General features: G+C 40.2%; 1 protein-coding gene across 1 annotated transcript; it reads left to right on the top strand.

Annotated features, from left to right (window-relative positions):
* The first annotated feature begins 14,406 nt into the window (after nt 1–14,406).
* Nucleotides 14,407–54,997, top strand: LOC127160859 (ribonuclease inhibitor). The gene is made up of 3 exons (XM_051103507.1): nt 14,407–14,510; nt 16,589–16,762; nt 54,130–54,997. The coding sequence occupies exons 1-3, from the start codon at nt 14,407–14,409 to the stop codon at nt 54,305–54,307; spliced, it is 456 nt and encodes a 151-aa protein (XP_050959464.1). The 3' UTR covers nt 54,308–54,997.
* Nucleotides 54,998–58,838: the final 3,841 nt, after the last annotated feature.

The raw sequence follows: 58,838 nt of genomic DNA, 5'->3' as shown, positions 1-58,838 counted from the left end.
TTCTAATTAATGTATATCCTTGAATTACAAAATCCCACTGTGGTTTGAGCCACATTTCCTGATCACAAATTATATTGGGATTATTCTGTAAATTTGATATAAATTGTTTTAGCTCTTGACCATTGGCAATAAGACTTCTTGCATTTAATAGCAAAATATAAACTACCATCTGGTTACATCACCCCCTGATTGACGCTGTGAGTTGGATATACCCCCGACCAACATTCCCTCCACTGCTTCTCATCTTAATCCTTTCATCCCAAGAAACTTTTCTGCTGCTTTCACTATTATCTTTACTTTTTTCCGTTGTCTTATCTGTTTGAGCTGTGCAATGTATAACTTCAACCATAAATAGTACAAATTCATTTCTTCCCATAAATAATGAGTCTTCCCTTAATTTATTACATCCATTACATGATCTCATGACACAACCTTCTGAGCTTACTTTTCCTCTACAAGTCCTGTCTGCCTCTTTATGCGCTTTCTTGGTTGCTTTGGCAAAAGAAATCCCTTGTGAATACTTAATATTCTGAATCTCAGCAGCTCTTATGCTGGCTTCACACCATCGAAAAGCAGAACTATGCTCCCCTTCACAATTGCAGCATTTAATTTTGGCCCCTCTTTCACACTTTCCATATTCGTGACCACCAGCACATCTTCCTCATCTTTGACTGCCCTTGCACACTGCCGCTATATGGCCAATTTTTTGACATTTAAATCATCTTAGTGGCAGAGGAATATAAGGTCTTACGTCGTAACTCATATATCCAACAAACACTTTAGAAAGCAGTTTTTCTTTGTCAAATTTCAACACAATTGACAGACTATCAGTTCTTTCGCCATTATGAGTTGTTTTAACCCTTTCACTGGTGAGTTTAAAATATTCTATCTGACCCCCCAGAGTGAGTTTTTTTTAGGCGACCGTTATTTTAGAACGTTCACTTTATTGTTTCCATGGCGACGCGTTATGATTGACACCGCAGCCACTATAGCCCTGTATGACAGACGTATCGCTTTTATTTCGTTTTTCCTTTTTTATTAAAAATATTCACACTTTTGCTTACCATGTCTTCAACTATCTGATATTCCGATTTACGAATACGTGTCAGTGAGTGTATTTTTCCGTTTTAAAACCTTTATAAATGATCTGGATCGTGATCTATAACGTGAGATGGGCGCCGCCATGTTTGTTAGCGCTGCTGTTCAGAGAGTCCTGTCAGCCGGATTTACAGCGCGTAAATTCACCAGTTTCTCCCGAAATACTTGCAAGTAAGTAGCTGGTGAAGTGGGAAAGGAATGGAGTGAATTATATCGTTACTTACATTATGTGTATCTGATATAAATCAAACACGTTGGCAAATTATACTTGAATGGATTGTTATCGCTGCTTCCATAGACATCCGTGTGTATTTTACAAACTCTAAATGTATTATTTTACTAGTACTTATGTGTATTTAAATTCCTGAAACCTAAAATAAACGTTAAGTCGTTGAAAACACTGCTCAATTGTGATTATATGACAAGCGCAGCAAGCGTCTCTCTCTGGCTCAGCGCCAGCCAACGCGCGAAAACACAGTTTGAATTTGGCAGTTGCATGACGTCACCAAATGTTCTAAATCCCATATGTGGGACCATACTCCCAGGGGCACAGAAAATAGAATCCCATATGTGGGACCGTACCGCTCAAAGGGTTAAGGAGCCTAGCCTCTATTATTTTTCCTCTTTAACTTGCTCAATTGTTATGTTAGTAGGAATCCCAGTAATCACTCCTTGCACCATCTTATTCTTTTTAAAAATTGTACCCTGAACTTTCCTTCCTTCAATATTGTTTATTTTGGCAGCTTTTCCTTGTTGTTTGCCATCTGTACAAAATATAATAACGACCCATTACGCAGTACTCTTGCACTCTGGACATCACCTACCAGTTTATTTATCGCTTTAGACAATTGTATTGGATTCCATTCACCAAACGAAGCACCGTCTTGATCCAACTTCCAGTAAACCTTGTATTCCTCAACACAATCTCTATCTTCAGCTAAATTTTGCTCAGTATCTGTATTTTCCAAGATAGAGCTTTCATTTAGCTGCTTCTGTTTTTTACATTTTCGCCTACCGTTTCCTTTTGGTACTCTGTTCCAACCTTCATCCCTCCCGCCTACTTCTTCTTCCATCTCCTCTATCTCACTTCCTCCTGACCAACTGCTCTCTTCTGCCATCTGTCCATTCACAGTCTGGTTGTGTCACCGCCAATCCCGGTTCCACGCTCCAGCAGCCGTGTGTTCTTCTTCTTCTTTCCTCCAGCTTCCACACTGGGCTCCTCAGCCTTCAAGGCAGGCAGAAGCACCATGCTCCTCATCCTCAGACCCTATAGTTCTATATCCTGTGACCTAGTCCTGTAATCTCCAAAAAAGTTAAAACAGCCTTATATATCTGATTATCACTTAAGCCCTTCCCCAGAAGATCCATAATGCTCACTGGTCTATTTCTTATACTACTAAAAAGACTGTCATGCTGACCACCATACTTACCACACTTAAAAAGCACATGCTCAACTGTTTCTAAGATACCACATTCATTACACATCCCACTTTCATGCTTCCCCATTAATGCTAGTGTTGAGTTTAACCCTGTATGTCTAGGGTTGGGTACCGAAACCCGGTGCCAATACGGCACCGGTACCCATGTGACCGGTATGTACCGGACCGAATCAGAACGCAAATTTCGGTGCCTCATTTTGGTGCCACTTAAATGCCTGAACTGTCGATTGAAATATTTGTCTTCTGGTGCTATGACACGGATGTAGAAGCATTGATTCATCAACATGCATGATTGCTAGTTAAATTTAAATACTGCACTCATGGGGTGTCAGAATGATCAGAAAATTTATTTACTGAATGAGAAAACTCCCGTGAACGTCGGAAAGCTTTGATGATAGAAATCCAAGACATATTTGTAGTTACTATCCACTTTCACATTTCGAATTAAAAGCACAAATCGTCTGGAAATGCATCCGAGAAGCGCGTGAATGTTGCAACTATCGTTACACTTGCTCTGACTGCAGCATGTGGTTTGCTGTTAGCTTAGCTACATTAAACGCGTCTAACTTAAAATGCCAAAAACTGTCAAACTGTGTTTGACAGTTTGCAGACATCAGCTGGAGAGGTGTCGTATTTTGCCAGATACAGCAGATATGTGATGCGATCTAGGAAAACTCAACACATGGTAAAATTTTACCTTTTTTAGGTTTTGACACCATATGAAAGCTGAGTTCAGGCCCCTTTCCAAAACTTTTTTTTTTTTTACATAACCTACGTTATGGGTATCTTAGGTTGGCTGATAGCGATGCTTTTCAGGAATGGGATTTTGAGAAAAACGGCTTTAAAGTGAGACGGCTTTCACTTTCACTTTACGGGTTTAACAAGAGCTGTCTGTCAAGTTAGGAGCGCTACTGCATCATTACACAAACAGACTAACGTTTGTTTTCCGTTGATCACCCATTTTATGTTTAGTAAATAATGCAGCCTACCTTGTAGTAAAAGCGAGCGCAGCGCAACTGTTCGCACACTGTGATAAAACAGACGGTCATCGGACGACTCCTCTTTAGTAACTTCATCATCCGATCCTTCATCTCTGGATGTGAAATAGCCCGTAACATCATTTAGGGCACTGACATCACCAAAACTGAGCAGACTGAGACGAGTAAGATCGGTTAAGTGAGCAGCTGCAGTACTTGAGACGGCGTTGTTGTGCTCCGCCATCTCACCATATTAAAATAAATAAATAAATAAATAAATAAATAACTTTGCTTGCCGTACTTTACACATGACTGGTGGAGAATGTGAACTGATACGCCTTTACTAAATATGTTACGTGGTTTATTTTGATAGGTTAACTGTTTTTGTGGTGTTAAGGGAAAGCACCTCCGCAGCGCGTTCTTAACATAGGAGAAAGACAGTCATTTCTGCTTGCTGCAATAAATGTCTATTTTTCTGCACTAAACAAGTGAATTTCGAAGAGATATTTTCAGAGATGATAGACAAGATGTTATAGATAATAATTTAATGAAAAACGAATTTCCTGAAAACGTCCCACCGTGACATCCGACGGGTTTTCCAAGATCTCATCACATATAGTCACATTTCTGCAAAAGAATTGCTGAAATTTTAAGCTGTTGGGTTAGGTGGCTTAGGTTTTAGGCTTAGACTTAATAATGTATAGTACTACTTAATTTAAAGTAATTTAAACTAAACTAATTAAACTAATTTAAATAACTTTTTTGTCCAAAAAAATATATATTATTGTGTCATCCACCACTTTGTGGCTTTTTTGAAAGTATCGGTTCAGGCACCGTTTTGGCACCGGTACCGTTTTAAAAGTATCGATTTGGCACCGGTATCGAAAAAACCCCAAATGATACCCAACCCTATGTATGTCCCATTCTTAATCTAGAGATCATTACTTCTTCCTTTCTATGTCTTCCATAAAACTGTTCTTTTTTTCCCTACTGATTTCACAATATTATTATACCACCTACTATTTTCCCATCTTTGTTGCCATATTCTTATTAATTTCCTATTAATCACTGATTTTATCTCACTTCTTCCCAGAGGTACCTTAACATTCACCACGTTTTTTTTTATGCCTCTTTTGCTAATTTATCAGCTGTTTCATTCCCTATTATCCCGATATGTGCCGGTACCCAACAGAAATATACAATTATACCTTCCACTTTCAGTCTGTACAATAATGTATACATTTCCATTAGCAGATCTTCTCTATCGCTTATTGTATACATTATACTTTTAAGAGCTGATGAAGAATCTGAACAAATTAAAATCCTGTTTGGCCTAACCTGCTCTACCCATTGCAATCCTACTATAATTGCAGTTAGTTCAGTAGAGTACACAGACAATTTGTTACTTAGCCTTAAACTTATTTCCGTCTTAAATCTTGGAATGTATACTCCTGTGCCCACTTTTTGTTCAGTTGGATCCTTAGATCCGTCTGCATAAATCTGTACAGCATAGAATAAAATTTTTCTCTCATAAATTAAATGCCTGAACTGTCGATTGAAATATTTGTCTTCTGGTGCTATGACACGGATGTAGAAGCATTGATTCATCAACATGCATGATTGCTAGTTAAATTTAAATACTGCACTCATGGGGTGTCAGAATGATCAGAAAATTTATTTACTGAATGAGAAAACTCCCGTGAACGTCGGAAAGCTTTGATGATAGAAATCCAAGACATATTTGTAGTTACTATCCACTTTCACATTTCGAATTAAAAGCACAAATCGTCTGGAAATGCATCCGAGAAGCGCGTGAATGTTGCAACTATCGTTACACTTGCTCTGACTGCAGCATGTGGTTTGCTGTTAGCTTAGCTACATTAAACGCGTCTAACTTAAAATGCCAAAAACTGTCAAACTGTGTTTGACAGTTTGCAGACATCAGCTGGAGAGGTGTCGTATTTTGCCAGATACAGCAGATATGTGATGCGATCTAGGAAAACTCAACACATGGTAAAATTTTACCTTTTTTAGGTTTTGACACCATATGAAAGCTGAGTTCAGGCCCCTTTCCAAAACTTTTTTTTTTTACATAACCTACGTTATGGGTATCTTAGGTTGGCTGATAGCGATGCTTTTCAGGAATGGGATTTTGAGAAAAACGGCTTTAAAGTGAGACGGCTTTCACTTTCACTTTACGGGTTTAACAAGAGCTGTCTGTCAAGTTAGGAGCGCTACTGCATCATTACACAAACAGACTAACGTTTGTTTTCCGTTGATCACCCATTTTATGTTTAGTAAATAATGCAGCCTACCTTGTAGTAAAAGCGAGCGCAGCGCAACTGTTCGCACACTGTGATAAAACAGACGGTCATCGGACGACTCCTCTTTAGTAACTTCATCATCCAATCCTTCATCTCTGGATGTGAAATAGCCCGTAACATCATTTAGGGCACTGACATCACCAAAACTGAGCAGACTGAGACGAGTAAGATCGGTTAAGTGAGCAGCTGCAGTACTTGAGACGGCGTTGTTGTGCTCCGCCATCTCACCATATTAAAATAAATAAATAAATAAATAAATAAATAACTTTGCTTGCCGTACTTTACACATGACTGGTGGAGAATGTGAACTGATACGCCTTTACTAAATATGTTACGTGGTTTATTTTGATAGGTTAACTGTTTTTGTGGTGTTAAGGGAAAGCACCTCCGCAGCGCGTTCTTAACATAGGAGAAAGACAGTCATTTCTGCTTGCTGCAATAAATGTCTATTTTTCTGCACTAAACAAGTGAATTTCGAAGAGATATTTTCAGAGATGATAGACAAGATGTTATAGATAATAATTTAATGAAAAACGAATTTCCTGAAAACGTCCCACCGTGACATCCGACGGGTTTTCCAAGATCTCATCACATATAGTCACATTTCTGCAAAAGAATTGCTGAAATTTTAAGCTGTTGGGTTAGGTGGCTTAGGTTTTAGGCTTAGACTTAATAATGTATAGTACTACTTAATTTAAAGTAATTTAAACTAAACTAATTAAACTAATTTAAATAACTTTTTGTCCAAAAAAATATATATTATTGTGTCATCCACCACTTTGTGGCTTTTTTGAAAGTATCGGTTCAGGCACCGTTTTGGCACCGGTACCGTTTTAAAAGTATCGATTTGGCACCGGTATCGAAAAAACCCCAAATGATACCCAACCCTATGTATGTCCCATTCTTAATCTAGAGATCATTACTTCTTCCTTTCTATGTCTTCCATAAAACTGTTCTTTTTTCCCTACTGATTTCACAATATTATTATACCACCTACTATTTTCCCATCTTTGTTGCCATATTCTTATTAATTTCCTATTAATCACTGATTTTATCTCACTTCTTCCCAGAGGTACCTTAACATTCACCACGTTTTTTTTTTTATGCCTCTTTTGCTAATTTATCAGCTGTTTCATTCCCTATTATCCCGATATGTGCCGGTACCCAACAGAAATATACAATTATACCTTCCACTTTCAGTCTGTACAATAATGTATACATTTCCATTAGCAGATCTTCTCTATCGCTTATTGTATACATTATACTTTTAAGAGCTGATGAAGAATCTGAACAAATTAAAATCCTGTTTGGCCTAACCTGCTCTACCCATTGCAATCCTACTATAATTGCAGTTAGTTCAGTAGAGTACACAGACAATTTGTTACTTAGCCTTAAACTTATTTCCGTCTTAAATCTTGGAATGTATACTCCTGTGCCCACTTTTTGTTCAGTTGGATCCTTAGATCCGTCTGCATAAATCTGTACAGCATAGAATAAAATTTTTCTCTCATAAAAACATTAATTTCATAACTATTACTATATATTTCTTCTGCTTTTTCCCAGGCCTCCAGTAATCTCATTTCAACAACAGGTTCAGGAATATTCCATACCGACACACCAATTAATGACATGTTAGATTGTTTCATCCTCTAGACCACAATCCTTGATCCACTGTTCATGTTTCCATCTAAAGCTATTTCCTCCATTCTTTTTATATTCCCAACAGTCATTTAGTATTATGCATGTACAATGATCCTTATTACTACCCTTTAAGTTAACCCAATACATCATCGGAAGCTTTTCTCTTCTCAAATCTAATGGCATCTCCCCCATTTCACATTCATTTGGCATTTCCCCAGTGCACTTTTCCTAGCTCCCCATTCATACTTAGTTATTGAGGTCATGCAATTTATTACACCTTTGCATTTGTTTTAAATTTTCTTAATATGTTGTTTCCAAGTCAACTAATCCAAGATATTTGAACTCTGTCACTCTTTCTAACAGTTGATCATATAATTTCAGTGTAATTTGTTCAATTTTCTTTTTCTTGGGAAAAAAAAAAAAAAAAAACATATATTGAGTCTTTGATACCGAAAACTCCATTCCCCAATCTACTGACCATCTTTCAACTTCATTTATAGTTTCTTGTATTGCTTTAACTACATTTCCTAAACTCCTACCTCTTTTCCATACTGCACCATCATCCGCATACAGTGCCTTCCCAATGCTTGGTCTAACTCTTTTCTCGCTCAAAAAAAAACCCAAAAAAAAAACTAATATCCCATTATACATTCTCCCCCCATACCAATTTTATTTAATTTAATTAACAGTCCTTTCCTCCATAAAGTGTCATATTCCTTTTCAATGTCAAAGAAAACAGAAGAGATTCCTTCATTATTAGAGCTTTCCTTACCTCATTTTCGAACAATTAAAGAGCATCCATTGTTGATCTCTTCTTCCTAAAACCACACTGAACTGGTGCTAACATTTCTTTCTTCTCCAGAAAATAATTCAACCTTCTTACTAACATTTTCTCCATTACCTTGCATAATGTAGATGTAAGAGCGACTGGCCTATAGTTATTAGATTTTGTTGCATCCTTACCTGGTTTCACTACTGGTATTACTATTGCACTTTTCCAATCTTTGGTTAAACAGCCTTCATTCCATATATGATTATATAAATCCAATATTGCTTTAATGGCTACCTCTGGTAAAAAAATTTTTTTAACATACTGTAACTAATCATGTCTCTCCCTAGCGTTGTATTCTTTAAATTGTTAATAGCCTTTTTTAACTTAAAAACATTAAAATCCTCATCCATATTATTATCAGCTCCTTGTTTCTTTATATATTCATATATTCTACTTAATTCTTGTCTTCTATTTAAGAACTTATCACTTAAATTTTCAGTACTATGAACTTTAGCAAAAGTTTTAGCTAAGACTTCTGTCTTTTCTTTATTTGTTATGGCCACTTTCCCTTCTTCTTCAATTACAGGAATCTGCTTATAATTATTAATACCATTCATTTTCCTAATTATTGTCCACACTACATGCATTCCAGTTTCTCTCCCAATTGTATTACAGAATTCCTGCCAAGCCTTTCTCTTTGCTATTTTAATAACCCTTCTTGCAGCAGCCCTTTTTTTCTGATATTCTACAACGGTATCTTGAGTTATGAATCTTTTTAAAATCCAGAATGCCTTATTCCTCTCTCTAACTGCCACTGAGCACTCTTCAGACCACCATGGTACACTTTTCTTTTTCTTTCCGTTATCTCTTATTAATGGTATAGTTTGGTTTGCTGCAGAAATGATTCCTCCTACTACCTTATTGTATTTCTCTTCAATATTTCCTTCCAGCTTAATATTTTTGAAATTTTCTTCACACAACATATACAGTTCCTCCCATTTTGCCTGCCTAAATCCCCATCTTGCACACTGACTAACGTTTTGCTTTTGAACTGCACTCTGAATCTCACATACTACAGGCCAGTGATCGCTGCCCAAGTTATCTTTAAGTACACTCCAGGTACACTTACCGGCTAAAGCAGCTGATATTGTTGTTAGATCCAAACATGACATGCCACCTTTTACTATATCCATTCTTATTGGTTTCCCATCATTCAGGCACACAAGCAAGTGTTCTTCCGTAAATTCTTCTATGATTATCCCATTGTTGTCTGTATTTTTACTACCCCACAGGCCATTATGTGCATTAAAATCCCCACATATAATAATTTTGCCCTGTATATTACCCATCACTTTTTCTAATATAGTATTACTTATTTCTTTACATGGATTATAAAAATGTATAATTCTGATTCCTTCATGTATACTTAATACTTGTATGCTTACACATTCTACATTATTACTTCTGTATATTTTTTTATATGCTATGCCCTCCTTAATAAATGTTGTACACCCTCTTCCAACTTCTCTGTCTTTCCTTTCTACTACATATCCATCGATCTTAAAATCCAAGGAGCTGTTTAACCATGTCTCCTGAATACACATGATGTCTGGCATCTTTCCCATTTCTATGATTCTATGTTTTTTAAAACCTTGCCCATTTGCTATTAAGCTCCTGGCATTCCAATGTAGTAGTAGGGAAGACATTATATACCTAAGTATTATTACTCTGAGTTATATCCAGAGCAGCATTTCCTTTGCTTTCAAAATCCCATGGACCTCCTCTGCTGTAACTCCTGTTAATTTCAGAAATTTATTAGCACACCCTACAATGATCTTTATCTTGTCCAATTTCCTTTCCACTTGTGAGGTACCATTAACCACCGCACAGATGAAAGCTACAAAATCAGTTTATTCATCACAATATGTTGATCTGATTCATTCCTCGCAGGATTTACCTCTTTCTAAGTATAGGATTCCGTCCATGGTAACCAACGTAAATAGGTGCATTACCGCCACCTTCTGCTCCAGAGTGTGGACCAGAGCTTTATATTCAATTCATCAATCCTGTCTCTCTAATAAAATCAAATAAGGCTTTACTATTTATTTCACTTGACCACTTTATTGAAACCTTAAAATTTAAATCCTGGATTCCATTCTTTCTTATTTCTTCTAACATTTTTCCTCTTTCTATTTCGTACTTTCTACATTCAAGGAATACATGACGTATTGATTCTTCAACATTACAGTGTTCACAAAACCCATTTGGATGTTTTCCTATTATTTTAAGTGTGCTATTTAAATTTGATTGTCCTAACAATATTCTTCTAAAGATAACGTCTCGGTTGCGTATGGTAACCCTCGTTCCCTGATGGAGGGAACGGAGACGTTGTGTCGAGTTAGTGTACGACACTAGGGGTCACTCTTGAGAACCCAAACACCTCTGACAGTTTTGGGAAAGGCCAATGAAAATTGGGTGTGCAGATTTGCATAGGTGGCCACGCCCCGGACATCCGGGTATAATAGGGCAGCGTGTGCATCTGCTCACTCGTTCTGATCTGAGGAGCTGAGCGTCTCAGCTCACTCAGAGGCGGACCAGAGATGTGGCATGGGAGACACAACGTCTCCGTTCCCTCCATCAGGGAACGAGGGTTACCATACGTAACCGAGACGTTCCCTATCTGTCGTACACTCCGAGTTGTGTCGAGTTAGTGTACGACACTAGGGGTCCCCGTAAAAACATGCCACATGTCTGGCCGTGTCACGAGTGATAAGTGCAAGTGTAACAGGGCAACGTGTTAACGTAAGTGCAGCTCACCTCGTCGTGACCATCCAACGTCCAAGACTGACCTGTTACAGCAGTGTCCCGCAGCCTGGCCTTCCTCAGTGGAGCGGCTGAGTATCTCGAGAAATTTGGGGAAGTGCCGGTTTCCCGAAGGAAACGGCACTACAGAGTTCACAACCTGCCCAAAAAGGGGGGTATAAAGTGACATCATTAAATATGGGACCTGAGGTGGGTCTCACACCCGGGGAGACAACCTGACTCAGGCCATAGAGACAAACCTGTCTTCAGGGGAAAACACCGCACCACAGGAGTTATAGGTGAAAAATACACACATAGGGCCATTACATGACGAGCCACTACATATGGGGCACAAATCCAACCAAGAGTTAGAGAAGTAACCATACCTTGCGTTGAGAGTTCCTCTGCCAAACTCTGCTACGTCAGGAGTGCCAATGATGGAATGGTGCCCAGGGTTCGCGTTCAGGAAACCTACTGAGACTCAACAAAGCGTAATCACCGTTAGGGGGAAGCGCTTTAGGCAAGCTCTACACCAGCCAGTGTTCAGAGTCAAGAATTTGTGTTCAAGACTCTAGCTGACACTGGCTCCAGGCGCAAATTATAAAATCTGGCAAATGTGTTAGGTGTAGCCCAACCTGCAGCTCTACAGATGTCTGTTAATGAGGCCCCATTTGCAAGGGCTGCCGAGGCAGCAACGCCCCTAGTCGAATGGACTCTTACCTCCAGAGGGCAGGGTAGGCCTCTGGCCCAGTAGGCCATCCAGATCGCGTTTACCAGATCCTCTGCTTGGAGACAGCTTTCCCCTTCTGCTGTCCTCCATAACAGACAAGAGCTGTTCCGAACATCTCAAGGGCTGAGTTTGTTCCATGTAGATGCACAGGGCACGGACTGGGCATAACATAGGTCAGGTTGGGGTCATCCTCCTGAGAAGAATAGCTTGCAAGGTCACCACCAGATCTCTGAAGGGAGTGGTGGGGACCTTGGGCACGTATCCAGTCCGGGGTCTCAAGACAACGTGAGAATCCGCTGGTCCGAATTCCAGGCACGAACTGTTCACGGAGAGGGCTAGGAGGTCTCCCACTCTTTGATGGAAGTGAGCGCAGTCAAAAAGAGCCGTCTTTAAGGAGAGAGCATCGAGTTCGACTGACTGAAGGGGCTCAATTGGATCTTGTTGTAGACCTTGGAGAACCACAGCAAGATCCCAAGAGGGGATTAGATGCGGCCGAGGATGGTTCAGTTTCCGAGCTCCTCTCAGAAACCTGATACCGAATCGTGTTTCCCCACCAATCTGCTGCCCACCAGGTCATGGTTAGCTGATATGGCTGCGACATGAACCCTGAGTGTTGATGCAGACAGGTGCCTGTCCAGGCCCTTTTGGAGAAAGGATAACACTGATTCGATACCACAGCTCCGTGGGTCCCTCCCGTGGGAAGAACACCAGTTCTCAAAGATGCGCCACTTTAAGTCATACAGCCGTCAGGGGGCTCTTGCCTGTAGAAGTGTGTTTACCACTGAAGGTGAAAGGTCTCTGAAGTCCTCCAGGTCGCGTCCAGGGACCATAGGTGGAGGTTTCAAAGATTGGGGTGCGGGTGCCAGAATGTGCCCTTCCCCTGAGAAAGGAGGTCCTCCCTCAGAGGAATGCGCCAGGGAGGGGCTGATGCCAGGAGCACCAGGTCTGAGAACCAGGTTCTGTTGGGCCAGAAGGGGGCCACCAAGAGAATCTGTTCCCTGTCCTCCCTGACTTTGCACAAAGTTTGTGCGATGAGGCTCACTGGAGGAAACGCATACTGGCCGCTGGGCGGTCAGGCCAGGAGTTCTATAGGGGACCGTCCGTGGCGACGAACAGACAGGAGTAGTCGGGGGTAGAGGGCCGGAGCCCTGACCCGCGGCTCTGTCTCCTCCTACCGTGAAGGATTTTCGCTGCAAATTCTATCACGGTGTTGCCAGAAGGACCAACCTGGGAAATGGGGGGTAAGAAGCGGACTTCAAACTTCCCGCATTTCTGACAGGTGCAGCCACAGGTGGCGTTCCTGGACCAACAAGTAGACATCGCCCTTCCTAGAGTGTGCGCCACGACTCACAGCTCTAGGTTGGAACCCCCCTCGTACTGAGCTCGCAACACCACGGCCTGAACGCCCAGAGGATGGCCGTGGTATGTAAGGCGGATGCAGCCTGTTCGGAAGCCGTGTAAGCCTTGCCCAGAAGAACTTACAGGCCCTGAACGGGAGTTCTAGGAGGAATCCCACAAGTGGCGCGATTAGCAGGGAGTACACTGTAATCGCCCCCTCCGCCTGGGGGAACCTCTGAAACCCCCTCGCTGGACCCCCATCGAGAGTGGTGAAGGAGGAGAAGTTGGTTTATCGCGTTCTGACCATTTTTTTTTTTTTTTTTTGAATGGGCTTTCTGCGATTTCACAGACTTCTCGTGCACTTCCGGGAAACAGACATTGGAAACGAGCGTACAGGTCGTTACCCAGATGTCTATTAATCAGCCCCTTCTTGGCTGCTGTTTCAGGCACGGCCGCCATTTTTAGCGTCCACCTCAAACTGAGAATCAGTCCCCCGTAGAGGTTTGCTCAGCTGAAGTTTCTGCTTTCAAATAGGTCACGCCCTTCCTTAGCGATGCTGCCGCTAACCATTTCCGCCCAATTAGGAGTTCCGAATAAGAAAGTCAGCTGTACTGAGACAGACTAACAAAGTTGTCCAGAAACTCAATCGAGGGACGCACGAAGCGAGGGGTTTGCGGGGTTTTCACCCGGCAAAACCTTCCTTGCTTTGTAATGCTCGTCACCAACGCACATCACAACGGCCTCGTACCCGGAAGTAGAAGGACCGGAGCGGGTAGCAGTCGGGAATGTAAGCATACGGCTCGTGCGCCCGGGTCATGTTTTCGCCGGCAAAACATGAATCAACAACAAGCGCTGCATCGGCGTGAGAATCTCAACACTGAATACAACGGTCGTGTTGATCGTTTGGATCGAGGGACTTGAGGAGCGAGAGGTTTGCGGGGTTTTCACCCGGCAGAGCCTTCCCTGCTTCCTAATGCTCGTTACCGACGCACATCGCAACGGCCTCGTACCCGAAAGTAGAAGGACCGGAGCGGGAAGCAGTCGGAGTGCTTCACGTAAAGCACGCGGCTGACGAGCAAAGCGCGCCCATGATCGAGTTCTCGCAAGCAAAACATGAGTCAACAACAAGCGCTGCATCAGCGTGAGCATAACTCAACACTGAACACAACGGTCTTGTCGATCGTTTGGGAAGGTAAGCCGCAACCAGGATGACACGGAGGGGGACTCTCACAACACAGGCTGTGCTAGAGAGGGAGAGACCGCTGTCTGTGCTGCAGATCCAACGATGAGAGAGGTGAATGTTGCTGCATCTCACACAGAGACGCTGCATTTGGCTCCGAAGAACAGAACGAGTGAGCAGATGCACACGCTGCCCTATTATACCCGGATGTCTGGGGCATGGCCAGCTATGCAAATCTGCACACCCAATTTTCATTGGCCTTTCTCAAAACTGTCAGAGGTGTTTGGGCTCTCAAGAGCGACCCCTAGTGTCGTACACTAACTCGACAACTCGGAGTGTACGACAGATAGGGAACCTCTTCCTTCCCTGACTTACCTATACCTTTATTTATCTGTATTAAATATGCAGAGTTAAAATAAACATATTATAGATTTAATTTATGAATTTATGTTTCATTTATTTTACTTATTTTAGTCTTAGTACACCGACACAAATGAATGTCTTTGACAATGATTATTATTTATATACAATAAAATAAAACAAAAAAATCATTTGTGGAACCAGATGCGAAACCAGTGCCTGTAATGGTAACACCGCATTTTGGAAGGTGTTATTCATTTTTATGACCACTAGATGATCACGTGCCGTTTTGAAAAGCTTCGGGGAATGAACCTTTTTCAGATACAATTGTGTTGAAAGCTTCACTTCGCCTAATGGCACTTTTTCAGAGCCTATCCTGATCTGATACCAAAAATTCTGAGTATCAACCGATACCAATATTGATCCGATACCAGCACAGTTTTTTTCAGTGTAGAATTTCTGTTCCTCAGTGTATGTTGACCTGATCATCACTCTTTTGTGTGTCACACACAATCTGCTAAATATAGACAACTTCATTATAAAGAAAATGTCAATCTATGACAAAAATACTGCTGTAAACTAGGTTAGTGGATCATTCAGTAGCAAAAGTTACTCTAGAAAAATCATGAGTTCACAATAATTTTATAAAATCTAAACTTGTAGTGAAAAAAAAAAAACATTATTGAACATTGTGAATAAGTGTAGGAATAAATCTTGTAAAATGTTACACATTGCTTTATGTGTTGTTGTAAAATACATTCATGAAAAACGAGCAATATATTTATGTATTAATATATACTATCAATTAAAAGATGTTTCTTTTAAATGTATAGCACAATAATGAGACAACAACATATGATAGATAAGATGAACAAGAAAGACTATTAATAATCATTCATTGCGCAAAAGTGAAATGAAAGGATCCAAATACAGAGCGGCACAAGACGCTTGTGTGCTGAGTGATGCACTTGAAGCAACACAGAGTCACAGCGCACAGACACAGCGCTCCACTTAGAGAAGTTCAAAGCACAAAGGGAAGAGATATTGATGTGTAGTGCATTAAATCTGTGTGAAAGTTTGAGCCTTATATTTTTACAGTTTTAAAAATCAGTTACTGTGCTCGTGAAGAACAATTCATAGTGCTCTCTACTCCAGTGTTGTGATCTAAAAGATACACAGTAGAAATTAACACGATTTAGAAACAGCATGAAACTCCAGCTAGATAAAGTCATTTTTATGCAAAACCATTTATCTTTATTTACAGATCAAATATAACATTATTAGGAGCATTTAATCATCTTGGATTTTTTCATCTTGACTGTCGTAACTGAATGTGACACACAGTTTGAATACTGAATGGAGGATGACAGACAGCCGCAGCGGAGAGTAGAGTTTAACCTTTAGTAACAAGTGTTTGTACAGCACAAGTTGATCTTTGCTTGACCGATCAGTGGAAAGGTGTATTTCATGTCCACCTACATGTGGAGATCAAATAATATCAATTTTCTATCACGAAAAAAAAAAAAATAAAAAAGCCAAATTCAGATTTTTTTTTTTTTTTTTTTACAAAAATGAAGGTGCTGCTTTCTCATATTTCTGCTTTTAGCATTAAATCAGGAAAACAAATGATCGCAATGTACACAGGCTGTACTGCTCCACTATAAGCAGGCTGAATACAATTTAAAATCCTCTTCAGTAGTCAAGGTTGAAAATTTTTTAGCAATATTTAAAGTAATCTGAAGTAATTTCAGTTTGAGTCTGAAGTCTGTTAAAATGTGTCTTGACTCTGAGTCACTCTTTGTGACTTTGTGCCTGCTTTAATAATTGATATCTATGATATGCATTACATCTGTTTTTCAGCAATTACATTGGACAGGAGTCAAGCACTAATAACTCATCTTTAATTTTCTGTATATATTCTCTGCAGTGTTTCCGACTGTGGTATTACACAGAAAGGCTGTGCTGTTCTGATTTCAGCTCTGAGATCAAACCCCTCACACCTGAGAGAACTGAATCTGAGCTGTAATGAACCAGGAGACTCGGGAGTGAAGCTGCTCTCTGCTCTACTGGAGGATCCACACTGTAAACTGGAGAAACTACAGTGAGTCTCATCACATCTCAGTAACTATAAGGTTTCAAGTAAAAAGCAAAATTACTGAGATATGTTTTCTATAGCAGTGGTTTTGATTGTTGTTCTCTCACCCTCAGTCCACACCTTTTTTAAAATAAATGTAAACAAATGTTAATTAATTAATTACTATCTTATTCATTGTGATATTTTGATGGAGCCTTTTTTCAAAACCAGCACTGTAGTGTTTTATACATATATATATATATATACATATATATATATATATATATATATATATATAACAACTACAGTGACTGCTAAAATCTAGAAATGCTTCTGTCATTACAGCACACCAGTATTAGAGTACAAGCAGGCTAAAGACACGAGTCACCTCAGAGTTTTCAGGCAAATGAATATTGAATGCAACTTCCAAAGGGAAAATATAGAAATATATGACGTGGCAATGATGGCCTCACCAGTATGGGGCAAAATGTCCACAATATTGATACAAATATTTCAACTAAAGTAATATGTTTCTCATAATATCTAAGTAAATTATTTAAAAAAAAACTTCAGCAATGCTTGTACCATATAATACCAAAATAATTTATTTTTTTGTTTTGATTCTGATTCTGATAATTTACTTTTATTAACTGAGTACATTGCAAAATTGATTGATTTAAATAAAAATACAGTTATGTTTTATTATAAAGAAAAAGATTGTGAAGGAATCTTACACTGCTTGAAGATCCCATAATAACTTAATATGGCTTAACAGTATCTCAATTAAAAGATTGTTTATATCTTGTGAGTGGCATCATATTTTTATGTATAATTTTTAATTAAAATAATTATAGTGATTATCTGTTTTTCCCCTCAAATACCACCTTTTTATATTCTTCAGTTATTAAAAATCTGTTGATTTAATTACATTTACAAACTTCCCTGCCCTTTCAACCACCCTACAATCTTAAAAAAACAAACACAAGAGTAATATGTTACTCTTAATATGTGATGTGATCTGGGAAAACCAGTTGGATGTTGCACTGGGACATTTTTAGGAAATACAAAAAAATAGGTCAATGTCTTTTTCGTTGTTGTTGTCAAAATTAGGATTTCATTACATTATTATTCTATAACATCTTGTCTATCATCTTTGAAAATATCTAGGCAAAATTCACTTGTTTAGAGTTGTTTTATCACTTGTTTTATTACTGGCAAATCATTTTTATTGTTTGTGATTTGGTCTTAGTGACTTAGGAGTCCTCTTGACTACTACTAACTTTTTACATTTTGGAGATGCTTTTAGTGTTAAAGGGGTCATCGGATGCTAAGTTCACTTTTACATGTTGTTTGAACATTAATGTGTGTTGGCAGTGTATGTACAAATCTCCCCTTTAATGATAAAAATCCATGGAGCATTTTTTAATTAATCTGTAAAAATAATATCCCCTTTTTCAAATCGAGTCATTCTCAGATGCCTGTCGTTGTGGCGTCACACCAGAGGCCGCTTCCACGATAGTTGATTGACATGAGCTCTCACCTCAGACCAGCTGTAACAGCCCGACCTCTTTGTTTTAATGCCGGAGCGGTGATGTAAATTAGACAAGAATATCTCAGATTGAGCGATTGAGGTGTTGTGTTGCTGGATGTAATAATGAACATAGTGGTCGTCATTTACTCCCGACATCTGAGCCGCTATATGCAGTAGATGCAGTACATTACGTTTGTTTGTGAATGGAATGCACCTCCTGATCTACATAAATGCGTCAAATGTTCGCAAATCATTCGTGATCCAGCTTCACTTACAGCAGACGTAAGTATAAGGGTTTTTTTATGAATCTGTGCGATTATCTTTACTAATAATGTGTTAGTTAGCAAGTTTAGCAGCTAAATGCGGCTAAAGTAAACAGACTCGTCACATCACAGAGAGAAGAGAGGGGCAGGGCGAGCAGAGCTCATTTACATTTAAAGCAGCCTCGACCAGAATGGGATGATTTTTGCAGAGCTGATTTTGGCAAGGTAAAAAAGGTGTTGTTTTACACAACCACTGAAAATTTTTAACCAAAGTATATTATAGACTATGGTTAAAAAGAGCCTAAAGAATCATATCAACTTGTGGAAAATGGGCATCCGATGACCCCTTTAAAACACTTTGTGAGATACTCTGCGGCAAATAAAAAAGTTTGGAGGAGTTGATAGCTACTGTACTTTTAGTCTTAAGATGTTTTGTAACATCATAAGATGTTTTTGTGACACCACCACCCCTGGTAGTATACAAATTATCATTACCGAAATAATCAACCTCATTTCCGTAACCTATGTATCATTACCGCAACATGTGTTCATTTAATGTTTATTTCATAAATTGAAAAATAGTAGTTTGCTTTTACATGTATGTGCAGAATCTATACATTATGTTATGTTTGCTACATCAATTTTCAATAAAAGTTTTCAATAAAATAATAAATATATTAGTTTGCAAATTGCAGAAGGTGTTGTGGTAATGAGAGAAATCATTGAAAATAAAATAAAAATGTTAATTCAAAATTAAATTTTATTTCAGAGTTTTAAGTAACTGTGCATGACTGTTAATAATCCATTTTTTTTAAAATGTGAAAATGTATGGGACCTAATTCCTAATAGAATTGACAATTTTAGCCTGTTGCGGTAATGAGATTTTTACTTGTTTTGGAAAATATGTTAAAAAATGTGTTAAATTTGAAGTGAAACCTTTTAAAATTTATGTCCACTAACACTTAAGACCTTGCTCTTAATGTTTCAAAAGGAAATTTGTTGATAAAAACATTTTTTTTAAATTTGTGTTTGAAATCTTTGAAACTACGTTTTCGTGAGAATCACCCATATAGCACTGCAAAAGGTTTGAAGAATGAAAATGATAAACTAGTTCAGTATTGGGAATCATGTGGTAGAGTGCATTTAAATTAGTTTCTTAGCTTGTGCTTGTGTTAGCAAGTTAAAATGTCTATACCACTGATCCTGGTGTATAGAAACATTTTTGCTCATATAAACATATAAAGATATAAACAAACACACTCTCACCCTAAAATTTAAACACAATCTCTGAGATCATTCATGTTCTTCACTCTCTGCAGGCTGTATAACTGCAGTATTGAAAAGAAAGGCTGTGCTGCTTTGATTTCAGCTCTGAGATCAAACCCCTCACACCTGAGAGAACTGGATCTGAGCTGGAATAAACCAGGAGACTCAGGAGTGAATCTGATCTCTACTCTACTGGAGGATCCTCACTGTAAACTAGAGAAACTAGAGTGAGTGTTATTATATTATTGAACACAATAACTGTGTAAAAAAAAAAAAAGGCAAACAAAGTTTTAAAGGGATAGATCACCCAAAAATGAAACTTCTGTCGTCACTTCAAGTAATTTCAAAACAGAATGACTTTCTTCTGTGGAAAATAAAAGAAGATATTTTGAAAAATGTCTTTTGTCCACACAATAGAAAGCAATGGTACCAAAACTTTGGTTGGCAACAATATTAAAATACCATCTTTTGTTTTTCACAGAATAAAGAAGGTCAAACAGGTTAGGAATGAAAGAGAATTATGACGGTTATTATTTGTGGGTGACAATCCTTTAAGAATCAAAATGTAAATGATCAAATACAATGATTATACTGAATGTGTCCAAAACAAATGTATATTTGTATATACACTTATAGACCATTGAACAACAACATACAAGAGTAAGCCAAAATTAATTAAATTTGCAGTGATTAATTGGCAGCAGCTTCACCTATAAATTACTGTATATTTTAGTTCCCCTTCAGGAACTCGAGCTGCGTCGAAACGCTATGGGAACGCCTTCAGCGTGACCGCGCTCTGAATCACATGTGTAATCAGTCCAATGAAAGAGCGAGACGTCATAGGCGGTGACGTCACCAACCAGGAAACTATAAATACACGTGCGTCGGAAGCCGGCGTCAGTTTCTGTCTTTCAGCAGCGCTCTGTGTCTGTGTTTGTTTGTGCTCCTTTTCGGTTGCTAGTTTGCACCACTTTTATTTGAGCACAATGTCTAAGAAAGTAGAAAAGTCCAAGCATTTAGACAAGCCATGTTTTAGAGCGTGTGTTCCTCCCTGCTCTCGCTACATCACGAGCGGGGATACACACGCTCTATTCGCGGTTTGTCTGGGAGCGGAGCACGCGGCATTGGCTCTCGAGCCCGCCGGAGCCTTCCTTTCTTCCTTCCTTTCTTCCTTTCATGGAATTCTCCGTTCTCAGCCTGTTTGTTAATCCCCGCTTCCTACAACTACGGCAACGTCGCGGGGTTGGACGAACGTGGCTATAGAGCGATGCCGCGGGTGGAACAGACTTGCCAGCTATCTGTCCCCCGGCTCGGCATCGTCTCTGAAGGCTCCGGCCCTGCCTTCCAAGCCGCTGCGAGTCACCTCAGCGTTGGTCGGCAAGGGGTATATGCCGGCGGGTCAGGCTGGTGCTTTTCTGCACACGATATCTGTGTTGCAGGCATACCAGGCTGACCTGCTAAAAGAGCTGGATGAGGGGGAAGAGATTAAGGATAATGACATCGCGGAGATTAGGAGGACCGCTGATCTTGCTCTCCGCGCCACTAAGGCATGCCCTGGTGGCCGCGGAGAGACATCTTTGGTTGACCCTGTCCGATATGAAAGAAAAGGACAGGGTCTTCCTTTTGGACGCCCCGCTTTCGCCTTCTGGTCTGTTCAGCGACTCCGTCAACTCTCGTCGACAGATACCAGGAGGCCCGTAAGCAAGCGGCGGCGTTCCAGCGGTTCCTCCCCCTCCGCCATCCAGCTCACGGGGCTGCTGGGCGGGAGCAGCCCCGGCCGTCTACCAGCTCCTCATACAGGGAGGCGCAAAAGCAGAGCGCTCTAAGTCGGGGCCCGACCTGAGGGTCGTTCTGCAGGCTGAGAAGTCCTCGACGAAGCGGCAATTCAGGACCGCTGAGGGCAGCCCCATCTGGGGGGAAGCGGGGTGCACCGCATCCTTCGGTGTCCGCCGCCCCCCTGTGCCCTCAGGAGGCCGTCTCGCTAACCCTGCCAGTGCTTCAGGGCGCAGCGACCTCCAGCAGGCATCCGCCTCGGTTTCTTCCGCCCGGAAACGTAGCGGAGCCGGGGAGCTCGCTACCCCTGAGGGGGTCTCTGGGGCCGCCAGTTCAGGTGCTTCCTGCCGGGAAACCGTTACAGGACACTGTTCTAGCGGCTCAAGCAACACCAGAGGCCAGTCTCGAGAGACTGGTTCCCTTAGTAGATCATTTGGCAGCGTGGAAACTACTGCCCAATGTGTCTGCTTGGGTCCTGCATACTGTAGAAATAGGTTATTGTATACAATTTGGCGCACATCCACCGCCGTTCAACGGGGTCCCGAGCAGGGTCTGGTAATGGAACAAGAAGTAGCCACTCTCTTGAGGAAGGAGGCCATCGAGGTGGTTCCCCCTCACGACAGAGAGTCCGGGTTCTACAGCCAGTATTTCATTGTTCCGAAGAAGGATGGGGGCTTATGTCCCATTTTGGATCTACGCGTGTTGAACCGCTCAGTCATGAAGCTGAAGTTCAAGATGCTTACAGTCAAGCAAGTTGTGTCACAGATCAGGTCCGAGGACTGGTTTGTGACGATAGATCTAAAAGACGCTTACTTCCATGTCTCCATCCTTCCTCAACACAGGAAGTTCCTGAGGTTTGCTTTCAGGGGCGAAGCATACCAATATCGGGTTCTTCCGTTCGGCCTAGCACTCTCCCCCCGCACTATCACGAAGTGTGTGGATGCAGCTCTGGCTCCGCTGCGACTCCGGGGCATCTGCATACTAAATTATATCGACGACTGGCTGATCCTAGCTCAGTCGGAACAGTTAGCGGCCCAGCATCGAGATGTTGTGCTCGCTCACGTGAAAGAGTTGGGGCTGAGACTGAATGCCAAGAAAAGTATGCTGTCTCCATCGCAGAGGACCACTTATCTAGGCGTGGTGTGGGATTCGACCACGATGCAGGCACGTCTGTCTCCCGCTCGGATCGAGTCGATCCTTGCTGCAGTCAAGAGAGTCAAAGAAGGCCGGTCACTCACTGTCAAGTAGTTCCAACAACTGCTGGGTCTGATGGCAGCCGCGTCCAACGTGATACCTTTTGGCCTACTGTACATGAGACCCCTACAGTGGTGGCTCAAGACCAGGGGGTTCTCCCCGAGGGGAAACCCACTCCGCATGATCAAGGTCACGCGGCGATGCCTACGTGCCTTAGACTTGTGGAGAAAACCCTGGTTTCTGTCTCAGGGCCCGGTGCTGGGAGTTCCTTGTCGCCGCGTAACGCTAGCAACAGATGCTTCCCTCACCGGTTGGGGTGCGGTCATGAATGGCCACACCGCCCGCAGTCTGTGGAGTGGCCACCAACTCACGTGGCACATAAATTGCCTGGAGATGCTGGCCGTGTTTCGAGCACTGAAACACTTCCTCCTGGACCTGAGAGACCGTCATGTGTTGGTCCGCACCGACAACACAGCAGTGGTCTCTTATATCAACCACCAGGGAGGTCTGCGTTCGCGCCCCTTGTACAAGCTGGCGCACCAGATCCTTGTGTGGTCCCAGGGCAAACTCCTCTCGCTGAGAGCAGTTTACCTACCTGGGTATCTCAATATGGGAGCAGACATCCTGTCGAGACAGGGGCCGAGGCCTGGGGAATGGATGCTTCACCCCGAGGTGGTGAAGCAGATATGGAGTATGTTTGGTCAAGCCCAAGTGGATCTCTTTGTCACGAGGGAGAACACACAATGTTCCCTCTGGTACTCTCTAGTTCATCCAGCTCCCCTGGGGCTGGATGCCATGGTACAGACATAGCCGAGGCTTCGTCTGTACGCTTTTCCCCTGATCGCTCTGCTCCCGGGAGTTCTAGAGAGAGTGCGCCGGGACGGGGTGTCCCTCCTTCTAGTAGCCCCGTTCTGGCCGGGCCGAGTATGGTTCTCGGACCTGATTTCTCTGATTTCTTTTTTTCCCCGTCAGGAGGGATCTCCTCTCACAGGAGGGAGGCACCATCTTCCACCCTCGCCCGGAGCTGTGGAAACTTTGGGTGTGGCCTCTGAGGGGGCACACCTCTTAGCTTCCGGTCTCTCAACTGAGGTTGTTGAGACCATCCTCCAATCTAGAGCTCCCTCTACGAGGAAACTATAGGCCTTGAAGTGGAAGCTTTTTACTTCTTGGTGTGGACGCCACCAGCAAGACCCAGTTAACTGCCCAGTTGGTACAGTGCTGGAGTTCCTGCAGGATCGGCTTTCCGCAGGGTTAACCCACTCCACCTTGAAGGTCTACGTGGCGGCCATTGCGGCCTACCACGCCCCTCTCGGTGGCCTCTCTGTGGGGAAAGACCCCCTTGTGTCACGTTTCCTCCGTGGTGCGCTGAGGCGGAGGCCTCCTGAACATTCTCGTTTTCTCTCATGGGACTTGTCGGTGGTGCTAGAGGCTCTCTGTAGGCCTCCCTTCGAGCCAATTGAGGAGAACTCCGATCGTCATCTTCCGATTAAACAGCTTTGTTGATCGCTATTACTTCTTTAAAGAGAGTTGGGGATCTTCAGGCCCTCTCAGTGGCCCCATCTTTTCTGGACTTTGCGCCAGGTTTAACAAAAGCCTTTTTGCACCCTCGTCCGGGTTACATCCCTAAAGTCCCCTCCTCAGCACCACAGCCAGTCATACTACAGGCCTTCTGTTCTCCTCCCTTTTGGGAGCCCGCCCAGCAGAAGCTAAACTGTATGTGTCCAGTTCGAGCACTGGACACATATGTCCACAGAGCTGCCATGTGGAGAAAATCGGACCAACTTTTCGTATGTATGGTCCGGCTAAGCGAGGCCTTCCGGCCACTAAGCAAACTCTAAGCCATTGGATTGTGGATGCTATTTCTTGTGCATATGAGTCCTCTGGTCTCCCTCCTCCTTTAGGGGTCAAGGCTCACTCTACCCGAAGTGTATCTGCCTCCAAAGCCTTTCTTGAAGGTGTATCCATGCAAGATATCTGTAATGCTGCGGGATCGTCCACACCTATTACTTTTGTCAGGTTTTATGACCTGGATCTGCGAGTCGCTCCTGGCTCTTCTGTCCTTCGCCCTAGCTCTCTCTAGGCAGTGACTTAGATTCTGGCGGCGTGGGCATCTCGTTCCCATAGCGTTTCGACGCGGTTCCAGTTCCTGAAGGGGAACGTCTCAGGTTACGTATGTAACCCTGGTTCCCCGGGTGAACGAGACGCCGCGTCTCGAGGCCATCCTCCTGCATCCCTGCGAGCGCTGCTTCTCTTCTGAAGCTGACGCCGGCTTCCGACGCACGTGTATTTATAGCTTCCTGGTTGGTGACGTCACCCGCCTATGACGTCTCGCTCTTTCATTGGACTGATTACACATGTAATTCAGAGCGCGGTCACGCTGAAGGCGTTCCCATAGCGTTTCGACACGGCATCTCGAACCAGGGTTACATATGTAACCTGAGACGTTTTTGCTGTATATAAAATTACAATTGAGTATAATATTATATTAGGGATGAATCAGAGGGTCAGTCATCATCATGATTCTGATGTGAACGCTGTCATTCACTGATACGGGCCGTGACAAAACACGCGCTGCTCGCGCTCCACTGACACTTACGATGTGAAACAGGTGTTAAAGACATAGAAATCTGCATTCAAACAGTCTTTTTAACCACACATCATTATTTCTGTGTTACAGACATTTAGCCTCTTCAGCTCTGTGGCATATTTTTAATTTTTTACTGATTTTGGTATACCTGAATTTAAAAGAGCACCATACTCGCATACATTGGAGTAAATTGATAAAAATGGTCTCATTTCACAGAAAACATCCTACATTTTAACACACAGGTGGAATAATTGTATAATTGCATTGTATTTTTTCATAATTTTATGATAAACACAAATAAAAAATCTAATTTGATTTTTTCTTTTCTTTTTTTTTCAAAGTTTTACTTTGAAAGTCTGTTTTTTAAGATATGTTTGGTCTACATCGATGGAGAAAGTTTCTTTTGATTCCACTAGGTGCCAGAAAACAGAGGAAAAAAATTTCTTTGTATTTTTTTTTAAAGGTTATTGAGATTTAATTGAAAGGAGGCAATATGTTCTCTAGGGGTCTCCATTCTGCAAGATAAGAAATGCTTAAATTCAAAAGAGTCCTATTCCCACATACATTGGGCTAAATGGATAAAAAATTGTCTCATTTTACAAAAAAATGTAAATTTTAACCTATGGGTGGAATAATTCATAATTATTATTGTATTTGTTTATAATACATAATTCTCCAACTCTGCATTGAGCTGGCAGCTAGCGCGCTAGGGGCGGTGCACATTCTGCATTTGCTGTGCCCTCCTCCCTCGTGCTTGGAAAGGCATAAATCAACATTGGATTGGGCAAGGAGTTTGATCGATGTCTCTTTGGACAGATCTCAAGATGGCAGAGTCAGAGGTGGTGTTTCAGCAGGCTTTGAATTAAAACCTAAAATTTAATCAAGTTATTGATCCAGTTTCACTGTAATAGCCCTATTTTATTTCCTAACAATGATGTTGGATCATGAATACAACCTGCTTGCTCCTCATGCAGCCTGCGATGAAGACATGATTGAGGAGATTGAAGTAGACCAGGGTAAGTCCATTGAGGACAAGGCCATGTCCAAAGAAGATAAGGTTAACTGGGACCACACACCGATAAAAAACAAAAATACTAAAAGAAGCAAGGTACAAGACGACCATGCCAAAGAAGACATGGTAAACGCTGTTTAGGGGGAAGGAGGGGGAAGCGTGCGTACCTGAAGGAGGGCTATGCGCTGATTGATAACAAGAGAGTGGACCCAGATTGACTTTTCGTTTTGCACTACTGTTATTGTTCTTAAGGTATGGTTTTACCTGTATTTTGTACAGGGCTATTGCAATTCAACACAAAGTTTTGTGGCTAGTAAGGTTACTCATTCCTGCGCATCTTTTCCGTTACTGTTATATCTGTGCATTTATAGAGTCTTTATTTTATGTGATCCTTGTTATCGTTAAATGTAAGGGGAGCTGGAAACTCACGAATGGCTAAAATCTTGGCTTCCACTGGCCGAACCTGCCCCTGACCTACCAGTTTCCCTAAATAGGTAACAGTAGCCTTGCCAATCTCACATTTTGCAAGATTTAACCCTTTGAGCGGTACGGTCCCACATATGGGATTCTATTTTCTGTGCCCCTGGGAGTACGGTCCCACATATGGGATTTAGAACGTTCGGTGACGTCACGCAACTGCTAAATTCAAACTGTGTTTTTGCGTGTTGGCTTGCACTGAGCCAGAGAGAGACACGCGCTGCGCTTGGAACAAATCAGGTGTTACAAAAGCAGATATCTCTGAAGCTTGGGGAGTTAGAGGCACCTGCCAATATCCCTTAAGGAGATCCAGTTTACTAACAAACTGAGCCGAACCCAGATTGTCAATACAATCGTTTATTCGAGGCAAGGGAAAACAATCTGGTACAGTGACCGCATTGATCCTCCGATAGTCCGTACAAAAACGGTAGGACCCATCAGATTTTGGGACAAGGAGGCTCTGTGAGCTCCACGGACTACTGCTAGGTTCAGCAAGACCCTCTCTTACTAAATACTCAACCTCATCTTTCATTAAAGCCCTCTTAGTAGCGTTCACCCTGTATGGATGCTGCTTGATTGGGAATGCATCCTTCACATTAATATCATGATACAAAACTTTAGTGTGCGTAGGAACATCATCAAAAATTGTGGGAAAATCACAAACAAGTGCAATTATATCTCCTTTCTGTGAGTCAGTTAAACTGACAAAAAAGTTCAAAAGATTGCTTAATATCTCTGAATTTGACAAACGTATAGACGGCAAAGTATCACTAGTGAACGAAATCCTATCGTCCTGACTCACAACATCAGCGAGCGGCACTATTACCTCATTGTCTACGGCTACAGGTAAAACAGGGGGCCGAGTGGTATTAACAGTAGGTAGCACATCATCTCTAGAATAATACGTTTTCAACATATTAATGTGACAAATTCGTCTCTGTCATTTCCGATCCGGTGTGTTGAGTACATAATCGGTCACACTCTTTTTTCCCACAATTTCATATGGCCCAGCAAATCGTGCGGATAATGCTGATCCTGGCACAGACAACAACACTAATACCTTGTCACCTACAGAAAATGAACGGGGAACTGTTTTTTTGTCAAATTGTTTTTTCATATTACGCTGGGTCTGAGACAGAAACTCCCTGGCTAACTCACAAGCATTCTGTACACGTTCACGGAGTCCACAAACATAATCCAGCACATTTATCTTCAGACTTAAATCACAATTAATACCTAACATTTGTTCCTTAAGAACCTTTAAAGGTCCCCTAATAGAGTGACCAAAGATCAGATCAGCCGGGCTAAATCGTAACGACTCCTGTACAGTCTTGCGAATAGCAAATAAAACAAAAGGAATTCCCTCATCCCACTCATTCCCCGTTTCCACACAGTACTTTTTCAGCATTGATTTCAGGGTCTGATGGAATCTTTCCGAAGACCCCTGACTTTCTGGATGGTATGGACTCGACACACGCTGTGTGATTTTAAGTGAACTCAGCACCTGCGTGAACAACTTGGAGAGGAAGTTCGTACCTTGGTCTGTCTGAACGACCTTCGGCAAACCAAAAGTAGAAAAAAAACAAGAGATTTAATTACAGCCTTAGCAATAATTTTTACGTAAAGGTATAGCCTCTGGATAGCGAGTGGCGGTACACATGATCGTAAGAATGAACTGATTACCAGATTTCGTCTTAGGTAGTGGCCCCACGCAGTCAACAATCACGTGCTCAAACGGCTCGGCCAACGCAGGAATTGGTATGAAAGGCGCAGGGGGAATTACTTGGTTTGGCTTCCCCATGTACTGACAAACATGACAGGACCGGCAATAATTGACTACATCTTTCTTAAGTCCGGGCCAAAAGAAATGGCGCAAAATGCAGTTATATGTCTTAGTGACCCCTAAATGTCCGGATAAAATATGATTATGAGCAAGGGAAAGCACATGCATTCAATAAGCAGAAGGAACTACTACCTGACATCCTAATGAACCCCCATCACTCACAGTATCCTTCAGCTGCCATTTACGGATCAACATGCCATCCTCTATGATGCAAAAAAACACCCTTTTTTTCCATCACTAGCTGCAGCAAAATATTTAATCAAGGAATTATCCTTTCTCTGAGCCTCCACAATTTCTTCACGAGTGACAGGCAGAGACAACGGAAGACAACCCTCCCGATTTTCTGAGTCTTTATTCTGATCAGAAACACTCAGCGCTTTTTCTGCAGTCTCACCTACACACAAAAAGGTATCACTTAATACGACCTCATCATTCATTTTCCTTGCCTGAGCACGGGTTAAAGCACATGCAGGGAAAACTTCAGGATAATTTTGTGCTAGTTCATTCGTTTCTGCAGACGCCAGAGGATGATCAACAACTTCCAAAGCAGGCAACACCCTCCCACTGGCCAAATCATTCCCTAAAATAAAAGACACCCCTGGAACTGGGAGCGCTGAACGCACCCCCACGTCCACAAACCCGGTAACAAGATCAGACTGCAAATGTATGCCATGCAGAGGTATCTTCATGACATCCATACTAATGCCCTGAACTAATATACTAGACCCCAAATATGACTGATTTTCACCAACACCACAGGTTTTTGATGTGAAGAGCTCTGTTTACGTTTCAGCGCTGAATAATCGGCAATTACGTGACCCACTTTATGACAATAATAACACTGTCGTTTTTCTTTTGGCTGTTTATTTGTCATTTTTGCTTGCACCAGCAGCGATAGTACAACAACAAGTGGGCCTTTATCAGCACGTACACTAGTGAACACGTTTTTGTGGGTGAGCGCAAATTCATCGGCCAACACAGCCGCCGCAGCAAGAGTTGTGACTTTCTGCTCGTTTAAGTATAGAACAATACGTTCTGGCAAGGATTTCTTAAAATCTTCAAGTAACATTAATTCACAAAGAGTGGAAAGATCAGTTACTTTACTTGACACGCACCACTTGTCAAACAACACCCCTTTCTCGCGGGCGAACTCCATGAACGTTTGATTCGCACCCCTTTTATGATTTCTAAACTTCTGCCTGTATGCTTCTGGTACTAGCTCAAAGGCACGGAGCACTGCTGCCTTCACAGTTTCATACTGTAAGCTATCCTCTAAGGACAGTGTGGAAAAAACTTCCAAAGCTTTGCCCGTCAACCGGCACTGCAACAGTAGTGGCCATACATCTCGAGGCCAACCTAACGATACAGCTATCCTTTCAAAAACCCCAAAATAGCTATCCACTTCCGATTCTCTAAACAAAGACACCAAAGGAAGATTTTTACTCACATCGAATGCAGCTGGAGACGTACTTTGAACCGCCGAGTCTTTGCTCACAGAGTCTGAAGTGAATGAACCAGCAGGGACAGAAGCAAGCTTCATCTCCTCCATCTCTAACCGGCGCAACTTCACCTCTTTGTCGGACTCAATTTCCATCTTACGGACTTGGAGTCGCAGATAAAATTCAGCTTGGCGTATTTGCACCCTCTCATCCGCTTCCATGCGGAGCCGAGTGAGGCGAACCTTCAGGTTCGTATCCTCTTTCGATCCTGGCGTAACTGGGGAAAATGGCTCAAAGGGTGGCAAAACTGCCCTGGCATCAACCTCCGCCTGTGCCTCAGCAAATTTCGCCCCTTCCTCCTCAGCCTCCATATCCTCGTCAGAATGCACACTACGTCTAATTTGATCTGCTTCCCCCTCTGTAGAGAGTTAATAGGGCATGTTGTGTGTCAAAATATAATTTATTGCCCCCTCATAAAAATCATGTATCAAATATGATTGTTAAGCTGTAACAAAAAGCAGCGAGACACGTCTGTGTAAAACAAAAGTATACGATAGTTGTCAAAATATTGCAAAATTAAATGTTTTTAAAAAAGGTAGAGTTTGCTACAAGTTAGAAAAGAAAAAAGAGTTGAGCATTTTACGTTGATCTAAAACAAAAAAGTATAAGACACGATCGTTAAGCAACAGCATAAGATACTTGTCAAACTGTATGCTGCAGTCTAGCATTACAATTTTAAAAAGGTAGTGTTTGTTACAAGTTAGAAAATAAAGAGTCGAACATCTTACGCTGATCTAAAACTAAACAAAACACACAAAAATGTATCAGACACGTTCTTGTAAAATAGCATACGGTAGTTGTCAAAATCTGTTGCAGTATTGAAAAACTTAGGATCTCAAAATGTATCTTTTGAAAACCATTTTAAAAATCAGACCTTGCATTACCATGACAAATGTACATCAAAATCATATTACAAAATGTTTTTGTTCATGAATTATAAAAAATGTAAGTTTAAGTTAAGTTTAGTGCATTTTCAGGGTTAATAAATCTATGACATTTCTTAATTGATGAAAGCATTCTTCTTTTTTAACATTAATACAAGTAGTTTTTCATTTTAAATATCATACCAGTTTCCTTTCAAACAAACATCTCCTAAGCCACAGGAAAATGTTTCTTTATTTTTTCGTTTATTTTATTTAGTTACTGATTTTAGTTTTAGATTTAGATTTAGATTTTACTGATACTGGTCCCGTTAGACCTGCGGTTTGGTAGTTAAAACACATGTTCACATGCATGTAGTTAATCGTCTAAGCTTAACATCATCACACAAAATGTAAATAGCTTGTATCCCACAGCCCAATAAACAAGAGAAGTTGGTGTGTGGGGGTCTATGATCGGCGATGCATGGCTTATCAGATCAGCCAATGTTGTAAAACACTAAAGATGGGTGTCACTAAAGAGGGTTTGCGTCTAATTGAGGGGATCTGGCATTTTTAACTTTTGTGGGGGGCTGTGTCAGGTAAAGTACAGTTATCAAAACAGATATTTTTTCTAAGATGTTCAGTGATCAAAAGGATATCTATTCCAACCATTTATGGTATACACCTGTGAGCGCAGCTGGGTCTGCTGGTGTTGTGAACGTTGCCAAAAAGTTCAGTAGGTCAAAGGATGTGCATTGAACCTTTTTTTACAACACACAGCTGGATCTGTGTGAGGGCATCTGGTAAACTGTTAGGTAAAGTTGATGAACTGGAATGTTTATAATGTGGATCTGGTGAATGTGGCTTCAAACTGATGTTCTGTTCAGGATGAGGTTAGATAAATAAAGGAGAAGTTGATAACAACAAACTTAAATAGGGATGAAGGTGATTGTTTTAACAAACCGGTGTATGCTGTTGGGAAATTCTTGTTTCATTTTAGTGAATATTGTTTGTTTAGTTACATTTGTTATTTCTTTATATCAGGGTTCCCGCGGGTCCTTAAAAAGTCTTAAAAAGTCTTAAATTTAGTTTATCAAATTTAAGGTCATAAAAAGTCTTAAATTGTACAAGAAAGTCTTAATTATGATTAAGAGGTCTTAAATTTTAGGCACGGGAAGACCAGAATTGGATACAACTTAGTGTCACGATTAAACTTCAAAAGGCTGTGATTTCGTTAAATAAACATGAGCGCTGCGCGTTCAAAGTCCGGTGCTGAGCTGCTTTGTGTACTGCGGTTACCGGGGAAACACATGTCTGCAGTTCCGAATGCGCCATCTGCTGGCAGAGATTGAATGTGCATTTTCAATAAGCCTGTTGTTTTGAGTAGGGTATTCTTACAATACAGGAGGCTGTAGTTTCAGGACCGCATTTCTAGGACCCTGTAATTTTTTTTTAAATTATTTATTTATTTATTTTATTGTATTTATTTATTTGTCATATGTATGCATTAACAGCTCATACTATTTATAGCAGTTGCTTTTCAATTCTGTATGTTATTATTGTTAAGAAAATACTGAATGTAGTTGTTTAATTGTATACACTTAATTATTGTCCTAACCAACTCCTAATCCTAAACTTACCCCTGGGTAACCCTCTTTTATTTCAATATATTCTAGACTTCAGTTCATTCGCCGCTGCGATTCATGTCTGACGTGTGACCCACTTAACAAAGTGAAGTAAACAGTAAAACAATTGTCATACAAATTAGTGTGTTTATTAGTACTTTAATAAATTTAAAATAATTTGAATACAAATACTATTTTACAACATCCAGCAGCACAATGAACTGTTTTGGACCGTTAAATGGGCTAAATGGAGATTGCTGACACCCTCTTGAACACTCAACTTTGTCAGCTTTTACATTAAAAATAAGATGGAAAGATAAAAAAATAATTAATAGTTTCAATGGATTTAGTCTTTGCGTCTGTTTGATGTTTCTTTAGAATGGAATTGCTAGATGGCGCTGTCTCAAAAAATAGGGTCCCAGAAAAGTGGTTTTGCAGGAACATAGTATTGGGGTTGTTTTGGTTCAGACCAAAGCGAAAAGCAACACCAATTTTTACCCTGCAAACATGCAAAGCTGTAAATGTGAACTGGTGGATCATTAAGAAGATAATTCATCATAAAAATCTAAACACTAACATGTATTTGTATGTTTTTAAAATTGATATAATAATTTATTGATAATTATTTTAATTAATAAAAGGAATACTTTTGACTCATCTATTTTCGTAAAAATCGATACATTTAAAGAAATGTGAAATGCATCACTTTATAAAACCTTTTGTTTTTGTGAAAAATCTGAACTGTAAATCAGTTTTTACAGTAGTTTACAGTCATTTTACAGTTTAATATTTAACCATAGACATTGCCTTACCCTGCTCATATGGTATTCATTTTATTTGTGCAGGTCTTAAAAAAGGTCTTAAAAAGTCTTATATTTGAGCTTAAAAATCCTGCAGCAACCCTGTTATATTTACTTCTAGATTTTTCAGTCCTCAACACAAGCACAAGCACAGACACGTACACAAACACTCACACAAAGCACCAACATACATACAAACTCAAACATAAACATGCACGCAAAAACAAACAACAAACATGCATGTAGACACAAACACAAACTCGAACAAAAACATACATACGAACTCAAACACAAAATGGCAAACATAAATGCAAACGCAAACATACATGCAACTAAAACACAAACACAAACATACATGCAACTAAAACACAAACACAAACATACATGCAAACTAAAACACAAACACGCACATAAACACAAACATACATGCAAACTCAAATGCAAACACAAAACATTCATGCAAACTCGAACACAAACATACATACAAACTCAAAATGGTAATAAATGCAAATGCAAACATACATGCAACTAAAACAAACACACACATACATGCAAAAACAAACACAAAAAGACAAAGACACATGCAAACACAAACATCCATGCAAACTTAAACACAAAAGGCAAACATAAATGCAAACACAAACATACATGCAACTAAAACACAAACATACATGCAAACATAAATGCAAACACAAACATACATGCAACTAAAACACAAACATACATGCAAACATAAATGCAAACACAAATGCAAACACAAACAAACAAACACACACATGCAAACACAAACACACATGCAAACTCAAATGCAAACAAATGCAAACACAAACAAAGCATGCAAACTCAAAGGCAAACATAAATGTAAACACAAACATAAACACAAACATGCACGCAAAATCCACATGATAATAGAAAAACGTATGATTAAATAACGATGTAACTTTTGGTTTAACAAATAAGTTTAGTTTTGTAGATCTTTAGATCTTTCACACCTTAAGCCATGATGAGTATTAGAAGTTGCCAAATGATGCTGAAAGACTTCATTAACCTGTTTAATGTGAATAATATCACTTAAGACTAGTTTGACAAACACCGTTCTAACAACAAGTACAACCGTTGCAGAAAATGTATTATAACACCACAGTAAGATAAAGCTATGGATGAGCGATCGACCAACTTATCAAATGCTAAACATATTTTTACAAGTTCCTGCTTACATAGTTTAAGATGAAACTTAAAAAAATATAGGCATGAGCTAACAATCAGTAAAAATGCTGGCCACACTCAACATACAGAGGGAGAGACTGAATATTCAGACAGCAAGAGCAGGACCATATTGACTTTTTCTTAAGATAAAGACAATTATTTGGTTTATTTGGTATCTCGCTTCACAATGGTTGCTCCATTACAGCACACACATCAAGTCTTTTTTTAGCATACGTATCTCGTATTATTCTGCAATATATTTGTTTAGTCTAAATATGTTTTAACAGTTCTTTGTGTTTTTGTTTTTACAAAGTTGTTAAACACGTGTAACTAATACCTTGCTCAAATGCTGTAGACTGTCAGGTCAGGGAACTACATTACCCAGCATACACCTCGGTCTTCAAACATGGCCGCTGGGGATACATATCCCAAAACACTCATACATGGCAGCGCCCCAAAATCATTGGACTTCTGTTTAAACGCACACTATATATAAAAAGACTCACATTTCCACAATTTTTGTGAAGTATACGCTCCTTCCGTGTTGTGATGTGACAAACCCCCTTTTTTTGTGATCTGTGTTAGTGATGCAGAGTCCGATTCACTTCTGCGAAACAATTCATTTGGTCAGTTCGGCTCAATGAACCGGTTCAAAGAACCGATTCATCAGCTTTCTTTTCGTCGGTCATTTCTTTTCTAACATCTCAGGGTCATTTTATATCATTTTATGTCATTTTATGAAAAATTTAAATAAAGTTAACTGTGTGAACACGTATTGGTGATTATTGTCTGTTGTTCATTTAAGTTAACAATGTTCGTGATCCTTCATTGTTTGTTTAGCTTATTAGTTTTACGATAATAAAACTCTATTTGCTTCAGTTGACTTCGGAGCAGAACTCGAATTCTGAAGATCTCCTTGACAAATTGGCATCATTAATTCTGTTACTTTACTTTTAATCCCGCAATCCACTTCAGGCAATTTCTATCGTTTAAAGCTCTGTTAAAATGTAAAACTCTATTGTAGGCGTAAAGTTTATAACAACAGGTTTTGGGTGGTTGGGATGCGTCTAAGCGGTGAGAACTTAAATGTGACAGTAACAGATGAGAGCGTTACTCAAACAGTCCACTGCATCATCTTTTAAGAAAATATTCCGTCTACAAATTATGTATTCATTAAAGCGTTGAATTAATATAAGCATACAAGTTTTCATAACGACAATAAGTACAATGCACCCTAACAACACAACAGACTGATCCCTGCTAAGTACACCTAAAATTGCTAGACGGCTTGACTTCATCCACGCTAGTACGCTAGGCCTCGTCACACCGTTGTACACTTTGAAACAGAACAATTTTATGTTTCCATGACTTTGTTCACTCTTTCTATTTGAATTTGTGTACCGCTCACCATCCTTACCTTATTTTCCCACCTAATGGTAATTGTTAGGCCTTATCCTTATGGCGTTGTACGCTTTGTTTTTTAGTTTTGGTTGTCATGTTAGCGGGGCCTCTTTGTTCATATTCGTCAATATTTCTGCAAATTTTGTTTGATTTAATAAAAGATTGCTTTTTAAACTCCATCTTCATTCGAGATATTTATATTATATTATTATATTATCCTAGTTTTTATGTTTTAAATGACAAAGTTACCTTGTAATCATTAAACAAAATATCATAACTGACTTGAGTGAAACTTATAGTGACCAATGTTTATGACTTCTAGGGACAACCCACCCGTGTGCGTGTGTGTGTGTGTGTGTGTGTGTGCAGGCCAGTGCTAATAAAATGTAATACAATGTAAAGGAAACGGCACTGAGGTTCGCATTAGTTTGAAGCAGATACTGAAGCAATCACCTGGTTTTCAAATTATTGAAGCTTCGGACGTTCATAGATCACGTGCTTTTCTCAAAACTAATCAAGCTCCAATACAGACAATGTGACAAACAGGTGCTTTGTCACACATGTAATCATTTATTTATTTATTTATTTATTTATTTATTATTCAAAGAACAATAACATAAAACATGTTATCAAGAAACTATGTAAAAAAAGAAAAGAAAAAAAAGATAGAAAGACAAATTACAACAAACCAAAAACAGTTGCCAGGGAGAGGAAAGTAGTATAAAAGTTGAAAACAAAAGTACAACATATATATATATATATATATATGTGTGTATACACACACACACACACACACACACATACATATATATATATATATATATATATATATATATATATATATATAATCAAATAAATATATTGTAATATTCACAAACTTTCAAAGTTCTTACAGCTTTTTTTATTCACAGTCTCGAATACTGTCAATATAAATACATATTTCAGTCAACAAAACCATAACATTTTTTCTTTTTTTATTAGTAAATATACACTTATGAATGTGAAATTTGGTCAATAGAATAAGTAAATTAATTAAGTAAAAGTACTGTTCCTCTTGGTCAGGATAGTCAGTAAAGCCAAAGAGTACATTTTCCCATAAGAGTAAACAAGGTCTTTGTAACGTTGTGAGTGAGACGAGAGGCAAGCGGAATCCATTGTCGAGCTTTTATTCAAGGGACGAGACAGATACATGGTCAAACAGGCAGGGTCAAAACAACAGCAAACAGGTATGTTAGGGCGAGACACAATAGAAGACTTAGAAGTCCGTGAAGCAGGCGTGGGCAGATCCGTGGCGAACATAATCCATAAAGGAACGAGACGAGAGAATAATCCAAGAAACGAGCGAGAGTCCAGTAGGCAGGTGGCGAGACAGACAAGAAGAGAAGGCCAGGCAAGGGAACTAAACACAGGGAACTAGGAAACTAGGAACGCTAACAATGAAAATCACAACAACACTAACAATACTCCGTGAACTCAGAAGGAAAGTCTGGGGCTTTTATAGCGAGCCTGATTGGTCACAGGTGCTGACGCAATCAGCGTGATGGATACTGGGAGATGTAGTCCGGGGTGTAGAACAACAGTCAGTGTGTGAGGATAAGGTGAGAGCGACATCTGGTGGTGACCGACCAGATTCGTAACATAGCCTCCCCAAAGGAGTAGCTCTCCAGACGCTCCAACCGAAAAACAGTCCTGGGGAGCGGTGGGAGGGCCAGGAGACGCAGAAGCCTTCCAGGGCGGAGCCGGAGGTGCAGGAGCCCTCCAGGGTGGAGCCGGAGGCGGAGCAGGAGGTGCAGGAGCCCTCCAGGGCAGAGCCGGAGGCGGAGCAGGAGCCCTCCAGGGCGGAGCAGGAGGCGCAGGGGCCCTCTGGGGCAGAGCAGGAGGCGCAGGAGCCCACCAGGGCGGAGCAGGAGGCAGAGCAGGAGGCGCAGTAGCCCTCCAGGGCAGAGCAGGAGGCGCAGGAGCCCACCGAGGCAAAGCAGGAACCCGCGTCATGGACCGGGACCTGGGGAGAGCAGGGACAGAGGAGGCAGACAGAGTAAGGAGAGAAGTAGAGAGTGTACAGGTTAACGCCGTCTCCATAAGAGGTTCTACAGCCGGAGCTGACACCTCTGGAGGCATTTGCGCAGTCTCTCCGGCAAAAGAGGCCTCTAGAGCTGACTTGTGATCAGACGGGAGCTCTGGAGCAGGCCTGTGGTCGGACGGGAGCTCTGGAGCAGGCTTGTGGTCGGACGGGAGCTCTGGAGCAGGCCTGTGATCAGACGTGACCTCAGGAGCTGACTTGTGAACAGATGTGACCTCGGGAGCTGACTTGTGAACAGACGTGACCTCAGGAGCTGACTTGTGAACAGATGTGACCTCTGGAGCAGTTTTGTGAACAGACGTGACCTCAGGAGCTGACTTGTGAACAGTCGTGACCTCAGGAGCAGGCTTGTGAACAGACGTGACCTCAGGAGCACAGTGTGCAGCCCACACACACCAAATGGCAACCGCCATTAAGGGAAGAGCAGCAGCGGGTGGCAGGGTCTCTTTACTGGTGGGTTTAGAAGGTGCCGATGCCACTGGGAGGTTGGCTGCCCGCACTGACACCAGTGGTGGGTCCAGCACGCTGGCCATCATGATCGTGTGGGACAAGACATGGCGAGGCTTTGGGCGGTCAGATGAGACATGGAGGGACTCTGGGCTGTCAGCCGAGGCATGGCGAGGCTCTGGGCGGTCTGACGAGTCGTGACTTGACTCTGGGCGGCCTGACGAGACGTGTCTTGACCCTGGGCGGTCTGACGGGATGTGACTTGACTTGGCTCATGAAGAACAGCTGAGGCTTGACCTGGTTCGTGGAGAACGACTGTAAATTGACCTAGCTTGTGAATATCTGTAGTGATTTGTGAAGATTGACTGTGACTCACTAAGACCAGTTGTGGCTTCACTTGACTTTACCTTGCTGGAACAGCTGTGGCTTGACTTTACTAAAGCAGATGTGGCTTGACTTGACTTAACTGGAACAGTTGCGAGTTGACTTGACTTTGCTGGAGCAGCTGCGACTTGACTTGACTCAGGAAACGCAGCTGCCACTTGACTTGACTCAGGAAATGCAGCTGCAACTTGACTGGACTTGGAAACTTGACTTGATTCAGGAAACGCAGCTGCAACTTTGTTTGGCTGTGATATGGCAGCAGTGACATGACGGAGCTTTGTTTTATACGGGCGGGTTGCACGGCCGACGTTACCGCGATGTCGCGTTGCTCCTCCGCGACACCCACAGTAAACGATGAGCCCACACACATCAATGCAAAGTCCATGAAAGCAGCCAGAGATGAGCGCAGACCCTCGCGTCTCAACCTCACCTTTAAAGGCTCATTAACGCCATCGCAGAAAATCTCAATAATAATACAGTCCGGGAGGTCAGAATAATTTGAAATGGCCAGGAATTCACTGATGTTTTGTTCTAATGATCTTTGTCCTTGTTTTAATCTGAATAATATCCTGTTTGTGTCCATACCTGTATGTCCGTGGGAGAAGCTGCTGGATCCTTGAGGGGCGGAGTATTCTGGAACGTTGTGAGTGAGACGAGAGGCGAGCGGATCCATTTGTGAGCTTGGCGTGGGCCGATCCGTGGCGAATGTAATCTGTAAAGGGACGAGACGAGAGAATAATCCAAGAAACGCGCGAGAGTCCAGGGTTGAGCAATACTCTGAACTCTCTTTAGGGTCCTTTGATATTTTATCATTAATTTGTAACTGACGCACTGTAAAAAAAAATGCACCTGTTAAATGGTTAACGGTAAAATGCCGTAGAATTTACAGTGAACAGTGAAATTTACCGTAAACTGACATTCACAGAATTCCCTGTGTTACTTTTTTTTTTAATTTGATGTTTTTTTGTTGAAATATCCCTTTCTTCTTATTTTTTTCTTAGCTGTTTTGTACATTAGGGTTCTATTCTAATGTTACCATGATGGTGTTTAGTGTTTGTGTGAATGACACCTTCTATATGTTAATATTTAAAAGCTGTTTGTGATGAGCTTTGGTTCATCATTTGACTTTCTCATCACCACCTGCTTTTGGTGGTTATCAGTGTATTACAAAGGTACAAAACAGATTTCAGTATTTCAAAAGGTTGGTACATTAACATTATATCAGTTAATGAAATTACGGTATTTACTTGTAAATTTAAGTGAAAACCGCAAAACATAAAATGTTGCTACCGTATTTTTTTACGGTAAAATTCCGGCAACCACAGCTGCCGTTTTTTTACCATAAATTTTACAGAATATTTTTTTGCAGTGTGAATAGTATTTAATGTAGCCTGATTTTTTTTTTTTCTAGTCTAAAGAAGTAAGAGGGATTCTGTTCACCTTCCTCCAACCATCTTTTCCTAGACCTTATAAAGGCTCCTTCAGCCTTTTTTTTCATAGATGTTGTCTAATTTACTTTGTAATGCTGCCATATTTGTTTATCTATATCTGAAAAGTCTTTAGACCCTTTATTTAGGAGTGAGGTAATTCCGAATGTAATTGTATCTTCCTATTCTATATAAAGTTTAGTAAGATGACTGCCTCAAATTAAAAAAGTTCCCAAAATGTTTCAAAAATGCTTAATGAGGCATCTATTATAAAAATCTATTATTAATTGCCTGGAAAAATCAATATTACACCAAGTATATGATTTTTTTATTTGGATATTTTTGCCTCCAGATGTCTATTAAGTCATATTTCTCCATAAAGGTTTTTAGTAGCAAGTTACATGGAACTTTCTTTGGTTGCATACGATCTAGCATATTATCTGGAGCAATGTTAAAGTCTCCTCCCATACAAATTATACCAGACGGATATTTGTTTAGCCAAAAGACAATTTTGTTTTCTATCGCCTCAAACAGAGCCCTGTTTTCATTTGAAGAATTGTAATCATACATGTTTATCAAAAAAAATTAAAATATTACTAGTGTAGAGAATCAAAAAAATAAAATGCCCACAAGGGTCACAGTAATGATGTAGAACATCACCAGCAAACTTGTTTGGTGTTAAAACACCTGCCGAATGTTCAGATCCGTGAGAAAACCGTGCATCACCTCCCCACTGTGATTTCCAGAAGTTACAGTCATTAACAGTTGAGTGAGACTCTTGAAAGAAACAAAAATCAGTATTGTATTTCTTCTCAAAAAGAAAAAGAGCTTTATACGCTTCACAGAATTTCTCAGACCCCTGGCATTTAGACAGATAACAGAAATAGAAATAATGATCAAGTTACAGTAAGTGCAAAAAGAGCACAACAAGTAGTGAGTGCAAATCTGAGAAACGTAGCTCAGCTAAACATACTGAGAAAAAGTCCTACCATCAAGGCATGACAACTGGTTGCCCAAAAAAATACATTAACAAAAACACGAGCCGTAACAATGCCAGAGCATCATCAGTAGATGTGATTGTAGCTGGTAATCGAAAACTTAAATGAAGTTCGTAAAGTTCGTAGACGATAACCAGGTCTGCAAAAGGGAGCTATGTTCAAAAAAAGAAAGTCTGAGTCTTCATTTTTTAAATTTATTTTTCAGCATACGCAGGCAAACGTATTGCAATACCATTAATGAAGGCACGCGCGCCCACATAGTATGCAGCTTTTCCAGCTGCGTGTGCTTCTTCTGACATAGGCCACAGCTTCTTTCATTTTTCTCTGTCCAGTGGAGTAAGGTCTTCCATGAACCGCAACCTGTTGTCTTTCAAATAAGCCGAAGACTTTGCTGCCTTCCACACAGCATCCCTGACAATGAGCGATGTAAACTGTACTATGACAGCACGAGGGACAGACTTGCTGCCAATTTGATTCTGCTTTTTCCCCAATCTGTGAACTGAGTCTATAGCAAAGGAGAATTTGCCCTTGCCGTCAGGATATATTTGCTCACACATGCGAATGACTTCATCCCTGATGTTCTCCTTTTCTGGGACTCCTCTCAGCCGAAGGTTCCAGCGCCTCAAGTATCTTTCCAGGTCAGCGAAACAAGTTTCACACGTCTCAATTCGCTGCTCCCCGAGTTGCAACCGAAAAGTTAGGTGGTCAGCTTTCACATCTTTGACTTCAGCAGAGACAAAGTCCACAGTCTTTTTCAAGCCCTCAATTTTCATAGCGTTAGAACTTACCAACTTTCAAAGAGAATCAGAGCACTCGTTGATCAGTAATGAAATAGATGACAACATCACGACCACATCTTCCAAGGTTCCCATTTTCCCTTTCTTAGAGGCAGGCTTAGTTTGAGTGTCGGGAAGATGAGTTGAGCAAAGAGCATCCAGAGTATTACCAAAACCGGTATCAGTAACAGCAGAAAGTGCGTAGTCGTGCATATCTACAGATACATCCATCAGACTTTTCCACCATTCTATTAATTTTTCAACACTTTTTATTTATGCCACAATTACATCCTTAATAAAGCACACAACGGATGCGTATGGTAGCCAGTTGAAAGCAGACAGTTTACGCAAGTTATATTATTTTTTGTCAGCAGAGCTACCAAAAATTATCTTAACATGCTGCCACCCAGAAAATGTCTGACTTGACAGCTCCGTTTTCAACTCTGCCCCCGACTGCTCTCGGCTAATCTCGATGATCGCCGTCTGTAGCTTCAAGTCGAACACACATATTGAAGCACTGTATCGGAGCTTGATTAGTTTTGAGAAAAGCACATGATCTTTAACATTCGAAGCTTCAATAATTTGAAAACCATGTGACTGCTTCAGTATCTGGTTCAAACTAAAGTGAACCTCAGTGCCGATTCCTTTATGTTGTATTACATGTGTTAGCATTGCTTATTTATCTATTTTTTAATAGTAATTTATATATTGAGGTGAAAAATTAACTTTGCCCGTGAAGTAACAGTCTAAAGAAGTCTGAGGCACAGGTAAAATAAGCACATCATAGATTCAATTTATGAATTTATGTTTCATTTATTTGACTTATTTTAGTGCTAGTACACCGACACAAATGAATGACTTTGATAATGACCATTATTTATATACGATCAAGTAAAACAAAAATTCATTTGTAGAACTAGATGTGAAACCAGCGGCTGGAACACAGCACTTTGGAAGGTGTTATTCACATTATGAGCTGTTTTGAAAAGCTTCGAGTAATGAACCTTTTTCTGATACAATTGTGTTGCAAGCTTGACTTTGCCATCACTAGTAATCATGTGACTGCCATAATTTCATGACACTTTGTACATCAGATATACATGTGCAGAAATCTTCAATGACATTAACCATGTTTAATTTGACAGCATTCAGCAATTTCTTAAATTAGCAAAGTATTGTCTTGTCAATTAGTCTCAGCCTCAAATGGCACACAAATCCTCTGATGAATGTTGCAAAAACTATACACCACTAACACTTTCCAGGAGTAAGGTATGGAAGCCAGTTTCCACCACTAAAAAAAAAAAAAAAAAAAATATATATATATCATTTTAAATGAGTCATATCCTCTGGGTCCGAGTGCAGTTATTGTAGACAGATTAATCCTAATAAATATACGGCTACAATTGAAAGCATTACATTAAAATACTTAAAACAGTGTATTCACCATGTATCTTCTATAACGGGAAAATCATATCATTTTTATGACATAATATGTCGTTTTAACGAGAAAAGATCTTGTTATTATGACATAGCTGAGTGGAAAAAAAAATATGTGTGTGGCACCATGCTGTAAGAATCACGTCTGGTGGTTTACTATGGTGCTTTGCCAGAAAGTGTCGCAAATGAAGAGAAGCAAAAGTTAGAATTGCCTGTTATAAACACACAGTTGCGAGTTATAAAGTCAGAATTTCGAGTTATAAAGTCAGAATTGCGAGATATAAAGTCAGAATTGCGAGATATAAAGTCAGAATTGTGAGATAAAAAGTCGCAATGGCGAGAAAAAAAGTCAGAATTGTGAGAAAAAAAGTCAGAATTGTGAGATAAAAAGTCGCAATTGCGAGAAAAAAAGTCACAATTGGGAGAAAAAAAGTCAGAATTCTGACTTTTTTTCTCGCAATTTCGACTTTATATCTCGCAATTCTGACTTTATAACTCGCAATTCTGACTTTATATCTGGCAATTCTGACTTTACAACTCGCAATTGCGACTTTATATCTTGCAATTCTGACTTTATATCTCACAATTCCGACTTTATATCTTGCAATTCTGACTTTATATCTCGCAATTCTGACTTTACAACTTGCAACTGTGACTTTATATCTCGCAATTCTGACTTTATATCTTGCAATTCTGACTTTACAACTCGCAATTGCGACTTTATATCTCATAATTCTGACTTTATAACTCGCAATTGCAACTCTATATCTCGTAATTCTGACTTTATAACTCGCAATTCTGACTTTATATCTTGCAATTCTGACTTTACAACTCACAATTGCGACCTTATATCTTGCAATTCTGACTTTATATCTCGCAATTCTGACTTCACAACTCGCAATTGTGACTTTATATCTTGCAATTCTGACTTTATATCTCGCAATTGCGAGTTTATGTCTCACAATTCTGAGAAAAGAAGTCAGAATTGCGAGATTGTATCTCGGAATTCTGAGAAAAAAAGTCACAGTTGTGAGATAAAAAGTCACAATATTTTTTTTTTTTTTTTTTTATTTAGTGGCGGAAACGGGCTACCATAGTTAGGACTATAGTTGGCCTAATGGCACTTTTTCAGAACCTATCCTGATCTGATACCAAAAAAATTTGAGTATCGACCGATACCAATATTGATCCGATACCAGCACAGTTTTTTCAGTGTAGAATTTCTGTTCTCAGTGTGTGTTGACCTGATCATCACTCTTTTGTGTGTTACACACAATCTGCTAAATATAGACAACTTCATTACAAAGAAAAATATCATAATCTATGACAAAAATACTGTTGTAAACTAGGTTAGTGGATCATTTAGTAGCAAAAGTTTATAAAATCTAAAGTTTCAGTAAAAAAAAACATTATTGAACATTGTGAATAAGTGTAGGACTAAATCTTGTAAAATGTTACACATTGCTTTTTGTATTGTTGTAAAATACATTTATGAAAAACAAATAATATATTTATATATAAATATGTACTATCAATTTAAAGGCATTTTTTTTTCAAATGTATAGCACAGTAATGAAGCAACAACATATGTGTCACACCGTCACACCTACCTGACCCTGGACCAGTCTCCACCGAACGCACGCAATCACCCGCACCTGATTCAGCACCAATCACTCGCTCGCAATCACCGGACTACTAGCACCTGGTCACAATCAGCAGCTCCCTTTAAAAGGATCGCTCAGCCATTCATTCGATGGCTGAGCTCAAGGTTGATACGTTCTGTCATTCCTGGATCATCTGCCTGCATGTCTACTCGCGTGCCCTTTTGAAGAACGAACTTTGTCTGCCTTGCTTCTCGAATGAATGCCTTACAGATTGAGTATACTTCTATTATCTGCACTAATACTTACCTGGACATTTACCTACAGAGAACCTGTGTGATTTGTGATCCTGTTGACATCTACCAGCACTAATACTCACCTGAACACTTACCTGCGGAATCCTGTTTGATTTGTGATCCTGTTGACGTTTACTTGCTTTAATACTTACCTGGATATTTACCTGCAGAGAACCTGTTTACGTTGAGTACATTAAATAAACTCTCTTGTTATACTTTACCCCTTTTGTCTGTTGTGACTGAGCGTGACAGAAGCTCAGCCCAGCAAAAGACGATTCTGACAAGAAAGCAGCATGGAACGGGAGGAAGCCGCGGCGATTGTTGGGCCTTATGCAACATTTCTACAAATCTTACATGAGGTACGCTCTGCTCAGCCAGTTTCACCGAGCCCAGTGGCTCGCCCCCTACCTTTCTCTGGTGACAATATCTCCTGCGATGGGTTCTTGTTACAATGTTCTCTTTATTTCGAGGCACAGCCCGGCCAATTCCCCACAGATCGCAGCAAGATTGCCCTGATTATCACGCTATTAACGGGACGAGCCCTGCGATGGGCAGAGGCACTATGGACCTCGAAAAGCCCTCATCTCGGGTCATTGGATCTGTTCCTGCAACATTTTCGGCAGGTATTTGGTCAACCTGTCACTCCGATTACCGTACAGGAAGAACTGCTGCAACTCCATCAGGGCAAACTACCTATACATGAGTATATTCTGCGTTTTCGTACTCTCTCCCTCACAAGTGGTTGGAATGATTCCGCTCTGCTGGCCGTGTTTCGTCGAGGTCTCAACACTAACATTCGCCAACAAATGGCCATCTATGAGGATAATGTGGGACTCGATGCATTCCTCAAGAGAGCAGTAACTATATCCCAACACTTAACCGCTTGTGAGACACCAGTCGAATCCGCCCCATCATGTACCTCCACAGAGGAGCCCATGCACACTGATACTTATCATTTAACTGCTCAAGAACGCACCAGACGGCTTCAGGGAGGCTTATGCTTGTACTGCGGTGCTCCATCTCACCTCCTTCTACAATGCCCAGTCCGTCCTGCTAAATCCACGGTGAGTGTGGGTCATGTAACGAATAATATGCATACCATACCACTTATTGATGCTGTACTTATCTCTGAGTCTAACTTCCTCCCTGTGAAAGCATTAGTAGATTCAGGAGCGGCAGACAACTTCATTTCCTCACGCTGTCTGGAGGCATTGCAGATCCCTAAACGCAAAAGCACCATCTCTTACCGTATCACAACTATCCAAGGAAAAGCCCTGGATGCCCGACCCATTAATTCCTGTACTCACCCTCTGACTCTTCAAATAGGTTGTTTCCATCAGGAGTCCATCTCTTTCCTAATTCTGCCCGAAGCCACTGTGGACATTCTGTTGGGACGACCATGGCTAGAGCAACATAACCCACACATCCGCTGGAGCACAGGTGAAATTCTGAAATGGAGTAACCATTGTCATCATCACTGTCTATCGTCCCTTCCACAGCGTAAGGTGATCTCCTGTTATTCAACCACTATCGAAAGCCCAGAGGTGCAGCTGGAGATTCTTATTCCCCCGGAATATGCAGAATTTCAAGATGTGTTCAGCAAAACTGCAGCCACACAACTACCGCCACACCGAAGGTGGGATTGTGCTATAGATCTAGTGCCACATGCCACTCTACCCAAAGGCAAGGTATACCCACTCTCTTTACCTGAACGAAGGGCTATGGACGAATATGTAGCGGAGGCGTTAGCGCAGGGTTTTATCCAACCATCCACGTCACCCGCCGCCTCTAGCTTTTTCTTTGTGGCAAAAAAAGATGGAGGCCTTCGGCCATGTATTGATTACCGAGCCTTAAATGAGCAGACAGTAAAATTTGCATATCCCCTTCCGCTCGTTCCATCCACCTTAGAGGAATTACAACAAGCCAAGATTTTTAGTAAGCTAGACTTACGGAGTGCCTATAATTTAATCCGTATTCGTAGTGGTGATGAATGGAAAACCGCCTTTGTCACCCCTAGTGGCCACTACGAATATCGGGTTATGCCGTATGGCCTAGCCAACTCACCCTCCATTTTTCAAAATTTTATGAATGAGATCTTCCGGGATATGCTACATCAATTTGTGGTCGTCTATATCGACGACATTCTCATTTATTCTAATGATTTGTCCTCTCACATCTCCCACGTCAAACAGGTTCTCCAACGACTCAGAAAGTACCAACTTTATTTGAAAGGAGAAAAATGTGAGTTTCATCAGGACCGAGTGCAATTCCTGGGCTACTACATCTCCCCAGAAGGTATTGAAATGGACCCTAAGAAGGTGGCTGCTGTACAGGACTGGCCCACACCCACCACGGTCAAAGAATTACAACGCTTCCTGGGGTTTGCAAACTTTTATCGACGCTTTATCAAAGGATATAGCCAAATTACCTCTGTACTCACCTCTCTCCTTAAAGGAGCCAAGAAGACTATCACTTGGACCTCTGCTGCACAAACGGTCTTCACTCAACTCAAATCTGCCTTCTGTACCGCACCTGTTTTAAAACATCCTGACCCGAATTCACCATTCACTGTGGAGGTTGACGCCGCTACCACCGGCGTAGGCGCTACTCTATCCCAGTGGCACGGAGATCCGCCTATTCTGCATCCCTGCGCATACTTCTCAAGGAAGTTATCCTCAGCGGAACAGAATTATGATGTGGGAAATCGTGAGCTGTTGGCAATTAAACTAGCCCTTGAAGAATGGCGCCATTGGCTGGAAGGAGCACAATTCCCATTCACTGTAATTACCGATCATAAAAACCTGCAGTATCTGCAAGGAGCCAAACGGGTAAATCCACGCCAAGCGAGATGGGCACTGTTTTTTACCCGGTTTGACTTTCACATCTCCTACAGACCAGGTACAAAGAACACCAAGGCAGATGCTCTGTCCCGTCTTCACCAGCCAGACCCCATCTCTAATGAACCTGAAACCATCCTACCTCAGTCAGTCTTTCTCGCTCCCATTCAATGGTCATGGGATGACCAGATCCAGGAAGCCACACGTCACGAACCAGCTCCACCGGGAGGTCCAGAAGGTAAACAGTACATACCATCTTCTCTCCGTCACTACCTTCTGGACTCTTTTCATACCTCTCCAGGTTCCGGGCATCCAGGCGGCAAATGCACCCTCTCGCTCCTCCGCAATCATTACTGGTGGCCGCAGATGACTCGTGATGTGTACCGCTATATCCGAGGATGTGTCGTCTGCGCCATAAACAACACCTCTCGCCGCCTGCCCGAGGGTAAGCTGGTTCCATTATCCATTCCGCAACGGCCTTGGTCCCATATAGGAATAGACTTTGCTACTGACCTGCCTAAGTCTGATGGTTTCACAACCATTCTAGTGGTCGTAGACCGCTTCTCAAAGGCCTGTAAACTAATTCCCTTACCGGGGTTACCCACAGCCATGAACACTGCTCAGTTGTTGTTTTCTCAGATTTTCAGACATTTTGGAATCCCTGAGGACATCGTCTCGGATAGAGGGACTCAATTCACATCCCGGGTATGGAGGGAGTTCTTTCGGTTACTCGGGGTGTCAATCAGCTTATCCTCGGGGTACCATCCAGAGACGAACGGCCAGACAGAACGAAAAATCCAAGAGATCTGTCGTTACCTCAGGTCCTACTGCCATAACCATCAGGATTCCTGGAACCAGTATCTGCCCTGGGCCGAATACGCTCAGAACTCATTAAGGCAAGAAACCACAGGCTTAACACCCTTTCAATGTGTTCTAGGTTATCAGCCACCCCTCTTTCCCTGGAATGATGAACCTTCCTCGGTCCCAGCGGTAGATTACTGGTTCCGGGAGAGCGAGAGGGTGTGGAACTCAGCACATACTCACCTACAGCGGGCAGTTCGAAGGCACAAAAGGTGGGCTGACACTCGCCGATCCCCGACACCAGAATACCAGCCGGGCGAGTTAGTTTGGCTTTCCACTCGGGATATCAACCTTCGTTTGCCCTGCCGCAAGCTGAGTCCAAAGTTCATTGGTCCATTTCCAATCATACGACGTCTAAATGATGTCACTTATGAACTGCAACTACCACCCCACTACCGCATAGCACCCACCTTCCATGTATCACTGTTGAAACGTCACTTTAATCCTACGTTTCCTCCCTCTGCAGACCACCCGGAACCCCCTCCTCAACCCGAAATCGAAACCACTGAAACCATCTACCGAGTCCAATCACCCGCACCTGATTCAGCACCAATCACTCGCTCGCAATCACCGGACTACTAGCACCTGGTCACAATCAGCAGCTCCCTTTAAAAGGATCGCTCAGCCATTCATTCGACGGCTGAGCTCAAGGTTGATACGTTCTGTCATTCCTGGATCATCTGCCTGCATGTCTACTTGCGTGCCCTTTTGAAGAACGAACTTTGTCTGCCTTGCTTCTCGAATGAATGCCTTACAGATTGAGTATACTTCTATTATCTGCACTAATACTTACCTGGACATTTACCTACAGAGAACCTGTGTGATTTGTGATCCTGTTGACATCTACCAGCACTAATACTCACCTGAACACTTACCTGCGGAATCCTGTTTGATTTGTGATCCTGTTGACGTTTACTTGCTTTAATACTTACCTGGATATTTACCTGCAGAGAACCTGTTTACGTTGAGTACATTAAATAAACTCTCTTGTTATACTTTACCCCTTTTGTCTGTTGTGACTGAGCGTGACAATATGATAGATAAGATGAACAAGACAGACCATTAATAATTATTAATTGCGCAAAAGTATTATGCAACGAAAGGCTCCAAATACAGAGCGGCACAAAACGCTTGTGTGCAGTTGTGATCTAAAAGATACCCAGTAGAAATTAACACCATTTAGAAACAGCACAAAACTCCAGCAAGATAAAGTCATTTTATGCAAAACCATTTATCTTTATTTACAGATCAATTATAACATTATTAGGAACATTTAATCATCTTGGATTTTATCATCTTGACTGTCGTAACTGAATGTGACACACAGTTTGAATACTGAATGGAGGATGACAGACAGCCGCAGCAGAGAGTAGAGTTTATGTGAACTTAAATATTCAACTGTACCTCACATTAAACTATGAAACGGCTTCAGAACACTGCACAACAGTGCACAAAAGCTTTACTGAGATTGTTTTTGTGGCTTTCGTGAGGCTTAACAATAACACAATAGTATAGGCAGAATATCAGATTTGGATGGGTCTCGTCTGTCCGATACCCCGATCCAGATGAAAGTTATACCGATACTGAATATCGGATTGGTGCACCCCTAGTAAGGACTCATTTTGGCATCAAGTGAGGACTCCAGTTGGGCATCAATTGCAATCTGACTCACTTGTAACCTTTATTAACAAGTGTTTGTACAGCACAAGTTGATCTTTGCTTGACCAATCAGTGGAAAGGTGTGTTTCATGTCCACCTACATGTGGAGATCAAATATTATCCATTTTCTATCCCAAAAAAAAAATCAGGATTTTTTTTTTGACAAAAATGAAAAAAAAGGTGCTGCTTTCTCATATTTCTGCTTTCAGTATTAAATCAGGAAAACAAATGATCGCAATGTACACAGCCTGTTCTGCTCCACTATAAGCAGACTGAATACAAATGAAAATACTAAATCCTCTTCAATAGTCAAGGTTGAAAATTTTATAGTAATATTTATAGTAATAAAATATTCTCTCAAGTAGTTTTGGGAATATTTATGGGAATATTTGGGTCCTATTTGTTGAGTCAAATCTGAAGTCATTTCAGTTTGAGTCTGAAGTCTATTAAAATGGGTCTTGACTCTGAGTCACTCTTTGTGCCTGGTTTAATAATTGATATCTATGATATGTATTACATCTGTTTTTCAGCAATTACATTGGACACATGAGTCAAGCACTAATAACTCATCTTTAATTTTCTATATATTCTCTGCAGTGTTTCCGGCTGTGACATTACACAGAAAGGCTGTGCTGCTCTGATTTCAGCTCTGAGATCAAACCCCTCACACCTGAGAGAACTGAATCTGAGCTGTAATAAACCAGGAGACTCAGGAGTGAAGCTGCTCTCTGCTCTACTGGAGGATCCACACTGTAAACTGGAGAAACTACAGTGAGTCTCATCACATCTCAGTAACTATAAGGTTTCAAGTAAAAAGCAAAATTACTCAGATATGTTTTCTATAGCAGTGGTTTTGATTGTTGTCCTCTCACCCTCAGTCCAAACCTTTTTTTTTTTATAAATGTAAATTAATTAATTAATTCATTAATTAATTGTGATCTTATTAATTGTGATATTTTGATGGAGCCTTTTTTCAAAACCAGCACTGTAGTGTTTTTTTTTTTTTTTTTATATAACAGCTACAGTGACTGCTAGAATCTAGAAATGCTTCTGTCATTACAGCACACCAGTATTAGAGTACAATCAGGCTAAATACACGAGTCTCCTCAGAGTTTTCAGGCAAATGAATATTGAATGCAACTTCCAAAGGGAAAATATAGAAATATATGAGGTGGCAACGATGGCCTCACCAGTATGGGGCAAAATGTCCACAATATTGATACAAATATTTCAACTATATGTTTTGGATAATATCTAAGTTAATTATAAAAAAAAAAAAAAAACCTTCAGCAATGCTTGTACCATATAATACCAAAATAATTTATTTATGTTTTGATTCTGATTCTGATCATTTACTTTTATTAACTGAGTACATTGCAAATATGGATTTATTTAAATAAAAATACAGGTATGTTTTATTATAAAGAAAAAGATTGTGAAGGATTCTTACACTGCTTGAAGATCCCATAATAACTTAATATGGCTTTACAGTATCTCAATTAAAAGATTGTTTATATCTTGTGAGTGGTATCATATTTTTAAATATAATTTTTAATTAAAATAATTATGGTGATTATCTCTTTTTTTACCCCAAATACCACCTTTTTATATTCTTCAGTTATTGAAAATCTGTTGATTTAATTACATTGAATAAAAAAAATGTTAAATATTAACCATTTTGTTTCAAAACAGAAGCCTGTAATTTTAATGATTCTCATTTGCTACATAAGTCTGTAATAATTTTTAAATGTGCCTTTTACATAGGTCCATCTTTAGCCCCATTGTAAACTACCACACACAAGTCACAAAATATAAATTATCAAATTGACAAATATTTCTCCAATTAATGAGTAACAGATTTACAAGTACTCAGTGGCACCAAGACTTGAATATTTTAATCTGTTTGAAGAGTATTTATATAAGAGGGGACAGCATTCATAAATGCTATTTTACCTAATTCTGTGTGAGAGAAAAAAAAAGATTGATGTATATTTTACAAATTTCCCTGCCCTCTCAACCACCCCACAATCTTAAAAAAAAAGTAATATGTTACTCTTAATATGTGATGTGATCTGGGAAAACCAGTTGGATGTTGCACTGGGACATTTTCAGGAAATACAAAAAATAGGTCAATGTCTTTTTTTTGTTGTTGTTGTCAAAATTAGGATTTCATTACATTATTATTCTATAACATCTTGTCTATCATCTTTGAAAATATCTTGACAAAATTCACTTGTTTAGAGCAGAAAAATAGCGATTTATTGCAGCAAGCAGAAATGACTGTCTTTCTCTTATGTTAAGAACATGCTGCGGAGGTGCTTTCTTTTAACACCACAAAACCAGTTAACCTATCAAAATAAACCATGTAACATATTTAATAAAGGTGTATTAATGCACATTCTCCACCAGTCCTGTGTAAACTATGGCATGCAAAGTTTTATTTATTTATTTTTTTTAATATAGTGAGATGGCGGAGCGCAAGAGTACAACACAGTCTGAAGGAGCTGCTCACTTAACGATCACTAAACGTTGGTCTGTTTGTGTAATGATGCAGTATATTTTTCCATTCTGAAAAGAGTGTGTGTAGAGCATCCTCTCTACAAGAGAAGGTGGAATCTGAGGTTGACCGGCTTCCCTAAATGTAAACAAGGTACAGCTATCTAAACATGTTCAAAAGTTCCCCCATGATAAACAATGGAAAACTGTCCTCTTCAGGGTAACATTAGTCTGTTTGTGTAATGATGCAGTATAGCGCTGCTGACAGACAGCTCTTGTTAAACCTGTAAAGTGAAAGTGAAAGCTGTCTCAATTTAAACTCATTTTTCTCAAAATTATATTCCTGAAAATCATAACTATCAGCCAACTTAAGATAGTCATAACTTTTGTTACATTCAAGCTATGGACAAAATAAAAAAGGGCTTGAACCCAGCTTTCATATGGTATCAAAACCTAAAAAAGGGAAAATTTCACCATGTGTTGGGTTTTCCTAGATTTCATCACATTATTGCCTATATAGCACTAGAAAAGGTTTGAAGAATGAGAATGATAAACTAGTTCAGTATCAGGAATCATGTGGGTAGAGTGCATTTAAATTAGTTTCTTAGCTTGTGCTTGTGTTGGCAAGTTGAAATGTCTATACCACTGATCCTGGTGTATAGAAAACATTTTTGCTCATATAAACAAACACACAAACACACTCACCCTAAAATTTAAACACAATCTCTGAGATCATTCATGTTCTTCACTCTCTGCAGGCTGTGGGACTGCAGTATTGGAGAGGAAGGCTGTGCTGCTCTGATTTCAGCTCTGAGATCAAACCCCTCACACCTGAGAGAACTGGATCTGAGCTGTAATAAACCAGGAGACTCAGGAGTGAATCTGATCTCTGCTCTACTGGAGGATCCACACTGTAAACTAGAGAAACTAGTGTGAGTGTTATTATATTATTGAACACAATAACTGTGTGAAAATATTGGCAAACAAAGTTTTAAAGGGATAGTTCACCCAAAAATGAAAATTCTGTCATCACTTCAAGTCATTTCAAAACAGTATGACTTTCTTCTGTGGAAAATAAAAGAAGATATTTTGAAAAATGTCTTTTGTCCACACAGTGGAAAGCAATGGTACCAAAAAATATGGTTGCCAACAATATTAAAATACCATCTTTTGTTTTTCACGGAATAAAGAAGGTCAAACAGGTTAGGAATGAAAAAGAAGTAAATTATGACAGTTATTATTTGTGGGTGACAATCCTTTAAGAATCAAAATGTAAATGATCAAATACAATGATTATACTGAATGTGCCCAAAACAAATGTATATTTGTATATACACTTATAGACCATTGAACAACAAAATACAAGTGTAAGCCAAAATTAATAAAATTTGCAGTGATTAATTGGCAGTAGCTTCACCTATAAATTACTGTATATTTTATTTTTTTGCTGTATATAAAATTACAATGTAGTATAATATAATAAAATAATAATAATAAAAAAGTATAATTTGTATCCTTTTTTTTTGTTATTGAGATTTAATTGAAAGGAGTCAATATGTCCTCTAGGGGTCTCCATTCTGCAAGATAAAGAATACCTGAATTCAAAAGAGTCCTATTCCCACATACATTAGACTAAATAGATAAAAAGTGGTCTCATTTTACAAAAAAAGAACACCCTAAATTTTAACACATGGGTGGAATAATTCATAATTATTATTGTATTTGTTCATAATACATAATTTTCCAACTCTGCATTGAGCTGCCAGCTAGCACGCTAGGGCGCGGTGCACATTCCACGTTACGTCCATGTTAAGGCAAAACTAATCAAAAATGCATCATTTAGCTGCATCGCATGCATTGATCAGCGCATCTAAGACATTTTAGGGTGTTGTTTGGCCGTGCAAGCGCTCAGAAAACTAAGCGTAGTCTCATTTTAAAGATAACAACCTAATCTAAGAGTTGATATAAAGTTTTTTGCAGCTTCTTGCACACAGAAGTAGTAATTGGAGCAGAAATGTGACCTAATAGTTTGTTTGTTTACATAAGTAATTTCCATCGTCTTGATTCTATTCTATTTTCTGTAATTTGTTAGATCATTGAAATAAAGTGCATAATCATATTTTGGTGAATGAGAACTTTCATTTGATATATGACTCATCTATATTTGGGAAGTTTGAGAGGTCGTCATCACGAGGGGGGGTTTGTTTGGGGGCAGATTCAGACCTTATTATGTTATTTCTTTTGTAACATAAATGCAAAAGTGATGGGATGGATAAGAAAGTGAAACAGTTAAACAAGTCTTTATGAATTGAGACACTGACTCCTTCATTGAAATTTCTTTTTATTTTGTTCAAATTAATATATATTTTTAAAAGCCTTAAGCAATGAACATTTTGTCAGAACCACTAGTACATTACGTTTTGTTTAGTTAGTTTTAAAGTTAAATTCTTCTAATGCACTCTGAGAGTTCAAAATTTAGATCTCCAACTCTTAGTTCTTAACTAAGAAAACTTAAGTCAGAAAGAAGTCAGTGAATTGACTTGACTTGAATTGTAATATACACAGGTATATTATTTTTGCTTTACACTACATTTAATTTAGACTGCAGTAATGTTACCCATTTAAACTGCTAGTTGCCAGCAATTTATACTGCACTTTTAAGCTTTCATTTTGACGGAAACAGCAGTAGAGCTTTTATTTTGCTGGAAAACTCCAGCTTCAGTGAAAACAGGCTTCCAAAAAACGATTTGTGTCTCACTCCAAATCTAGTGAAATGCTGTAATATAAAAATTCCCAAATCCAAACCATGTATTATTATTATACGTGATATAAAACATTTTATGGAACAAACTTTTTTTCATGATTTATATCATTTTAACTAAAGAATTAATCTTATTCCAGACATTAAAAGTGCATAGAGTTATTTTTATGAAAGTTTTACCCACCTTATAAATAAGTATGCTCCCGAAAGTTTAGAGTTATGCTCCAGAAAGTTTAGAGTTAAGGCAGACATAATGTACGGTTTATCCCTGAATTGTCAAATTTACTTTGAGAATGTAATATGGTTTGATTTACAGCTAGAAGTACTAATCTAAAGGAAGATTGGTTGATTTTCAGACAGTTGTTTAATGTGTCTACAGCTGTGGTTAAAAAAAAGCTAAGGTTGCTTTTTTTGTTTAGAATTTTCAGATTGTGTTTAAAATTTATAATTGTACTACATTTAGACTAGATCTACTTTATTTGTACTTATTTCCTTACTTTATTCTGTTTCAGAAAACGTTAGATTTTTATTTATAATTTACTTATTTATAATTTCTGCACAGTCTAAGGAGCGGTTTAGGATACATTTCACTGCATGTTGTACCTGTATGACTATGTATGTGACAAATAAAGTATCTTGAATCGTGAATCTTGATTACTTTCTTTTAGAAACTGCCACAATAATCTAAATAATTTATAAAGAATTTTATAAAAATAAAGCTTTTTGAAAAAAAATATTCAAAATCTCACTGGAAATAAATCAAATTTAGATTTTCTGTCATGTATTCTAAAGGATTCATGTAAAACTGTGGATAAAGCTAAAATAATAGATTGTTTAAACAAAACCTTTTGTGGCCTCTGGTTCACATCATGAGTCAAATAATTCGACCCATGAACTTCTTAACTGTTTACTCTAGTGTAAATCATTTTAAGGTAGATCAAGTATTTGATTTTAGTGCAGTTTCAGAGGTAAATTAAAGCTGCAAGCAAGAGTTACAGCAACTTCCTTTTTCATGGCGAAACACTGAATTTGTCAGACCGCCACAGACACGCCCCTCTACAAAAACTCAAGATCTTCGCAATTTAGTGTCGCAAAGGCCTTATGATAACACTCTAAAAACTGTAGGAGGAGTTCGTTAAAGTACGAGGCCTGAAAATGGCAAAAACTGCACAAAAATCATACAGGAAATTCAATATAACAGACTTCCTGTTTGGTTTCGGATGTTCTGCCAAGAGACTTTTTTGTAGGTATAGGTGTGTTACGTGTGTACCGAGTTTCGTACATGTACGTAAAAAAACATAGCTCGAGGCGCACTCCGTTGAAATTTTATAGGTGGCGCTATCGAGTCATTTTGCCACACCCACTTCTGAAAACCATATAAGATGTAAATTTTCACCAGGTCTGACGCGTGTGCAAAGTTTTGTGAGTTTTCGAGCATGTTTAGGCCCTCAAAAAGACTTTTTACTTTGGAGAAGAAGAAGAATAATTAAAGCTGCAAGCAGCGATGGACGGGCCCTCGCACCCAGGCTCACCGCCGATCAGTGGCAAATGGTGGGCACTATGCTTTTAACATAGTAAATTTAGGAGGAATATATCAAAGTCATTTAGATGTGCCAGAATTCTTGCTGCCAGCTGGTAGCGCTATGCCTATAACTGAAAATTGGCATGCAGATGTCTTCAGGCCAGCGATTTTATCAAACATATGAAGTTTGGTGCAGATTGAACATGGCATGCTTGAGTGTAAGACATGACATATCCTGATGCCAACAGGTGGCGCTATTATGGAATATTGGCCTTTAGATGTGTTCAGGCTAGGACTCTTGCCAAACATGTCAAGTTTGGTGCAAATTGTACATTGAATATTTAAGTTAGTGTAAAACAAGAAATTTGCTGTTGCCAGCTGGTGGCGCTATGATTGTAATGGAATATTGGCCTTTAGATGTGTTCAGGCCAGGACTCTTATCGAACATGTGAAGTTTGGGGCAGATCGGACATTGTATGGCTGAGTTACAACAACTTCCAATTTCATGGCATTAATAGCATGCATTAGCACTTAGTAAGTGTTTTTACCATGTTTAGCACAATATGGCATATTTTGTTGTGCTTTTAATAGTCCATCACAGTTTTAAACATGTCACTTCCAGTTGCCAGCAGGTGGCGCTACGACTATAACCGAATATGGGATATGTGTTCAGGACATGAATCTTATCAAACGTGTGACGTTTGAGGCAGATCGGACATTGTTAGCATTATAGCAACTTTCTTTTTCATGGCAAAACATCATATTGGTGTGTTACATGTGTGTACCGAGTTTCGTACATGTATGTGAAACGTAGCCCGAGGCGCAAATTTTATAGGTGGCGCTATCGAGCCATTTTGCCACACCCACTTCTGAAAACTGTAAATTCAGATGTAAATTTTCGCCAGGTCTGATGTGTGTGCAAAGTTTCGTGAGTTTCCGAGCATGTTTAGGCCCTCAAAAAGACTTTTTACTTTGGAGAAGAAGAAGAAGAAGAAGAAATGGAGCATTTCCAATAGGGTCCTCGCACCACCGGTGCTCGGGCCCTAATAAGGCACTTAAATCTTTAGATAGTAAGAAACAGGCTGGTGATAAGTTGGATCCATGTTTTTTAAAGTTGGCAGTAGTGTTGTCACAATACCAAAATTTGACTTCGATATGATACCTGACTATAAAATATCACGATA

This window comes from Labeo rohita, unplaced genomic scaffold (genome assembly GCF_022985175.1).
Source record: "Labeo rohita strain BAU-BD-2019 unplaced genomic scaffold, IGBB_LRoh.1.0 scaffold_477, whole genome shotgun sequence".
In the NCBI taxonomy this organism is placed as follows: Eukaryota; Metazoa; Chordata; class Actinopteri; order Cypriniformes; family Cyprinidae; genus Labeo; species Labeo rohita.
The sequence above is the reverse complement of the archived record's forward strand: the minus strand, read 5'-3'. Positions and strand labels throughout refer to the sequence as shown.

What these genes read in the sequence shown, in the direction of transcription:
- LOC127160859 (XM_051103507.1), top strand. Translation starts at nt 14,407, where the DNA reads ATGAGAGAGGTGAATGTTGCTGCATCTCACACAGAGACGCTGCATTTG. An exon ending in CTGCCCTATTATACCCGGAT is followed by an intron (nt 14,511 to 16,588) that starts GTCTGGGGCATG and finishes TATTCTCTGCAG; the next exon opens with TGTTTCCGACTGTGGTATTA. An exon ending in TGTAAACTGGAGAAACTACA is followed by an intron (nt 16,763 to 54,129) that starts GTGAGTCTCATC and finishes CACTCTCTGCAG; the next exon opens with GCTGTGGGACTGCAGTATTG.